Source organism: Paroedura picta, chromosome 5 (genome assembly GCF_049243985.1).
Source record: "Paroedura picta isolate Pp20150507F chromosome 5, Ppicta_v3.0, whole genome shotgun sequence".
NCBI lineage: Eukaryota > Metazoa > Chordata > Lepidosauria > Squamata > Gekkonidae > Paroedura > Paroedura picta.
Window position 1 is genome coordinate 21,874,934 of NC_135373.1, and position 70,757 is coordinate 21,945,690.

Sequence of the window (70,757 nt, forward strand, 5' to 3'; positions counted from 1 at the left end):
AATGCAGGAAGTTCATAACTCCCTGCCCACCCCAATTCCATGCCCAGATGATGCCACCCCCCAAAAAAAAAAATACCCTAGTCTGGTCTGGAGGAAATTCACCTTCTGACCCCGGAATGGCGATCGGCATTTCCCTGGGCATGCAAGAAAGGGCCACAAGAGCCAAGCATGGACACCATCCCTTCTGCCCACCCACTCACCATCTGCCTAAATTCCCAGAACGATCTTTCGCCAGCCTGCCCTGAATACCGTGCCTTTCGCCGAGCGTCCTTTGTCGGCGCCCCTCCTGCCTGCTTGAGCTCTTTCGAGCAGGAAACGAGTGGTAATTGCTGATATTAGCCACAGTTAAAATAGCACCTGAAATGATGGCCATCGCTTTAGAAAAATGAACACATTATCTCTACAATTAAAAATAAATATGCGGAAGTACTGGTGCTAATCAGATTCCTTTTTTGGGGGGGAGGACGAAGCAATTAGGAGCAAATAATAAACTTTTAAACCGTTCAGCAGTAAATTATTCTAATGGCAATCATTTATCTCTAAAATTAAAGTTATTAACACAGCCACACTTAATAAAATCTCCGTGATGTTTTGCCTTCAGGCCACATGCTGAAAGCTCTTTGGAGAATTGGCGAAGGCTCATAAAGCCCTCGTTTTCAACCCATGAAGGCACAGAAATTTTTTCCTTTCAGCCAAGGATCAACGACAGCAGGTGCTGTCATTGCCAGGGCACAGAACCAAAGGCTGACACACACAGCCCTTTCCCTGTGACATGCTCCTAAGCCTAATGACACCCCCCCCCCGGCTCCTGAGGAGATCAGTTCCCCAATGTTACATGTGGCCGGGTTGGAGGACTCGTGCTTTGATTGTTACGCCCTCAGCCTTGAAAGTGCCACAGGACTCCTGATTTATAATTACAATTTAGAGCAGCCTTTCTCAACCTTTTTACTGTTGAGAAACCTCTGGAACATTCTTCAGGCTTCGAGAAACCCCAGAAGTGGAGCCATCGTGCAAAATGCAGTTGGGAAGCAGAGCTGTGGACATGCCCACCCGGGGCCCCTCCTCTTCCCACTCCCTTCTGGCCCATCACTGGCTATTTGGCGGCAACGGCGGTAGGGGAAGGGGGTTGACATAAGAGCCAGTTCGGTGTAGTGGTTAGGAGTGCGGCAGCCAGCTGGGTGACCTTGGGCTCACCACGGCACTGATAAAGCTGTTCTGACTGAACAGTGATATCAGGGCTCTCTCAGCCTCACCTCCCTCACAGGGTGTCTGTTGTGGGGAGAGGAATGGGAAGGCGACTGTAAGCTGCTTTGAGACTCCTTCGGGAATAAAAAAGCAGTATATAAGAACCAACTCTTCTTCTTCAGTAATCTCAGGGTTCTCTCAGCCTCACCTCCCTCATGGGGTGTCTGTTGTGGGTAGACGAAAGGGAAGACGATTGTAAGCCGCTTTGAGACTCCTTCGGGAAGAAAAAGGCGGTATATAAGAACCAACTCTTCTTCTTGTTCAGTAATCTCAGGGCTCTCTCAGCCTCACCCACCGCACAGGGTGTCTGTTGTGGGGAGAGGAAAGGGAAGGTGACTGTAAGCTGCTTTGAGCCTCCTTTGGCTAGAGAGAAGCGGCATATAAGAACCAACTCTTCTTCTTCTATTGTTATATCACCTGAAAAATGCTTAACAAATTTTTTAAAAAATAATAAAAATTAATTAACTTCCACCTGTTCAGGAAACCCTTCCAGAGGCGTCAAGAAACCCTGGTTGAGGAAGCCTAACTTCGAGTCTTCAGTTATGTATTAAAATATGATTTATCTTGCACCCTTAACTTATGTAAATATTCCATAGGAAGCTTATTACTTCTTGAATATAGCGATGACCCAATAGGGACCTAAATCTCTGACCAGGGTAGCCTGAGTTAGTCTGACCTCATCTGATTTCAGAAGCTCAGCAGAGAGCCAGCCTGGTGTAGTGGCTAAGAATGGTGACCTCTAATTTGGAGAGCCGGGTTTGATTCTCCACTCTTCCTCCATGTGCAGTCAACTGGATGACCTTGGCCCAGTCTCTGTTCTCTTAGAGCTCTCTCAGTCACATCTCCCACAGGGTGTCTGTTGTAGGGAGAGGAAGGAAAGGCGATTGGAAGCTGCTCTGAGACTACTTTGGGTAGAGAAAAGAAGGGTATAAAAAAAAATTCTTCCTCTTCTTCAGCCCTAGTTAAGCTTTGGCTCCTGACCTGGGTGTCATCTGCATGGGGCTTTTTACCCAGTCCCAGTTTGAATTAATCCCTCTCGTCTACACTAAATTCAGTTTGCATTTTGATTTCGGGTGTGTTAAATTTTCCCTCTGCAGCATGTATGATTGATTCGTGGTAACCCTACCCCACCCCATATCCTGGAGTGGATATAAGCCTTGATATTTCAAAAACCACCATAAGTATATGTGCAGCGCTCTGCATTTTGAGAATTAACTTCCTGCCTCCAATGCCGTAGCAAAGCAGTCTTCCCTGATTGGCCAAGGCATCAGTTCAAAGTCTTCCTGGTTCCCGGTCGCAAGGCTTGTCTTAAAGTAACTGCGCTCCAGAAGTCATAACCAGAAGCAGCCTCTTGGATTTATTTCCCCCCCCCCCGCTGTCTCCAACACTGTCCCCCCACCCCTTCAAGAAAAGAAAGAGACTCCTGCTGCGCTTGGCTCCCCTCCCTGTCCTGAGCTTCCCCAATTGACTGCAGAACACTTTCTGCTTCAATGGGGGGGGTGCGAATAGAGGAAGACCCGGGTTCCAATCATTTTGAATTCAGCAGGATCCACAACGAAATAAACAAAGTCAGTGCAGAATCAGCCCTGGATAGCTCAGGCAAGCCTGATACCGTCAGATCTCAGATGGTAAGCAGGGTCAATGCTGGCTAGTATTTGGATGGGAGACTTCCAGGGAGTTGGGTGGTAGTTCCTCCAAGGGGCACTAGAAGTCATGGCGCAGAGGCAGGACATGGCAAACTGCCCCCGAACATCACTTGCCTGGCTGCCAGACAATCCTCGGCTTTCCTGGCTGCATGACACACATGCTGATGATGATCATGATGCCAATAATAATAATAATAATAATAATAATAATAATAATAATAATAATAATAATAATAATAATAATAATAATCTAACTAGTTCCTGGCTGGGAGACCATCTAGAGTTGCTCTTCAGAGGCAGGCCATGGCAAAGCACCTTTGAATGTCTCTTACTTTCAAAACGTCGATCTATTTCCCTCCTTGTGTTTAATGCTCAATAAACTTGGTATCATGTAGGTAGCTGTGGGGAGAGCTCCAGTGGTAAGGTGCCGCTACAGAAAAGGCCCTGTCTTCAGTGGTCATTTAGTTCACCCTGTAAGATGCAGGTAGGGGGAATAGGATTGCTTGAAAAGTTCCAGGTGGAAGGGCAAACTTAGATGACTGATCCTGGTGCCAGACCATTTAATGTGCCAGCATGCAGTACCACACCCAGAAACAAACTGGCCGCCTGTGTCTCTCTTTATGCTACGTATCCTGACAGCTGCCTCAGCTGCCAGTCTTGCAACCACATGTTTAATTAGTTGAAACACAGAGATAGTCTTCACGGGCAGCCCCTCAAAAAGCACACGGCAGCAGTCTAACTTGGATGTAACGAGACCAAGCAGAACACTGGCCAGGTCATGCTTTTCAACGAAAGGCCACTGATGGGCACCCCTCTAATCAAAGCTCACAAAACATGAGGCCCGAGTAGCCCTTTCTTGAGAAAGATGGGAAAAGAGAAACGTCTCAAGTTATGAACTCTCTTCTTCAGGGAGATGCCAGATCTATCTAAGGCAGGCTGACTTGGCAGACTGCAAGCGATACGTGCTTCATATCCAGCCGCAGCGGCTGAGTCATTTCTCCGTTCACCAGCTGCTTTCCTTGTGAAAGGAGCTCATCTTTGTTCAGTGTCTCTCAATTAAGCTAAATTAAGCCCACCCAGAGTGGTAGGGAGCACAGGTGTTGCATGCGGGAGATCCAGGAATGGGTTCTCGGCATTGCCAGTTAAGGAAACCAGGGGACAAGGCTGGGAAGAAGACCCAGGACTGCTGTTGTCCATCAGCAACAACAACATGAAAGAGCTCGGCCAGTAGCTGAGGGAAGGGGAGGGTGACTGCCCCATCTCTCATTCACTGACTGCTTGGCATGGCTTCTGATGGGACTTATGGAGTGGGGCTATGTTAGTACTGGCAGAGCTTGAACATACAGAGAGAGAGAGAAGCACCTGGCTGCTTAATGAAGAAAACAGTTTTTATTCAGACAAGAAACAAGGTATTGAAACAGTAAGAGAGAGTGAGAGACCAAGCTGCCTAGCGAGCTGCAGTCATTCTTCTGCTCAACAACTGTTCTGGAGGCAAGCAGGGAGGAAGTGCACTCAAAAAGCAGGAAGTCTCCAGTGATATAATGTTATATTGTATTAATAGGGTATTTTAGGGGATTTCATTGATCTTGTAAACTGCCTCGAGACATAAATATAAATAAATAAATATAAATAAATACAATGGCTCAAGGCAGGTCACAAAGTCCCCATTAAAAACCCATCAACCTCCCCATTAAAAGGACAAACCAATACAATACAGAAAAACCATAGCAAACAAGGTGACATATAACTCTATCCCCAGCACCCAAAAGACTGATACACCCACTATCGGGGAGGGAGAGGGGGCCTAGCTGGCAACAATCCAGGTGCTAACACCAGCCCCGGGAGGACTTTCAAGGCAAGAAACATTCAGGAGTGGTTTGCTGTTGACCAACTCTGCATAGCTACCCTGGACTTCCTTTGAGGTATCCCAAATATTGACCAGGCCTGAGTGCTTAGCTTTCAAGACCTGACAATATCAGGCTAGCCTGAGCCACCCAGGTCAGAGCCCCGGGAGATGAAGGATCCCCCAGCATTGTACCTGGTTATCTATGATGTGTCAGAATCCCCTGTATTCTGCCATGATAATTGTGATTGATCCATTTATGGTCATGCCTCGTCAGCTTGTGATGCATCCCCGTTCCTGAGCTGCTCGGTACCCCAAGGAAAAGCATGCTTTCGGTTCCCATAGCTTAGCTCATCCTCCCTGTCTCCCACGCCTCTGTCATTTTAGTTTGCGCCAAATGTTTGGGCTCCTTTGAAATGCAGGCCATCACCTTCCCAACGGAGGGGGAATGAGGTGTGCTTAGGTGTGCTCAGGGGAGTCTTTCCCAAGGTGTGCCATTCCTGTCTATGCCTTTGTAACGATGTCTAAAAAGGTAAAGGTATCTGCTGTGCAAGCACCGAGTCATGTCTGACTCTTGGGGTGACGCCCTTCAGCGTTTTCTCGTCAGACTCAATACAGGGTTGGTTTTGCCATTTCCTTCTCCAGTCATTGCCGTTTTACCCCTCCAGCGAGCTGGGTACTCATTTTACTGACCTTGGAAGGATGAGTCGACCTTGGGCCTGATGCTGGGGTTGAACTCCCAGCCTCATGGTCAGAGCTTCAGACAGCATGCTGGCTGCCTTACCACCCTGCGCCACAAGAGGCTCTAACGAAGTCTACGTCTCTGAATAAAGAAACTTGCTTTTAAAGAAGTTTTCCTGTTCAAGTTAACGAACACTCTTAACATGATGACTCCCTCTTGACAAGGAACCAGATCAAAGTGTAGCGACTCTGGACTTCCTTGGTGTTCTCCCAATCCAATTTCTGAGCAGGGCCATTTGGTAAATAGAAGGCCAACAGAAGAACATACGGAATGTTGAGGATTCTTTTTAGAATTTGTGGATAAATAAATCTTGTGCTCCTGGGTGGCCTGATTTTAACAAACAAATATTATCTAGATTCAGATGAGTAGCCGTGTTGGTCTGAAGTAGCACAATAAAATCAGAGTCCAGTGGCACCTTTAAGACCAACAAAGATTTATTCGAGGCGTGAGCTTTCGAGTGCAGGCACTCTTCGAAGGGTGGTGGCAATCTTGCTTTTTCCCTTGTCTTTATTGGACTTCACATCACCAAAGGCCTTTTGCTGACTCCAAGTATTGACTTTTTCACCTTTTTAATTTTTTATTTCTCTGTGTATGCTTGTTTAGTATAAATCGTGTGAATGTGTGTTAAGGACTTTTGTTGTTCAATAAAAATCTGTCTCTGCCTGAGATTTCTGGCTACGTTTCTCTCTGCCCCCCCCCCATATACAGAGGTGGAGGTATCTTGCTGGTTACTCCTCTCATTCAGCAGGTCTCCTAGAATTGCTAATTCCATCACATATTGAGGAAACAAGCCCCCATGTCTACTCTCTCCAGTACTGTATGCAGTATGTCTCGCTAAAGCTATTGCTGGGATGGATGTATGATCTAGACCGTAAGCCCTCTGGGGCAGAGATTGCTGGTGGATTCTTTTGCAGTTTTCCTGCTCCTGTGCTCCCTGGAGACAGCTGGTGGGTCACTGTACTGGACTTGATGGGCCCTTGATCTGATCCAGTAGGACTCTTCATATGTTCTTCAATTAAGGGAGCAAATTCCATGTTTGGAAATTTCTGCTGCTCAGAGCCAGAATGGTGTACTGGTTAAAATAACCTGTCATGAGCCTTATTGGGAGTGGCAGGTAAGAAATAAAATGATGATGATGATAATGATAGGGTAAAGGTATCCCCTGTGCAAGAAGCAGGCCATGTCTGACCCTTGGGGTGACGCCCTCTAGCATTTTCATGGCTCAATACGGGGTGGTTTGCCAGTGCCTTCCCCAGTCATTACCGTTTACCTCCCAGCAAGCTGGGTACTCATTTTACCGACCTCGGAAGGATGGAAGGCTGAGTCAACCTTGAGCCAGCTGCTGGGATTGAACTCCCACCCTCATGGGCAGAGCTTTCAGACTGCATGTCAGCTGCCTTACCACTCTGCGCCACAAGAGGCTCTAAGAATAGAGTAGCGAACTCTAATCTGGCAAGCTGGGTTTGATTCCTCACTCCTCCACATGCAGACAGCTGAGTGACCTTTGACCCATCACAATTCTCTTAGAGCTGTTCTCACAGAGCAGTTCTCTTAGGGCATTTTTGGTGTCAGAAGTGCCTTTTCTGCCATGCGTTTCTGCAATTATTTTTGTATTGCGATTGTAGTCTTTCGTTTTCTGTTTATTTGCATGCTTTGATGGTTATCCTCTTTTGCTTATTGCTCTCATCCCCTTTCTGCAGACCCCAGCAGCATTAGGTTCCTCTTTGATCCCAGCCCCCCTCCACCTCAATAAGATTACTCAATGGACAGCCTTGCATCCTCGGTCCTGTGACTCTGGGGCTCCTATTTACTTTACAGTCATTTGTTGTGTCTTTCATGTTACAGAACCTTCTTCCCACCAGAATTTGGAATTCAGGGGGGTGGACACTGATCTGAGCCTGCTCTAGTTTTTGTATCTCAGTCTTAGCAACACATTGAACTGGTTTACTTGCATTGCCTAAAAAACTGATCTTTACACTAAGTCAGGACTCATTTTTGTGGCAATCTGCACAAATCTCACACTCAGCCCCATCTATGTCCCAGGGTTGCTGTTGTGGGGAGAGGAAGGGAAAGGTGTTTGTAAGCTGCTTTGAGACTCCTTTGGGTAGAGAAATGTGGTGGATAAAAAACCCAGCTCTTGTTTTTCTTCTTAAGGGGGAGTGGAGTTTGGGGAGGGGAGGGCCCAGAAGAGGATATAAAGCCACGGAATCCACCCTTCCCAGCAACCATTTTCTCCAAGGGAACTGCTTTCCACCCCCTGGAGTTATATTTCTGGGCGATCCCCTGGTAACCTTGTCTTGAATTGCAAAAAGAGCATAGAAGGAAATATTTAAATTCTCTACCAAACTGAATTCCTAATCTGAATCAGGAACCTCCACACTCTGACATCATCTGTCCACCAAAAGGTTTGTCTTGACTGATATAAAGCCCCAGCTGTCTTGGACCTTCTTGATATTCTATTTATACAATTGTTTGGATCAAGGGAGAGAAACTGTGCACCAAGTTCAAACACTCCAGAGCTAAACCTGAGGGGCAGTTGGTGACCATCGGGACTGGGAAGCTCCTTGGACATTTGTCAGAACTTGAGCTGTATGTTTTCCCAAGCACCTACAGAACTTTCCTCTTTGAGCTGACCGGGATCAAGCAAGAACTATAGAAGAAGGAAACTTTAATTGGATTCACTTTGCTTTTTTTTTTAACTGTACATTTTATCTCCACTTGATGGAGCTCTAGACCCACAAGCAAAGACCCAGAGCCAAAAGATGACAGAACAGTCTTATATTTGCAGCAGGACTCACAGGACTCTCCTACGAGGTGTACCAATGTTGCTGCTATCGGGGTATCAATGAACCCCCTCCCCTCAAAATGTATCAAGAGTTTTACTAACCCTGGAAGGGATGCAGGCCCTGCCACAGAGGGCCTACAGTCTACATCACAGCACTAAAACCAAACAAATTCAAATCCAGGGGTACCTTTAAGGTCAACAAAGGTCCATTCAAGGTATAAGCTTGTGTATGCACACCTTCAGAAACATTGAAATGGAAGTTACCAGTCCATCCGTACAGGTAGAGGGTGAGCAGCAAATTAGCATACAGCATAATGAAGATATAGGAGTAACAAGCATACTGCATATGGTTACCATTTGCTTGCATTGAATTCCGGGAGAAACACAATGAAACCATTTTTCCCTGCTTAGGGGGCAGTTCAGAACCATGGACAGCATCCTACAATGTGTCAGATCAGTCAGGCTTCCACCTTTGAATTATTGTCAAGGGGTATATCACGCAAAAACGTTTCAGGTTTAATGCAAAGATATTTACATATAGAACACATTGAATACACTAACGAGCCACAGACAACACCCATTTTGACCCTGTTCAGTTCTGAAGTTTAACAAGAGGGGTTGGGGGTTTTCTGCCATGTTGACCAGCCTTCTTTGGATTGGGGTCCGAAAAGAATATAAGGAATTAAACCAAGTTTAGAGTTGTCAGACTGCAGGTGGGACCAGGAGACTTCCCAGAACTATAGCTGATTCCCAGACAGCAGATATCAGTTCTCCTTAGGATTGCCAGCTCTGGGTTGGGAAATACCTGGAGACTTTGGGGGTGGAGCCAGGAATGGGCGGGGTTTGGGGCAGGGAGGGACCTCAGTGGAATAGAATGTCACGGAGTTCATCCTCCCAAGCAGCCATTTTCTCCATCTCTGTTGCCTGGAGATGACTTGTAATTCCAAAAGATCCCCAGGTCCCACATGGAGACTGACATCCCTAGTTTCCCAGGAGAAAAAGCCTCCCAAGTAGAAAATAACCACACAGTGTTAAGAGATTGCACTTGTTTTATTTTTTAAAAAATAGCTGTACAAACTATTTCTTTCAAAAACTGTGAAATTTTCAAGCCAAGGGCTAAGTTCTACAAGTTGTTGCACTGCTTGTAAGCCCTTTATTGCCACCATTAAAAAAAAAACATAGAATCATAGAGTTGGAAGGGGCCATACAGGCCAACTAGTCCAACCCCCAGCTCAATGTAGGATCAGCCTAATGCAGTCTTTTCCAACCAATGTGTCATAAAACCTGGGGTTTCTTCATGGCCCTGAAAGGGTTTGCTGAATGGGTGGAAGTTAATTAATTTTTAGGGTTTTTAAAAAATTGTTAGTCTTTAATGAAGTGAAATGACCATATATGGATACATCGACCCCTCCTCACAAAATGGTCACTGATGGGCCTGGAGGGGGTGGGGAGGGGCCCCAGGTGGGCATGTACACAACGATGCGTCCCAACCGTATTCTGGATGATTTCACCACTTTGGGAGTTTCTCGAAGCCTGAAAAATATTTCAGGGATTTCTCAATGGTACAAAAATTGAGAACAGCTGGCCTCAAGCATCCAGGATAATTATCTGTCCAGCTGCTGCTTGAAGTCCATCAGGGAGCCGGAGCTCCCCACCTCCTTAGGCAGCCCATCCCATGACTGAACTAGACTCATAGAATCCTAGAGTGGGAAAGGGCCATCCAGGCCATCTAGTCCACCCCCTACTGAGTCCAGGATCAGCCTAAACATCCAGGATAAGGATCTGTTCAGCTGCTCCTTGAAGGGGGAACTCAACACCTCCTTTTTCTTAGTGAACATTCCATGACATCATAGCAGTTTGGCCAGTCATTTTACTTCCCAGACAAACAGGCTGCCAGCTGACTGGCGGTTTTACATGTATTACCTAAAATAATCTCCAACTAGAAATATAGCCCATTGCAGATTGAAATGCAATGGGCGCTAGCAGTTATCCCCCCCCCCGCTCCGTGGAGCAGCCTACCTAAAGCGTAGGAGGGAGGGAGAGCCATTCTCCCTCCCTCTCTTAGTTTCGTCCTTGCAGCTGCCCTGGCCGGTCGTAGTGAGGTCCTCAGGCTCTTCTCTGAGCTTGGCTGGCTGGCTGATGGGCAGGAGAAGGAGTCTTCGAGCCAGCGGCAGCAGCAAAATCCTTCAAGCAGGAAGAGGCGATGGGGCGTCAGGGGCGGGGCGGACGTCTCCGGCGGCGCCGCTGATGGGGCGGCGAACGTAGCTTCCTGCGGCGGCGCAGCAGAAGCGGCTGTACTGTTGGGCTGACGGCCCCACCGGCTTCGGGGCGGTCAGCGACTCGGCGGCGGGCTGCGGGGCTCGTTGTTGTTGAGCAGGCTGCGGTCCAGCTTCTTCTGCCTGGGAGCCAGCTGATCCTGCAGGCGCCGCGTCCGCCAGTCCAGGTACCGGCTCCACATGCAGCTCGCCTGCCAGCCCACCAGCAACGCCGAGCCGAAGGCCAGCAGGACAGCCAACAGCAGCGGCCGTTCCGACAGCGGTAGGAAGCGTCAGGCCGCGTCAGGCAGGGAGCCCCCGGCAGTCGCGCTGTGCGCGGCTGCCGGGGACTCCCTGCCCGGAGGCCTGACGCGGCGAGAGGCGCTTCGCGCCTCTCGCCGCGTCAGGCCTCCGGGCAGGGAGCCCCCGGCAGCCGCGCACAGCGCGACTGCCGGGGGCTCCCTCAGGCGGCGGCCTGACGCGGCAAGAGGCGCTTCGCGCCTCTCGCCGCGTCAGGTCGGGAGCAACTGAGAGCCGCGCTGCGCGCGGCTCTCAGTTCCTGGGGCTGGGAATCGGAGGGACCAATCGGCAGGCGCTTCGCGCCTGCCGATTGGTCCCTCCGATTGTCTGTCATGAGGAAGGGTCCAATCTGGACCCTTCCTCATCCCGGACTCATCCCGCCCCAGGACCCCTTACTGCTTTATTTAGACCGTGGCGCCCGCGGCGCCACGGGCGGTTTACAGATGAGGACCCAAAATGGCTGAACAGCTTTAGTCTCTCTTCTGTTTATCCTCAACAACAACCCTGCGAGGTAGGTTAGGCTAAGAGCGCATGACGGGCCCACAGCCACCCAGCAATCTTCCAAGGCAGAGCAGGGATATGGACCTGGGTGTCTCCAATCTTAATCTGACACTCTAACCCAGGGATAGTCAAACTGTGGCCCTCCAGATGTCCATGGACTGCAATTCCCATGAGCCCTTGCCAGCGAATGCTGGCAGGGGCTCATGGGAATTGTAGTCCATGGACATCTGGAGGGCCGCAATTTGACTACCCCTGCTCTAACCACTGTTGCCCACTCGGAAATGAACAGAAGACAGACTGAAGAGATGGATCATCTAATCATACCAGCGGGAAATAATTTTTTTTTTTTTACGCCCACTTAAAATCCAAACGGCTACACACGGTTGGCTGTTCCCAGTTAGGTGCCCTCCTCTCAGTCAACAGAAATGCACATGACAAAGGCAGAATTGTTGCAATGGGATTCTCTTTTTGTATCGAACGTCTTTTCTTGTCCATTGGTGCAAAGGCAGTAAAGTCACTCTGGCAAAATTGTACTCGGAAACGGACAACTCTACAAAGCTCGCCTGCCCTTGGCTTCTGCCCCGTTATCCGGCAGTCCTGCTGGGAATGATCCTCGTCTACTTCTTTTTGAGGGGGTTATTTCTGTTTGACTTCTGTATATTCCACAGACTCCTCCATGGGTGTTGGCTTTCTGGCTTTCAGCTTGGAGAACTCCACATTTGCGTAGTTTAGCTCTTCTGGGTCAGGGATGCTTCCACTAGGAATCCGGAGGCTGGGTGCAGGAATCCTCTCTCTGACCACTTGGGGTTGGTTACTGCGAGGTAATTTGTTACCCTGGAAGAAAATAGGGGCAATAGTTATATTCCCCACCAATGCCATCCATTTCTCCGTGGAGAGTTCCCATCAAGGCCCTGTTAATTCACCGTAATGTGTATAGGGTGCCATTCTGTATTAATGCTTCATACAACCCCTCCATAGGGCAATTACGATACACTTTGGAGATCTTGCCCCTGGGACACACCTTGTCTGGTTTCCACCTTTCCTTTAAACAAAAATAATTGTCTGGCCCTTTTCGTTGTACAGATAAACTTTTCCCTTATATCTCCTCAACAAAAGGAGCTAGAAACTAAAAACGAAAGCTAGGGTTGCTCTAGGGTGATACTGGATTGACTAGGGGAGTGGATTAGACTGCCTGTGTGGCAATCAGATTTAAGGTTTTGGTGATCACCTTTAAAGCCATGAATGGTCTGGACCTTTGTATCTCCAGGACTGCCCCCTCTCCTAAGGCCCTCAAAGGAAACTAAGATCTAGTGAGCAAAATTTGTTCAGGGATCCCAACCTGAAAATTATTAAACTGGCCTCAACCTAGGTCATTTCGAAATGGCCCTGACACCAATTTGGTAAAATGATGTTCCTGGTGAGATCAGGGCCCTCTAGGACTTAGGACAGTTCCACAGGGACTGCAAGTCAGAACTCTACTGCCAGGCCTATGGTTGAGGCCAGAAACCACACTGGAATTCTGCCCCCCCTGCCCAAAACACAAGTCTACTCAGAAAACCAGCAAAACCTCACCAGAATATTATTATTAATATAATTAGATTTATTAGATTTATAACCCACTGCTTCCAGCAAGCTGGCTAGAAGCGGGTTACAGCATTAAAAACCCCACAATAAGATATAAACCATCCCCAATGGATGGATGAATAATGTTGATCGTGTTTATACTGAATTATAATTGTTTGTTGTATATGTTGTTACCCATCTTGAGCCTTCAGGGAAGGGTGGGTTATAAATAATAATGATGATGATGATGATAATAATTATTATTATTGTTATTGTTGTTGTTATTGTTGTTGTTATTGTTATTATTGAAATATTAAATTTATTTCTTGGCCTGCCAACATGCCCAAAGGCAGATTTTCAATTTTTGATCGGCCACCGTTTACCCATAAATGAAAATATTTAAGTAAGTAACCCAATGATTTTTGTAAAAAAAGAACACATCACAATCAGTGTCTTTCAAGAGCCAGTTTGGTGTAGTGGTTAGGAGTGCAGATTTCTAATCTGGCATGCCAGGTTCGATTCTGCGCTCCCCCACATGCAACCAGCTGGGTGACCTTGGGCTCACCACAACACTGATAAAGCTGTTCTGACCGGGCAGTGATATCAGGGCTCTCTCAGCCTCACCCACCCCACAGGGTGTCTGTTGTCGGGAGAGGAAAGGGAAGGCGACTGTTAGCCGCTTGCAGCCTCCTTCGGGTAGGGAAAAGCAGCATATAAGAACCAACTCTTCTTCTTTTTCAAGAACAAAGGTGCTAAAATTCAGCATGTATTTAGAAGAAGAGTTGGTTTCTTCTACCTCATGTTTTATTACCCCAAAGAGTCTCAAAACAGCTTACACTCGCCTTCCCTTCCTCTCCCTACAACAGACACCCTGTGAGGCAGGTGAGGCTGAGAGAGCTTTGAGAGAACTTTAACTGGCCCAAGGTGACACAGCTGGCTGCATGTGAAGGAGGAGCGGGGAATCAAATTTGGCTCACCAGATTAGCTGCCGCCGTACTTAACCTCTACCCCAAGCTGGCTGTACCTGGCCTGAGTAATAATGGTTGTATGAACCTAGCCCAATTGCAATGTATGGCTGCGAAAGTTGGACCATAAGGAAGGCCGAGCGTCAAAGAATTGAATTTTGAACTCTGGTGCTGGAGAAGACTCTTGCGAGTCCCTTGGACTGCAAGGCGAACAAACCGGTCAGTCTTAGACCCATTATGCATGGGGGAAATCACACACATTTGGGGTGGAATGGTGACGACTAAAATCACGGATAATGCACAGTGCCGGCTGCAACCGGCCGCAGCTTCGGTGCATGCCGCCGAAAAAGCTGCGTTAGCAAAACGCGGAAGAAAGCGCAGCTTCCGAGTGACCGGGGCACAACCAGAAGCGGCGCCGGGATCGCCACGTGCATAATCAGTTACTCTGGGTTTTGCCGCCGTCACACCCCGCCCCGTGAATAACAGGTGTGCGCCGCGTCTTCCCCCTCCGCGTTTTCCATGTGACCCGAAATCGCCGATTTGGCGGCCGTGCATAATGGGCCTTAGAGCAGGGGTCCCCAACCTTTCTAAGGTTGGGGACTGGCAGAGCATTGGGGCGTGGCCCGCGGCCCGCGCGCGGGCCACGCCCATGCATCGGCCGCGCCCGCAAGCCGCGCACGCACATCGGGCCGCGCCCGCAGGCCGCGCCCCCGCATCGGGCCGCGCCCACGAGCTGCGAGCCGCGCACGCACAGGCGCGGCCCCGTTTCCTTCTCCCTGCCCTCCCGCAGTAAGAAGCATCCCGGGCCGCAAGCTTGCGTCCTGGGAAGTTTTTTACTGCGGGGGGGGCGGGGAGAGGGAGCCACAGCCCGGCGCTATGGCCTTCGCGGCCCGGCACCGGGCCGTGGCCCGCAGGCTGGGGACCACTGCCTTAGAGGAGATCAGCCCTGACTGCTCCTTAGAAAGCCACATCCTGAAGAAGAAACTCAAATACTTTGGCCACCTCAAGAGAAGGAAGGACTCCCTGGAGAAGAGCCTAATGCTGGGAGCGATCGAGCGCAAAAGAAGAAGGGGACGACAGAGAATGAGGTGGCTGGATGGAGTCACTGAAGCAGTCGGTGCAAATTTAAATGGACTCTGGGGAATTGTAGAGGACAGGAAGGCCTGGAGGATCATTGTCCATGGGGTCACGATGGGTCGGACACGACTTCACACCTAGCAACAACGAACCTGGCACAAGGTAGATTGATTGCCTAAGATCTCAGAAACTAAGCATGGTTGGCCCTGGATAGCATTTGAATGGGACACTTCCAAGGAATACCAGGGCTGTGCTTCAGAAGTAGGAAATGGCTAACTACTTCCCCTTGGCCAGTGGTTCTCAACCTTCCTAATGACACGACCCTTTAATCCAGTTCCTCATGTTGGGGTAACCCCCAACCATAAAATGATGCAAGTCTTCTTTCACAGAAATTAAACCGAAACTGACCAATAGCATGAAGATCCATTGTTCATGATTGTATAGAAATTGGGTTTTTCCCTGGGGTTTCTCAGTTCAGTTCTGCTTCTTGTCCCACCATGCAGATTTCCCTCTTTTCTGCTGATCCAGACAGACAAACTCTCTATCTCGATCTACCCCGCAAGGCTGTTGTGCAGATGGTGCCGCCCCCCCCGGCCAAGCTGCTTGCCCTGCTGCGACCCCTGTGAAAGGGTCATTCGACCGCCAAAGGGGTCCCGACCCCCAGATTGAGAGCCACTGCTCTAGACATCTCTTGCCTTGAAAACACTCTGGGGTCAGCTGTGATTTGACAACCCTTTCCACTACCCCCAGTGGTTTCAAAATATGCTCGTGATTTGGAGTGCAAAATCAGAAGCTGATGCTTCATCCTATTTAAGTAATCTCGAAATCAACATGAAGAAGAAGCTGGCTTTCACTGCCCAAAGGAGTCTCAAAGCGGCTTACAGTCGCCTTCCCTTCTTCTCCCCACAACAGACACCCTGTGAGGGAGGTGAGGCTGAGAGACCTCTGACAAGACTGCTCGGTCAGAACAGCGCTATCAGGACTGTGATGAGCCCAAGGTCACCCATCTAGCTGCGTGTGGGAGCACAGTGAGGAATCAAACCCAGTTCGCCAGATTAGAAGCCGCCACCCTTAACCACTACACCACGCTGGTTAAAGATCACCACAGTGTGATCCTGCCTATGTTTTTGAGTGATCCGAAGATCTATTTGCTTTCACTCTATGGTCCAACTGTGACCCAGGAGAGCAATACCTACCAAAGGTGGAATGTTGCTATAGATCAGGCTGCCCTCACTGGCTCTCTGGTGCCCCCCATTGGCAGAATTCAAAACTTCCACGCCATCAGCTTTCGATGAGGCTTTTGCTTTCCTCTGCTTATAAAACCTAAGAGCAGTAGAGGGAGAATGAATGAACACTGGTCTTAACGGTACACTCTGTTCTGACATCAATAAAAGACTTGCTTACCCAGATGGAAATCAAAAGGCAGATGGGAATCATAAGGAGTGGAACTCACTTGATCAGCCCGAGGCAAAGGACGCACAGGAGGACAGCTGCCAGAGCCCCACAGAGCCCAGAGATGGCTAGACTTCCATGGCTCCCTGCAATGAGAAACCATGGTCTCAAGGTCACATCAAAGAAGAGTTTTGCGGTGCCTGAAAAGGTACTGAATTGATGGTAGCATAAGCTTTCCGTGGCCCTGGCACAGAGACTGGAAATATGGCAATGCTGCCCATGCCCCCACCAGTCGGCTAAGGCACCTTTCCTCTCAAAGCCACCCTGAGGGCAATAGGCAATCTTCCCAAAGGCATTTGTCAACAATGACTTCATTGATTTGGAACATTTACGCTATACAGGAAGCATAAAAAGTACTATAAGAATGGCCGGGGGTATCATTTACAAATTGATGATGTTTTTGTACCGTCCTTCTTCCCAGAAGTCCATAACTATGTTTGAGATTCTCCCTTTCCTCCATTTCATGCTCCCACCAGAAGAAGGGGAAGAAGAGGAAGAAGAAAAAGAGCTGGTTTTCTATACCCCGCTTTTCACTTAACTGTAAGAGTCCCAAAGCAGCTTACAAACCCCTTCCTCTCCCCACAACAGACACCCTGTGAGGTTGGGGGAGCTGAGAAGGCTCTGACAGAACTGCTCTACAAGCACAGCTCTAAAAGAACCATGCCTGGCTCAAGATCACCCAGCTGTCTGTGTGTGGAGGACAAGTGGGGAATCAAACCCAGTTCTCCAGATGACAGTCCACAGGTAGAGTGAACTCTATTCCAAATGAACAAGTATTAGATTGGGGTCAGAATGGCCAAACTCTTTTGGGGGAGAATATTGGTGTTTTTTGGCTTCTCTGCTGCAGGGTTAAAAAGGGAATTGGTTGTTAAGGTGAAAAGAGGATGGAAACCTGGGCCCAAGATATCTGAGGGACTGTCTACCTCCCTATGCCCCCGCAGAGCTCTCTGTTCTGCAGGTACTAATAGACTGGTGATCCCCTGCCCTTCTAAAATATGCCTGGCCTCGATCCTGGCCCCTACCTGGAGGAATGAACTTCCGGAAGATCTAAGGGCCTTGTTGGACCTATCACAGTTCCGCAGGGCCTGCAAAACGGAGGTGTCATCGGCCTCAGTTATTTACCTCACAAGTGGCTCACGACCATGAAACTACCAAACGCCCCATTCACCATCCTCTCTTTTCCTTTCTGCATTATTTAAGTTCGCCTAGTGATGTCTGGCTGTGTTTGTGTACGTGTGTGTGTGTGTTAGGCCTCTAATATTCACTCTCGATCTCAGTGGCATGGCGTTACGCATCGGTTCTTCCCGGCGAAATTAAAAAGGCCTCTGGGATGTGCTCACATCCCCTCCCTGTCATTACAGAAGAGAAACCACAGGCCTGCAGAAAGAGAAATTACAGAAGAGAAACCAAGGCCTGCAGAAAGCTGCGGCTAATGCAGAGGGTCACACTCGCCTTTTGGATGGGGGCTGAACAGGAAGTGGATTGTGTAGGTCCCCAAATGATTTGTCCCCCGGCAAATGATGTCATGGCTCTTGTCTAGGTCCCCTGCTGCCCAGCTCAGAGAGCTGGTCACTGTATTCTTTCGGGCCCGGGAAGTGACCCAGGGGTCCCCTCTGCGGCTGTCCTCCCTGAAGGTCTGCCCGTCTGCTTCCCACTGGATCTGGGGCAGCGGCCAGGAGTCCAGAGAGCAGTTGCACCGGAGACTGCCGTCTTCTTGCCAGCAGGTGCTCCTGGACTGGTTGCTGCTGAGCCTCGGGCCATCTGGGAGGGAGCAAGAAAATGGAGAGGGAATTAAAGAGACTGCAGAATCACAGCCAGGGTCCCACTAGACACAGGGTGTGTGTGTGTGTGTGTTGGGGGGGAACTGTGGCTCTCCCAATGTCCTGCTGGCTCATGGGAAATGTAGTTCATGGACACTGGGAGAGCCAAAGGTTGGCCACCCTGGCAGGCAGCTAGGAGAAAGGGGAGGATGGAAGAGGCTGCCTTGTTCTAGGTCAAGAAGCTTTCTGCATGGCTGAAGGAGACCTTTTCACATTCTGTTGTAAGAGGGATTGAAAGAGGATTTCCACACACCACTTGCTATAGTGCCATCGGAAGAAGAATAGTTGGTTCTTATACCCTGCTTTTCACTACCCGGAGGAGTTTCCAAAGCGACCTACGATCGCCTTTTCTTCCTCTTCCCACAACAGATACCCTGTGAGGGAAGTGGGGCTAAGAGAGCTCTGACAGGACTGCTCTGTGAGAACAGCTCTATCAGGACTGTGACTAGCCCAAGGTCACCCAGCTGGCCATATGCAGAGGAGCGGGGAATCAAACCTGGCTTGCCAGATTGGAAGCCACTGCCCTTAGCCACAACACCAAACTGGCTCTACCCACCACGCTGGCTCTCCATGACAATCTGTCCAAACAGGGAAATTCCTGCTATATGTGAAGTACCTTTCAAAAAAAAAATCTTGCTTCGAACTATCCTCCCCCTCTCCCCGCTCTTCAGCTCCTTAATTTTCAGCCTAATTACTCCCTTCCACCATTCCAGTTTCGGAGGTGATCATGAATAACTGGCTAATTATCAAATGTTATCAGAAGAGAGCTCATGTCCCACTTTTCACTTTGGAGCAAAACAAACTTACTGCTCATGAATTCTTTGGCTTGTAATCATAACTCCCCAAAGAACATTAAGATCTAGTGATCAAAATTTACTTAGGATCTTCAGCCCTAAAGAAATAAAATTGGCCTCAGCCTGGTCTGGCGGAATGCTCTGTCCAGCAGTCAAGCAGTTCCGCTGGTCTTGTCAAACAACGCTCTTCCGCTGGCCCTGGGGCTGAGGCCTGGTAAACAGCATCTAATTCTGCTGGCCTTTCTAGAAGAAGAAGAGTTGGTTCTTATATGCCGTTTTTCTCTACCGAAAGATGTCTCAAAGCGGCTTACACTCGCCTTCTCTTTCCTCTCCCCACAACAGACACCCTGTGAGGGAGGTGGGGCTGAGAGAGCCCTGATATTCCTGCTCGGTCAGAACAGCTTTCTCAGTGCTGTGGCGAGCCCAAGGTCACCCAGCTGGCTGCATGTGGGGGAGCGGGGAATCAAACCCGGCTCACCAGATTAGAAGTCCACACTCCTAAATACTACACCAACTGGCTCTCAAACTGTCTCCTACCCAAAACCATCCAATTAAAATCCTTCAGAATACAATTTCTCCTTTGAATTAGGAGACATTTTAGGCAACATGAGTATTACTTTCATTCCAGATTTTAAATGGATGCTATTTTAAATTTATGATTGTATATTTATATTACATTGTATGTTTTTAGCTAATGTAACCCACCCTTCGCCTTCGAGTTAGGGAAGAATACAAATGTAAGAATAAATAAATAAAGGCACATTGATGAAATATCAAATAGGTCAGTGGGCTTGGGCTTGTTGGGAAGGGCAATGTCTGGTGTACAAAGAAGATTTGGTTTTTATACCACGCTTTTCCCTCTGTCTCTCCTCTTTCCTATCAAATATGTTAATTCCTAAATAAACCTTTATCTACTCTTTAATCAGGTTGTGCATTGTTGCTATGTCCACAGAATTGACTACCAAGTATAAATCAGTTTGAAATGCTTGGCTCTTGTTGGGAGGGGCTTAAGTGTAAAGCCCCACTCCCCAAAAGAGCTGATCATTTAAAATTGACTTGTGAGAACCCGATAGAAGCAGAAATAATTTGTTAGAAGGGGGAGGGGAGGAGAGAAGGAGAGACAAAAATTTTAAAGGGATATTGGTGTGGAAAGCCTCATTCACCCTGTCCACACAGAACAGCCTGATTTTAAAAAATCACAACAAATCAGGGCCTATTCTGCACACAATAGATAATGCACTTTCAATGCACTTTAGAAGTAGATGTTCCTGTTCCGCACAGGAAAATACAGCTGCCAAAGCACTTTGAAAGTGCATTATCCTATGTGTGCGGAATGGGCCTAGATCTGACTTCTTTCTTTGGTTTCTAAAAGACAAAAACACATTGTGGGGGAAATGGAATGCGTCAAGATGGATAGGAAATGGTCTGGAATGTGTGTCTAAAGTAAGTGAAACAGTCATGCCAATTCCAGACTAAATAGCATGGAGCTGGCGTCATATCATACTAATTCAACATCTCTGGTTCTGTTCCAGCCCTGCGACTACACTGAAAGGAGAAGCAGCACCAGTTGCATTTCTCCCTGCCCTGCAGCTGCTGAAGACCAGGGGCCCGTTTCAATGAGAACTTGACCTCCCATTTGTGTGTGTGAATGTCATCTTTTGTGAAAAAGATGAGGTATATCCCAAATTCCTGCCTGTTGGAGATCAGTGCCTGTAGAGTCTGTCCTAGAGCAGGATGTCCCAAAGGTTAACTCTGGACGGTCCTGATTCACTCACATTCTATGGAGAGCTGGACAATCCCTCGTACAGAGCCTAGGGAGTTCTCGACCCGGCATGCATATTGACCCGCGTCCTTGACTGTCAAATGGGTGAACTCCAGCCGGGCATCTGGAGAGGGGCCGTGACGCTCCAAAGTCCTGCTCCCCTTGACCCAACTCGTTTCAGAGGGAGGGTAGCTTTGGGCCGTGCAGAGCAGCTGTAACCGGTCGCCTTCCTGAGCCATCAGCTGGGAGCCGTTTGCCACATGCGTGGGGGGACCTGTAAGCACAGCAAAGGGGCCGGTAACCCCCTGAAAGAGTAGCAGCCCCTTGGAACCAGCGTCCTCCAGCAGAGAAAGGTCCCCGGAGGCTGATCTCTGCACCCTATTCGCTCCCGGGTACCTTGGATTAGTGCTCGGCCTCTCCTATAAGCTTGGGAGACGCTGAACGCCATTGTCCTGGGTGGATCTGAAACAGACACATCAACATGGAATGAGAGAAGAGCCTCTCCGCTGGGGAACATGATGGTGCATGCTTGCTTGTGAGGGAGGGGATCCTATTCCTGACACTCCGCTGGACATTTAGGGTCAGCAACAACCTGCCCAGATATCCTTTCCCCCTTTGCCTGATTTATCTTTGCAATGTATGCAAAGATAATATCATATAAGTGATTTATCTTTGCAGTGTATGATTCTGTGAAGGGGTTGGCAGGTTACAGTGGATGAACAATAGAGCTGTCCTGCACAGTGCAGGGGGTTGGACTAGATGACCCAGGAGATCCCTTGCAAAGGAGGAAAGAGCGTTGATGAGTTTTTATTTTATCGCTTATGGCGCGAGGAGCAGGAACTTGATTTTGAAGAGGGAGAAGAGGAAGAGGAGGAGGGAGATTCTTGAGGTACTAGATTAGCTGTCAAAGTGAGTGCTCCTTGGCCCTGCTGATACACTGGGGACCCTTGATCCCACACTATGCTGTGACAGTACCCCCTCTCAGAAAAGGAGGAGCAACTGCTGAGCAAACAGGGACAGACAGAATCCTTAGAACAGGGGTAGTCAAACTGTGGCCCTCCAAATGTCCATGGACTACAATTCCCATGAGCCCCTGCCAGCATTTGCTGGCAGGGGCTCATGGGAATTGTAGTCCATGGACTTCTAGAGGGCCGCAGTTTGACTACCCCTGCCTTAGAGGGTACCAGGAAATCCAGGTTTTGCCCGGGATGCAAAAATTAAGTTTTGGCTGTCCCTTAGTAGCTGCTTCTTTCCCCCTGTCTAAGGGCACCGAGGGAAAAACAGACAACTGGAAGGTAACTCATCTAGTCCAACCCCCTGCTCAATGCGGGAAATTCACAACTCTATTTACTCTGGGCACAAAGAAAGGGCTACAAGAGCCGAACGCTGGCTCACCCCTTCTTGCCCTCTCTCTAAATAAGGGACAAGTCAGTGCTCAGCTCCGGAGCCAGGCTGGGAGGAAAGGGCTTGACTCAAAGATGGACTGCTGGGAGGAGAGGTGGCTTGTTGGTTTATCAAATGTGCATCCCACCCATCTTCCAGTGAGCTCTGAGCACTGGGCATGGCCCCCTCCATCTGCATCTTATTTTCACAACAGCCCTGTGAAGAAGGTTATACTGAGAGAGAGAGAGAGAGAGAGAGAGAGAGAGAGAGAGAGAGACAGAGACAGAGACACAGAGACACAGAGACAGAGACAGAAAGAGAAAGAGAAAGAGAAAGAGAAAGAGAAAGAGAAAGAGAAGGGAGAGGGAGAGAAATATAGAGAAAGAGAGAGAAAAAGGGAGAGTAAGAAAGAAAGAAAGAAAGAAAGAAAGAAAGAGAGAGAGAGAGAGAGAGAGAGAGAGAAAGAGAGAAAGAAAGAAAGAAAGAAAGAAAGAAAGAAAGAAAGAAAGAAAGAAAGAAAGAAAGAAAGAAAGAAAGAAAGAAAGAAAGAAAGAAAGAAAGAAAGAAAGAAAGACTGGATCAAGGTCCTAACCTAACATCAGCCCTTGGTTCACTTCTCCGATATGGATGTGAACCTCTATTCCCAGGAATGCTGGGTATAGGAATGGGCCCCCCTTCCCTGCTCTTTCCTTCCTTTCAGGGGAGATCCCAAAGCTCTGGCAGCCCACTTTGAACCACGGTTGCATAAATGCGACCTCACGAGAGGAAAGAGGAATGATGGGCACTTTCACACATATGGCTTCAATGCACTCCAGTGACTACAAGTGGGTTTTGCTCTTTCACCCAGTAAAATCCAGTTGCACAGTGCCTGGAGTACAGGATTTGGTGCGTGTGAAATCGCAGCAGCAGGTTTCACACAGCATTTGCAAGGAATCTTACCTATGCTCCCGCAGCAGGGGAGGAGGCATATCTTTAACCGCTCCTGCGGAGCGGAATAAATAAAAGAATAAGCCCTAAGGGGGAGGAGAAAGGGTGGGTTCTATCCGGGATAAAAACTCGGAGGGACCAATCAGGAGCCGCTTTGCGGCTCCTGTTTGGGTCCTCGGAGTGTCACTTCAGGGCCAAGCAGCTGCTTTGCCCAGACTCGCCTTGCCCAGCCGGGGACTCACCGTACACAAGGAGAAGCAGCTTTCCCCAGACGGTGAGTACTCCCCCTGGCTTCCCCTCACCCTCGTGAAAGGAGCAGGAACGCCGCATCATGGACACACCGTTCCTGTTCCTTTCCCCCCTGAGGTCCCTTCCCAATGGCTATAAACCGCCACTGCTTCCCCGCACCCAGACACACACAAACACACACAAACAGCATCACCAGCCATACCCCCCTGGCCGCCCCGCCATCACCCCGCTGCCGCTTCCCACCAACCACAGACACACAGACACGCGCATACACAACCACCCACCGCACTCTGCGACCCCTTCCCTCACCCCACACACCCACACACACATTCCTGTCTACCCCCTCTTTCCTCCCCACCTCCCCCTCCCAATTTGCCCCCAATTCCCCCCACCCTTCACCCCCCATGTCCCCTCCAATTTCACCTACCTCTCTTCCTGCCTTCCTTTCTTCCTTCTTCCTTCCTGACTTCCTCTCCCCCACCCCACACCCATGCACGCACTCCTCTCTACCCCCTCTTTCCTCCTCACCTCTCCCTCCCGATTCACCCCCATTCCTCCCCAACCTTCACTCCCCCTGTCCCCTCCCCTTTCACCTACCTTTCTGCCTGCCTTCCTTTCCTCCTTCTTACTTCCTGACTTCCTCTATTTCTCCATCTCCTTCCTGCCTCTGCCTTTTCCTCTCACTTGCTTCCTGTCTCTCTCCTTTACTTCCTTTCTTTCTCCCTTCTACCCATCCCTTCAACCACTCCTTGCCCTTTTTTCTCCCTCCCCTTCCTCCTTTCCTCTTCTTCCTTCCTTTCCCACAGTCCGCCTCCCCCTCCGCTAGGGCCCGCTGTATTTCTTCTACAGCGGGCTTATTTTCTAGTTTATGCTATAATATACTAGTCTTGTGGGAGGTGGCTCCTGAAGTTGTGGTCAGGAAAAAGAGTTGGGTGTCATGCCCTGGGTTAGGTCCGGTCATTCATATCCATAACTGTCCATTGGCCTCATTTCCCCTTCCTGTGGCAAAACTCCCACTCCCGCCATGACGTTTCTTGGACTGTTACACGAAAAATGGACGATTCCAAATTAGTGACAAAGGAAAAAAAGAATCTATCCAGTGGATTAATAAAGCTTGAAAAGATAAAGAGTCTCTTATATTATTTATTCAGGCTTCGACTCTGCCAGAACGGTCTCTAGATTTGTTTTCCGTTTTCAATCTTTCATCAGTGGCAGTGAGTCCGTCCTTGTTAATGATTTTAGGCAAACGCTCCTGTATCATGGAGAGTCAAGGCTGTGAGCTCACAGCCTTGACTCTCCATGATACAGGAGCGTTTGCCTAAAAACATTAACAAGGACGGACTCACTGCCTCATGAGGCTGCTGTCCCCCTGGGAGCTGTAACGGGGGGGGGGTGTCTGCACTTAGAGGAAAGGGAAGGAGAACATTAAGTGAGGTTGATAGAAATCCTTCAGTCTGCTGAAGTTTTCAGTGGCATCCAAGCCAATCCATTGTCCTGCTTGGAGATACAATCACAGCTTTGCCGATTTCCAGAGGCTATAACAGTGGCCTTTGTGACCAGGAAATAAGTTCTCTGTTCCCTGCTTTAAACCACCAATAGGGATAATAGCTGCTGCTTCTGTAGGTCAAGGCCCTCAACCTAGCATGAGTGCCCTCCGGTAACACCCGCCCCTCCATTCCTCGGGACCTTACACAGCACACACAGCCGCAGGGTCCTGTTGGCTGAGCCGTGTGCAGTCTCTGCCCAGCACTGGTACTCCCCGGCATCCTCTTTTCCGACACTGGACAGCAAGAGGACGCATGGTTCGCCCTGCCCGGTGCTCTTGAGGGTCTCGTTCTCTTTCCTCCAGCTCAGAGTAGGGTTGGGTCTGCTTGTTGCATGGCAATGCAGGCTGATGCTTTCGCCTTCTTGGACCACCGCTGACTCCAGACCCCCTCCTGCCTCCCCTGAGCACCAAGCTGTAAAAGGAAAGGATCCAGGTTAGGAAGGCTTTGAGACACTTGTGTTGTGGTCAGCTGTCCAGTGAGTCCCTCAAGGGGTCTTGACAAGGCCTCAGGATTTTTAAGACTCTGGCAGGGAAGGGAGAGGGATAAGGAAGGGCACTTAAGGAGACATGGCACTTGGATAGCTCGAATACTTCGAGCTCCTGTTCCACTGAGGGTCAATCACTGCTGTGATTGACAGAATCGGGTTTTGGGTATGCCAACCCACCCACCATCTACTCAGGAATTCCTTGTGAATCTCTGGGGCCTCTCTGTTCCGCAGGGAAATTAATATCCCATTGGAACGCAAGCTCAGTGGTCCAGTAAGTGCCGTACGCCATTTTAAAACTTTTTTTCTTTTCTTTCAACTCTGCAATATACAAAGCTCTTATTTTAATCTACAAAGCTAATTGGATACTTCCCTGCAAGACTTTCGACTCATCACAACTCCGGAGTGAAAACATCTGGCAGACATCAGATCGAGCCTATCAACAGTGAGTGGGGTTTCCCCCGGCACCTTCTCCCCTGGAATAAACTCTCGGCGTGGAAAGCTGCTTTCTTTAATTTAAGCAAGCTAGAGTGACAGGAAGATAAGCGAATCTACTTTGATCCTCTACTACGATTTACTGCAAATGAATGCTGTGAACTGAGGGGAGGACATCTGCTAAATTCCAAGATATTAAGACATCAATCAACGCACAGAGATGCAAGTACTTTTCCGTTTCTCCGTTTCTCCTTTTCCCCCCGTCTCTGGCTCTGCTTGAAGCCACCTCGATATGAGGCAGGCTAATTCTCTTTTCTAAGTAGAAGAAGGACTTAAATTAACTCAAACTAATTAGTAACAGCTCTTACTGCATTTGTTTTGGTTTTCGGAGATAAGAGATAAGAGCCGTGGGTGGGAAGATCTCACGAGAATTCTGTTCCAGTACATTGCTTTAATATCAAAACAGACTGTTGCTTTCATTAGGACTCTGTAGGACCTCTACTGGTTATTTGCAAAATTGCCTAAGACTAACAAAATTCTAAGCCTAGAACATGTCTATGCTAAAAATATTTGCTCATCTATTAGAGAAACAAACTCAAGATCTGAAAGCATTTACAGATGGCTTGCTTAAAAATATGCTCATGGAGTTCAAAGGCGTCAAAGAAGAAGTCTCTAACAGGAATGATGAATCAATAACAGTGGCTGATGATAGCTCTAAACAAGGTGGAAAATTACCAGCAGAAGAGAAATTTGAAACTATGGAGATGGAAAAGGGGATGTCGGAGCTTTGCAGCCTAGATAAGGACACCCTACCGAAGAAGACATACAGCCACTCCAAAGCAACAGTACACAAGAACCAATCAAAAGATATATGGATCTGCTGTGAAAGTAATCGATTGAAAGGAGCTTCTTGGAAAAAAAACTGTACTGATATTGGAGCCCAGGAGGTACAACTGTTTCAAGATTCACCGATGTATACTCCGAGGGAAAGACTACAACTGCACTTTCTAAGCCAAAGGCCAACTGGACAGAACATAAGTCAACGGGAACAACAAGATGCAACAAGCCTCGATATGAGACCCCCTTAAGAAGCTTGGGGAACGGAAATGAGACACAGTGGTTGAAATTCTTTTCCTCCTTTTCCTTTTTTCCATACCCATATAGGCAATATAACTAGTTAAGAAGTTAATCTGGGGTCTAAGATCTTCTAAGTAAGGTGAATTTGTATTATTAAATCTAACTTCGTAGTGTCTACCAGCCCAAAATTAAAGCTTAAAAGGAGACACTTAATGGAATGGGTTTATACTACCATGTAAGTGTGGGGTCTTAGATTTCCTATGTTAGCTGAATTTGAATTATTTAACATATCTCTGTAGTGACTCTCAGCCTAAACTTAAAGCATAACTAAAAGGAGGCACCTAACTGAGGAGGTGTAATTGTAACTAACGAAGACTTTATTTTACTAACTAATGAAGACTCTATTTTATCATTTTTTGTATTAATAATGTACACTTATATAACTTAACAACCTTAACAACCTATATATATATATATTTTCTTTCCGTACAACTAAGTACCTAAGAAAATAAGTTAAAAGGGGATTGAAACGGGGTATCAAGTGTATTAAACGAAGAGCATAATCGTTTTCTTTCTGTATCAATAATGTAGATTACTTGCAATAATGTAGATTACTTGCATTGTATTATCTTTAAATATTACAAAAGGGGATTGAAACGGGGAACTAAATTTATTAAATGAAGAGCATAACCTTTCTTTTTCTGTACTAACAATGTAGATTGCCTGTATTTCATTATCTTTAATCCTGGAAAATAAAAATAAAAATCTTATAAAAAAAACATAAAAGGAAGGGCACTTAAGCCATTTTAGACTTTATATCTCACCAACATGCTTGCGATCTGTGGCATTTGTGGAGATTTTGACAGTCTTGGGTGGATCTGAAACGCAGAGAAGGATAAGGACGTCAGAAGGGGAACCTAAGGTAAACACAGGGGGTGATGGGGACAGTCCCAGGGGGAGGGGAGTCAAAATAAAGGGGAGGGAGATACTCACCGGCAACGTCAAGTCGGATGCTCTTCGTAACTTGTTCCCGGATATTAGGGTACCAGACCCAGCAGGTGAGCTCTCTACCCTGATCATTTAGGGAGGGTGTGAAGGTGAAGTTGGACCCGTAAGTCCAGCTGCCGTTGATGTGCTGCTGATTCCAGTCAGTCGTCGTATATCCTCTCAGAGAAGTTGCCCATGTAATTGTGGGTTCAATCTTAACGCAGGGCCCTGGTGCCGAACAGGCGTAAAGAGCCTCCTTCCCAGAAAGCACTGCGGATGAGGCCCAGATCTGGGGTTCCTCTAACTCTAAGCAAAGAAAAACAAACAGGACATTTATTTTATACCTCACTTTTGTCTTCAGTTAGGACACAAAGCAGTTTACAGTTTTGTTTTCTTCTCCTCCATCTTCTCCTCCCAACAACCCTATAAGGTAGATCAGACTGAGAGACGGTGACTGACACAAAGTCAGCCAGAGAGCACCAAGGTTACCTATGCAGGTCTACCCACAGAAGCTATTCAATGGGTCTTACTCCTAGGAAAAGAGATTCAGAAGGGTAGTTGTGTTGGTCTGAAACGACAGAACAAAGTTGGAGTCCAGTAGCACCTGGAAGGCCAACAACGTTTAGTTCTGGTTGTTGGAATGCAATCAACAAGTCATTTGAAAAAGGCCTACCTTGCAGGGCTGTTTGTTGTATACAACCAAGGTCCTGGTTGTGTGCTCAGCAGACACACCCAGTGCGTCTGCAGGAAAAGAACTGCAGCCAGTTCCAATGGGCATACCTGGGTGTAATCTGCATGGGGCTTTTGACACACTGCCAGTTCGAATGTATTCCTCCGTCTACACTGATTTGGGGCACTTTAAATTTTCCCTCTGTCCAGTAGGCTCCAGCACAGAAAGGAAGCAGGAAGCAGCAACTGAGGGAAAGGAAAGCTTCTTTGCCCAGGGCTTGGAGGACAGAAGGGATTTCAGTGGGGAAAAGAATCCCAGGCCAGCAGTGGAATGCTGAACAGAGTGACTCTCTTCTTCTCCGAGCAACACCTTCAGGGGATATAGAAGGGCCTCTCTTTGATCAGGATTGCAGGGGCGGGGGGACAGAAACAGCAATTTTCCACGGGCAAATGGCTGGGCAAACAGGGCTGATCCCCCCCCTCCCATAATGATGCATCAGGAAAAGGAAGTGCATGTGAAGCACAGATCCCGTTTCTCGATGTTTCCATACAAGCTGCGGCTTCTCCAATAGGGAGGTGTTCAGCTTTGTTCCGTGAAAAAGTACAATGAAACAAAATCAGAGTCCGGTGGCACCGTTAAGACCGACAAAGATTTATTCAAGGCGGGAGCTTTCGAGTGCAAGCACTCTTCCTGATAGTAGTTCTTAGTCTGAGGAAGAGTGCTTGCACTCGAAAGCTCACACCTTGAATAAATCTTTGTCGGTCTTAAAGGTGCCACCGGACTCTGATTTGGTTTTAGTGTGTTGCTTCAGACCAACACGGCTATTCATTTGAATCTACCCTTGAAAAAGTGTATTTCAAACATGACCAGGATGTGACGTGTGAGGCTCTTGGGCTTCCTGTTCCTCTGTGTTCTGCACAAGGCACGCAGCCAGCCTCCAGGTGGGACCTGGGGATCCCCCAGAATTATAGCTTACCTCCAGGCAACAGAGCTCAGTTCCCCTGGAGAACATGGATGCCTTGGAAGGTGGGCTCCGTGGCATTATACCCCACTGAAGTCTCTCCCCTCCCCACATCGCACCCTCTGCAGTTTCTACTCCCAAAGGCTCAAGGCTTTCCTCAACCCAGAGCTGGCAACCCCAACATAGCCGCCAGCCTGTTTCTCCCACCTCAGCACAGAAGAGACAATCAAGCCGCCAGGATATAAATCAGGAGGAAAGTCTTGCCTGTCACGAGAACTTGGAGCTTTTGAGTGATGTAGTTCCATCTCAGGGAGTTGACCTCAATGCGAAAGTAGTAGTCCCCTGCATCTTCTGACCTGGCATCAAGGATGCTGAAGGAGCAGTCGCCTTCTTCTGGTTCTCCTCTTAACTGGAAACGGGTCGACACAGAGGCCTGGAGCTCCTGCCTCTTGTCATTTGTGGCCACAAGAATACCTGGAGTATGGCGGTAGGATTCGTGGGTAAAAGAGTGTAAATGTCTGTCTTTATTCTGAAACCAATAACCATAGAGTTTCCCAGGGCTGGGCCTCTGTCTCTGTTTATAAGTGAAGCTGCAGGGAATGTGAACGCAGAGGCCATGCTGCACAGAGACGGAGGCAGGAACCGTCAAGTTGTAGTTCGGATTCTGGCCCTGCAAACCTTCCGGAGAAAGAAGACAGGAGTTAACAGGCAAATCAGCAGAGGGACCGTTAATTCCTGTTTCACCTCTTCTATAGGTCTAGCCAGGCCTTCCATGCCCATTCCGGACATCGGAAATCACCCAGACAAGTCCAAAACTAACAGCTTCATGGGGATGGTGCCTGAGAGAAAGACCCAAATCCTCAAACTAGAAGCCGCATTTCTGGTGCCCAGAAGCCAGAAAGGAGAGGTGGGACGGGCAGTCCAGCCACTAACCACACAAGTGCTCGGTCATTTCCCCTGGACTGCAGGAGGGGAGATGTTTTTTGCAGCCATTCTGGGCTCCTCAGGGGTAAATCCTAATGTTTCATGGTCCCCCAACATCTTATTTTTTGTTTGTTTGTTTGTTTTGTTTGTTTTCTAGCCCCAAAAGCAGGCTTGGGGCAGTTCATAACATATATAATAAACACAGCTCGCTATAAAATCGCAATTAAAAACATATTAAAACTTCAAAAGGTCCGTTCTATTTTGTGCTGCTCAGTCTGCTTCTTCTCTCGGCGTTAACAGCAAGGTCTGACTAGGAGAAAATGCCACTTTTCTAGAGGGCCTCATTCTATCTCAGTGTTTCGGAGTCCAAATGCAATTTTTAAAAATATCAGCCTTTCTGCACCAGCTAAACCCATATTTCACTCCTGTGTGATCTGGCAGGAAGACACAACACCCAGAAGTTGAACCCCCACATTTACAGTTCGGAACATCCTCTGGGGTGCCCATGCAGATGTCAATTGAGGATTGCCAACCTCCAGGTGGGAACTGGAGATCATCCAGAATTCCAATTGCTCTCCAGATGTCAGAATTCAATTCTCCTGGAGGGAAATGGCTGCTTCGGAGGGCGGGCTCTACAGCGTTATACCCTGCTGCATTTTCTCCCCTCCCCAGGCTCCACCCCCCAAATCTGCCCACCCAGGAACTGACAACCTTATCACAACAAGGCCCACTTAGCTTTAATGATGCCACAAGTGGTGATTCAGATAAAGCAGCAAGGAGTTGGCACCCGGGCTGTTGGGCAGACATGGAATGAACAGGAAACGTTTGGGTAGTAAAAGGAAAATATAAATCTGAAATCCAAGGGGTTTGTTTATTTATTTTACGGTTTGTACGCTCCCCTACCCCAGGGGGCTCAGGGTGGCTCACAATACATAAAACAATAACCCCCTAAAATTAGTAACATTAGAATTAAATCTCACAATTTCTGACAGGGGCACATAAGGCTCATTGATTAATTGTCGGTGCAAAGTGTAAGTCAGTGTGTCGGAGGCCTTAGGAAGGGAGGCCAGACTTTGTTACTCAGTGTTACGTGTGGCAGAACAGCTCTGTCTTACAGACACCTTGGATAGTGTTCCACCTGGTCGGGGCCAGGGCTGAAAAAGCCTTACCTCTGGTTGAGGCCAATTTGACCTCTTTAAACATCCCTTCAAAATAAGATACAGACACGCCACAACAATGAACATAAGGAACATTTAATTTAATGGAAATTTTAACTCATGACAATGACAAATCAATGGGAACCCTGAGCTTGTTTCTCTGCAACGTGATAGTCCCATCTGGGAGTGATGGGAGACAATGACACCCGAAGTGTGTTTTAAGGGGCTGGGGAGGATGAAGTAAAGGGCCGGGGGGGGGGGGAGAAGGCGTCCTTCGCGGCCCACCTCCAATTAGTCTACGGACCACATGTGGTCTGCAGCCCACAGGTTGGGGATCGCTAAACTAAAGCATCTGTGCTACATCAGGGCAAGACAGGTCTTAGCAGGCAATTCTTCACAAGGAACCTCATGAAGCTGGCAATCAAGAATGATGTGTTGCATTACAGAGCATAAACATAACCTCTCCTGAAGTGGAATCTTCAGATATTGCCCAGCTAGCACCCTAGAAAGCTCTATGCCAAGTAATTTATGGTTAGAGAATTACTTTGACAATACTTATGAAAAAGGTTTAAATATCTTAGAAGGTCAACTCTAGTGTAAGAAAGAATTGTAGTATCATCGGTGTAAAGTAATAAGGGGACTGAGTGGGATCCTACTTTAGGTGGATGTCCATTGACAGATTCAAAATTTGGAGCCAAATCATTTAGAAATAAATTAAAAAGGTGAGGGGCAAGAACACATCCTTGTTTAAGACCCTTAGTAGATGGGAACTTGGATGTTAAATGGCCATTTCCAAAATATTTAACTTGGCATGAAGTTGCTTGAGGAGAAATAATAAGCAAGGCTCTCAAGAGCTCCAGTTTGTTACACAGTAGCTCTCTTGGAACAGAGTCAAACACCCTTTTTAAATCAATAAAAGCTGCGTACAATTTTTGTGGGTGCCAGAATGTATATGTTTATCAGCCAAAGAAGCAAGAAGGAAACAGTGATCTGTGGTGAATTTTCCTTTGATAAAAATGATTCGTTCTCGTTTGATGACGTTATCAGAGTAGAGATAATCATTCAGGTGGCGTTCTAAATGTTTGGCATACAGTTTGCTGATTATTGAGAGAAGGCTAATTGGGTGAAAATTTTTGAGAAGATTTTTGAAAACTGGAATGATTATTGAGCTTAACCAAGGATTGGGAACAATCTCGTATTGATCAATTAGTTAGATAATTATTTGCGAAGTTGTGTCCAACCCACCGTGACCCCATGGACAATTATCCTCCAGGTTTTCCTGACCTCTACCATTCCCTGGAGTCCATTTAAGTTCGCACCGACTGCTTCAGTGACTCCATCCAGCCACCTCATTCTCTGTCATCCCCTTCTTCTTTTGCCCTGAATCACTCCCAGCATTAGGCTCTTCTCCAGGGAGTCCTTCTTTCTCATGAGGTGGCCAAAGTATTTGAGTTTCATCTTCAGGATCTGGCCTTCTAAGGAGCAAGCAGGGCTGATCTCCTCTAGGACTGACCGGTTTGTTCGCCTTGCAGTTCAAGTGACTTGCAAGAGTCTTCTTCAGCACCAGAATTCAAAAGCCTCAGTTCTTTGATGCTCGGCCTTCCTTATGGTCCAACTTTCACAGCCATACATTGCAACTGGGAAGACCATAGCCTTGATTAGATGCATTTTTGTTGGCAGAGTGATGTCTCTGCTTTTTAGGTTGCTGTCTAGATTTGCCATAACTTTCCTCCCCAGGAGCAAGCAACTTTTAATTTCTTTTTTGCAGTCCCCATCTGCAGTGATCTTGGATCACTCACTAGAACACCTTTGAGGGCCCACATTCAGCCGGTGTTTCGTCATCTGCACTGGTTACCAGTCTGTTTCTAAATCAGATTCAAGGTATTGGTATTGACCTTTAAGGCTATATGCGGCCTGTGTCCCGTCTACCTGCGGGACTGCTTGGTTGCTTATGCCCCCCGCAGGGCACTCCGCTCTGCGGGTATGAATTTACTGGTTGTCCCGGGCCCATGGGATGTTCACCTGGCCTCAACCCGGGCCAGGGCCTTTTCAGTCCTGGTCCCAACCTGGTGGAATGAGCTCCCAGAAGAGCTAAGGGCCCTGCGGGATTTACCAGCTTTCCGCAGGGCCTGTAAGACGGAGCTCTTCCGCCAGGCATATGGTTGAGGCCAGGGCAGCTCTCTCACAAATCCATCAGAGGATCCCCTCCAATATTGAGATCTCTAACATCGAGATCATTGTTATATCTATTGTATTGGTGCCACCCTCTTCTGAATATTATTCTCCCCACCAGGCTGAACTTGGGGGAAGTCAGGTAACTAAGATCAGAATTGTGACCACCGCTGCTTATATGTTATATGTAACTTTTGTTGATGTTAATTGGGATTTTTATGGGGATTTTATTGTGTTTTAGCTATTTATGTTGTAAACCGCCCTGAAACCTATTTGGAGAAGGGCGGTCTAAAAATTAAATAATAATAATATTAATAATAGTCTGAACATTCTTTAGCATTGCCCATATTTGGGATTGGAATGTAAACTGACCTTTTCCCATCCTGTGGCCACTGTTGAGTTTTCCAGATTTGCTGGCCTATTGAGTCTAGCACTTTTACTGCATCATCTTTTAAGATTTTTAATAGTTCAACTGGAATGCTGTCACCTCCACTAGCTTTAATTGTTGCTCAGACTTCCTAAGGCCCATTTGACTTCACATCCCAGGATGTCTGGATCCTGGTCAGTGACTACCCCATCATGGTTATCAGGGATGTTAAGCTTGCTCTTGTACAGTTCTTCTGTATAATTTTGCCACCTTTTCTTAATCTCTTCTGCTTCTGTTAGGTCCCTACCATTTTGGTCCTTTATCCATCTTTGCATGAAACGTTCTCTTCATATCTCCAATTTTCTTGAAGAGATCTCTGGCACTCCCTATTCTATTGTTTTCTTCTATTTGTTTGCACTGTTCATTTAAGAAGGCATTCTTATCTCTTCTAGCTATTCTCTGGAATTCTGGAGGTATCATATTGATCAATAGGGGTAAACAAATTGGCCAATGGAGGAGACTACCACAGAATACTTTTTTTCAGGATTTCTGCTGGGAGTCCATCGGGCCCAGGAACTTTACCAAATTTTAGTTCCATGATTAGTTCAACAATTCTGTTGGTGCTCATAGGAGCCGAACTGGGGATATATGGAACAGTATGACATGCTTTCATTGAATCATTTATAGGAACATTAAATACTGCACCATAATGGTCAATCCATAGTCGAGGAGGAATGTTAGAATTAGTACAATCAGTTCTAGGATCGTAATGTCCAGAGACAGCCTGCCAGAAGATTTTACCATTGTTTGGTTTTAATGCATGAAACAATTGATCTCATTTATCTTGGAGATATGACTTCTTTTTCGTCAATAAAATACATATCTATAGGATTTTTTTTACAAATGGGATATTTTAAAAACTTTTCATTGTCATTTGACAGATGTAATTCCATAAATAAGAACCATAATTTGTTTTTCCAAACAGCACTCCTTGTCAAACCACATTATAGTTATGTAAACTGGCAAGGAAACAGGACTGGCTAGAGAACCAAAATGATTAATTAGTTGGTAGTAAGAAACGTACTCTTCATGCAAACCTGTGGCAGACAAAGCTGCTCTAAGCCTTGGTACAGTTTTAGATTCAAGGAAAGAGTTTAAAGTCTCTTCAAATGAGTAAGACCATTTAATTCTTCAGGATCATTATCTAGGTAGAGGGGATCCCCATGCTGAATTTGTTCATCACATTGTAATGCCAGCTCTACGGGGAGATGGGCACTTTCTGTTCTGGATCCAATAAGGAAGTGTCGAACATTCGCAAGTATGGCAGGCGAACAAACACAGTAATCCATTGCACAGCAGACATGAGGAGAGATATTAGTGAACTCATTAGCAGTGGGAAAGAAGGATGAACCATTTACAACAACGTTATAAGAAAGACACAGTTCCATCAATCTAAGACTCACCTGGGGCATGTGGAGAGCCTTAGAACAAGTTGCACCAGCCAGGTCAAGCTGACAATACCACCAGGAGAATGATGCCTTGCCTCCCAAGCCATGGGAGCTGCCAAAAGGTTCCAGCATCAAAAGAGCTGGGGCTAGCGTGGCAGGCCAGAAGACCCTTGCACCCGGCCCCTGCCACCTGGAGAGGGACGGATGGGCCGAGGATGGAAAGGACCATCCCACAATGGCAATGGCCAGCTGTAATGGGCAGATGAACACCAGCACTTCCCATGCCCTGATGGCCGAACAAAAGGAGGGTGGGACTCTGGCTACCCGGGGGCTTGAACAGCTGGACATTAGAGGGCGGACAGGCAGCGCTGCACCCACGCCTTTGAAAGCTCAGAGGCAGAGTAAAGGAAGGCAGCTGGAACTAGAAGGGCAGAGAAAGGGATTGGGGTTGGATGGAGAAGAAGGGACGAAAATGAATCACGGAAGGAAGGAAGGAAGGAAGGAAGGAAGGAAGGAAGGAAGGAAGGAAGGAAGGAAGGAAGGAAGGAAGGAAGGAAGGAAGGAAGGAAGGAGAGAGAGAGAGCCCACGCTAGAGGCCAGAAGCGGACCTGTGTACAGATGCAACCTAGAGATCTTCTCCAAATGTTGAAGGGGGTTCCAAGCTCCTGGTCTTTGAGGAGATGAATAAACCTTGGCAAATGATCCAGCCAAACAGCCTCATGATGTGATGGCACCATGTTTGACCCCTCGTACAGGTTTCCTGCTCACAGGGGTAAGAAATCAATGAATGTGATGCAACTCAGTCATGTAATACTTTGACTAGGGGAAAGGTGTAGAAAACCCAGGTGAGAGGTGTAGAAAACCCATGCTGAAAACCCAGGTGAGAACTTTCCTTTGCCACGATGGATTGTTGCAGTGAGCTGAACTTTTCTGGATCTAGAGGCGTATTCCAAGCATTGTGTTACTTCCACGCAGGACACCTACCTTTGCAAAGCACAGCAAAGATCAGAACTCTTAAAGTAGCCAAGAAGGAGGCTGGATTCATCACCTTCCAGGGGGAATACATGCTCTGCTGGTGCTGCCTCTTCCCCAGCATCCGTTTATAAGTTTCTTTCTGGGGGAGGCACTCTGTAGCTAAGGAAGAAGGAAAGTGGGACAATAAAGAGATGAGGATACACAAGCCATAGGGCTCCTTAGAGCCGCCTTTCTCAACTTTTCTTTACTGTCGAGAAACCCCTGAAAACTCTTCAGGCTTCAAGAAATCCCAGAAATGGCGCGAGCATGCAGAATATGGTTGGGGAGCATAGCTGTGTACATGCCCACCCCCTCCAGGCCTATCATTAGCCATTGATGGAGGGCGGGTTGACATGACCATATATGGTCACATCATCCCATAAAATACATTCAAATTAATTAACTCCCACCCATTTGGGAGGATCTTCCCGGGCTGCCAAGAAATGCCGGGGTTTCATAAAATCCTGGTTAAGAAAGCCTGCCTTAGAGCTTCGAGTACTAGTACAACTAGTAGTACCACTGATTCTAGTTCCTGTACCACTAGAATCCCCAGGCTTGGTGAGCCTGTGAGAACCTTTGGAATTCTGAGACTGGGGGACAGACATGACAATTACATGGCTGCCAAAGAAGGCGGAGCCTGTTGGAATATGCCAGATCTGTAGTGTGCATGAATGAACAGCATATAAGGAATATCCTACAGGGGGCATCGGAGGAGATGTGTAGTTAGCATATTCAGATTAGGAATTTACTGGGATTTTTTCAAATCACTTCCTCAAATTGAATAAAAGCTTCTTTGAAGAGTGAACTCTGTGGCACCATGTCCCTGCTGAGCTTCTTCCCACCCCCACTCCCAGTCCTCTCAAGTTCCACCCCTCAAGAATCCCGGAATTTCCCAGCTCATAGTTGTCAACCTGAGCACCAAGGATGGTGTCAGAGAGTGCCCTGGTTCCTCAGGGGCACAACATTGGGGACTCTTGTTGTAGAAGAATATGGGCCATTTCGCACAAAGGAATTTCAGCGAAATCCTTACCAGATGCAGACACTTTAAAATCATGGTTTCAGACGACACCGTCAGCCTCCCCCCCCCCCCCGCCGCCGAATGTCAGTTTTGCTCCATCTGCCGATTTGTAGCAGAATCAGGGAAATCGGGAAAACTGCATTCCACTGGTCAAAATCCCGAGTGATGTTGTAATCACCCACCAAGTTACAGTGAGGAGGTGTCATTAGTACTCATATCACCACGGCGATGTCCCTCCCCTGCTCCCGCCTCTATGGATTCCGGGATGGGAGGCGGGTGTTTTTTTAAAACTGGAGAATGCTGAGTAGCAATGCATAATCACAAGTCTCTTCAGAACCTTTTCAATTATCTGGCTGCCCCCTTGTTCTATACGTGAGCACGTATGTCACATTTTATTTTTTGTTCTTTTTCGTTGGGGGGCACAAATTACCACCCCTCGTTTTTTGTTTGTGAATTACTGGAAACTACAGATTACCCCCCCCCCGGCTGCTGGAAGGGGATGGGGGGGGTGAGGTTGCCAGATCCAGACAAGTTAACTGTCAGGGAAGGGCAGAGACCACAGTTGGAATCAACTCTCCAAGATTTAAATGTTCCCTATCATTGACAAATCTTTTGGCCCCAAAGCATCACCTCTTTGCTTCTGAGAAGGGGCTGCCATTTGGGAAGATTTGCACAGCAGTCTTTAAATATAGGTTTGCGCTATGAAACTATCAAAAATTGAAGACGGAGCTTTGACAGATAACCAATGCCTCTGTGAACAAATGAAATTGCGTTGCAACGATTACTTTGGTGTTTTTTTAAAAAAGGAGGGGGAGGCGGGCTTTGCGTGGCTAGCCGAGGCTGATTGGTTGTCCGGTTGATTGGCAGGCTCGAGGTGGGAGGGGGCGAGGGAAGTTTGTTGCGTTTTCATTGCTCCCAGGCAAAAACCGGAAGTAGGTGAGGAATGCTTGGGAGAAACAGTCCTGCTAGAAAAACTGAGGTTTTGGCCAGGTGTGAAATGACAGTGGAACACTACAATACCAGCAATTGAATATTCAGTGTTGATTATGGATTTCTACCAACTGTGTGGAATGGCCCTATGACAAAGGTCCGGATGAACCTTGCTTGCTGGGGGGTAAAACGGTAATGACTGGGGAAGGGAATGGCAAACCACCCCGTATTGAGTCTTCCAAGAAAACGCTAGAGGGTGTCACCCCAAGGGTCAGACATGATTCAGTGCTTGCACAGGGGATACCTTTACCTTTACCTTTAGTTCTGAATAAGAGCAACTGAATTTGTGCAGTTGGGCCACTTAGGGGAAAATGAGAAGTTTTTCTGTACATTACCTTCCCCTACCCTCCTAAGGAATGGGGAACACCGGACTCCCTAGTTAATAGACTAGCCTGACCTGGTAGTCTGTTGACCTCAGCAGATCTCAGAAGCTAAGCAGGATTGGCCTTGGTTAGTATCTGGATGAAAGGCTACCAAGGTATTCATGGGTAGCTCCACCGAGGTAGGCAGTGGCTAAGTTAGCTAACGCAAAGTAAGCTGGAGATGCCCTCTCTATTTAAGGTGTAGCCACCTAATCATGGTACAGGGTATGGACTAGTTACCAGGGCCACCAAGGAAATCTAGACTCATTGTATAGAGGCAGGCAATGGCATACGACCTCTGACGATCTCTTGACTTGAAACCCCTATGGGGTTGCCAGAATTTGGCTGCAACTTGGTGACACCTTCCACCACCTACTCTGACTCAGTTGCTCTTGCTGCTATCTGGATCCGTGAAAAGTATTTTATTTACTTATTTGTTTATTTATTTATTAAACTTAAACCCCTCCCCTCTTGACAAATCGGCTTGGGGCGGCTTACAAATAAGGCAAACAGCCTTTATAGTAATGAATACAATAAAAACACTAAAGCACCCTTCCCCCCAATCTTAACACAAGCCCGCGGCGCCGCGGGCACCGCGGACTAAATAAAAGAGTAAGCCCTTGGGAGGCGGGATGTGTCCGGGATGAGGAAGGGTGCCAATTGGCCCCTTCCGCCGGAAAGACTATCGAAGGGACTAATCCGCAGGTGCTTTGCGCCTGCCGATTGGTCCCTCCACTTCGCAGTTGCTCCTTTGCTGGCGGCCTGACGCGTCGGGAGGCGCAAAGTGCCTCCTGCCGCGTCAGGCCGCCGGGCAGGGCCGCCGTGTTCCCTTGCGATCCGCCCCCGTCAGGCCACCGTGCTCCCTTGCGATCCGCCCCCCTCCAACCTCGGCCAGCTTCGCGTCGCTGCCACCATTTGGCCGCCCACATGAGAAGACAGGTGCTGTGGCTGCTGAGAAGACGTGCCAGCCCCGGCCAGCCCCAAGAGGCAGCGCGGCTCGCAGTTGCTCCTTTGCTCCTTTGCCAGCAGCCTGATGCGTTGGGAGGCGCGAAGCGCCTCCTGCCGCGTCAGGCTGCCAGGCAGTGAGCACCTGGCAGCTGCGCATAGTGCGCTGCCGGGTGCTCCCTTGCGATCCACCCCCCTCCAAACTCAACCGGCTTCACGTCGCTGCCGCCATTTGGCCCCCCACACGAGAAGACAGGCGCTGTGGCTGCTGAGAAGACGTGCCGGCCCCGGCCAGCCCCAAGAGGCAGCAAGAGGACGGTGCCACGGCCACGGCTTGCACGCCCTGCCAGACTGGAGAGAAAGCCCGCCGCGAGAGCCGCCGCCCACCACCCGCCGATGGCCATAGAACCAGTGCCCGGATGACACAGACACCGTCAGAGACACCCAGCCCCGCCCACCCATGCACGCACCCCGCGCCACCGCCGCAATCGAGTCTTCCGACCCCACTGTCTCCCGACCCTACCCTCTCCAGCCTCGTCCAGCTTCGCCCAGCTGCCCCCATTTCCTCTGCAGCCACTGAGAAGATGCCCCACTCATGGCCAGGCCCAAGAGGCGGCGGCCGGCGGCCATGCCCGCCTACCGCCACTAGCAGCAAGACGACGATGCCCCGCCCATGGCTTGCATGCCCTGCCAAGAGCCACTGACCGCCCGGAAAGCCCGTCGCGAGAGCTGCTGCACGCCCGGCGCCGATTGTGAGAGAGCTGCCGGAGGTCACGGACGCCGCAACAGGCACCTGCCCCTGCCCGCCACCGCCGTCAATTACCTGCCCGACCCCGCTCTCTCCCGAGCCCACCTCCGACTCTCAGATCAACGCGGACACCACCAACGGTAGGAAGCCTCCCAGGCCGCCACCTGGCCAGCCTCACCTGCGGGAGCCCCGGTGGGAACGCTGCCAACCAGCCCGGGAAGGGTCTCATGGTCCCTAGCGCCCGCTGTATTTAGGAGACAGCGGGCTTATTTACTAGTTAAGACATAATGCTCAAAGCCCATGAATAACCAAACAAAGCAGACTGCGGATAAATCACAAAGCACTCCTCCGTTCCCACGCTGCCACCCGTATCATGCCATTAATGGCATATGATTGAAAATAGGCAGTCAGATGTCATAGGGCGGGACTCATAGATAAATTAATTAGCCCCAGGATTCCTCCCCCCCCCTGGCCTCAACCTAAAGCCTGGTGGAAGAGCTCCATCTTACAGGTCCTGCAGAACTTTGATAGCTCTGTCAGGGCCCTCAGCTCTTCCGGGAGCTCATTCCACCAGGCAGGGGCCAGGGCCAAAAAGGCCCTGGCCCTGGTCGAGACCAGGTGGATATCCAGGGCGCCCGGGACAACCAGGAGATTCATACCCACAGAGCGAAGCGCCCTGCGGGAGGCATAAGCAGACAAGCGGTCCTGCAGATAGGCAGGACCCAGGCCGTGTATAGAAGTCGAAGAACGGCAACGCCCCATAGGGCAAGGCCAGTGGCTGTCTCCATAGCTTAGGCTTCCAAATGTTAACTGAGGGATCCTATAGCATCTGCCTTCTGAAGCTGACATTTCTCCAAAGTTAAGTGATCTCTGTAGCATGGCTATTGGTGGCTGTCCTCCCCACCTGGAAGTTGGCAACTTCTAAGAGAATGTAAGCCTCATGACACCCTGCTTTTGACAATCCACAGGCACTTAGCAGCTGACAGGGGGAAAAAGCGAATTTGACAGACCATACTCTTGTTTCAGCATTCACTTTCACTTTCACTTTCACCTGTGAAGCAATTCATTTTTTATCTGCGGAGGTTTCCCCCTCCTCTGGGCAGTGAACAGCCAGGGAGGAGGAAGTCGGTTAATGACTTTTCAGGCTCACTTCAGCTACCTCTTAAAAATGCTAATAGATCCAGCTACAGAAATGAGGATGGTCAAGCCCCCCCCCCCACCTTTTGAGCAGCTAACAGAGATTTGGAGGACTTTAGGCTGGATAGTCTCCAGGTCTGATTCTGTACTTACTTTTTTTTCCATTGTGGATCCTGCTGAATTCAGACCGACTTGAACTTGGAGCTTCCTTTATCCCCCCCCCCCCCCAATGGAAACAGAAATTGTTCTGCACTTGATCGGGGAAACCCAGAAGGGGGGGGGAGCCAAGCACAGCAGGAACCTCTTTTTTCTTTGTTAAGGGGGGGGAGAGGGCTGGAGACAGCAGGGGGGAACCAAGAGGCAAATCTCTGTTGAGAGAAGGTTGGGCTTCTGAAGCACAGTTGCTTTAAGGAAAGCCTTGCAACCGGGATCCAGGAAGACTTTGAACTAAAGCCCTGGCCAATCAGGGAAGACTGCTCTGTTACAGCATTGGAGGCATGAGGCAAGAGGCAGAGTTAATTCACAAAAAGCAGATAGCTGCACATTTACTGATGCCGGTTTTTCAAATATCAAAGCTTATATACACTTCTGGATATCGCAGAGGAAAGGTAGGGTCACTGCAGATCAATCATGGATGTTGCAAAATGCAAAATCAAAATGCAAAACCAATTCAGTGTAGACACAAGGGATTCATTCAAACTGGTACTGGGTAAAAAGCCCCGTGCAGACTACACCCAGGAACAATCTCCAGGAAGTGCCTCTGTCCCAGCCTGACTGGGTCAGGCCTGGGAAAAAAACTTTCAGCAAAGTGGAGGTTTTTTTGTGCAGAGTCTATCAGGGCAGGCAGAACTCTTAACTGAGGCCTGAGGAGGACAGGCATTGGCCATGTGGTGGCCTGGACAGCTGAAGGAAGCTTCAAGGTAATGAAACCCTCTGTAGAAATCTGCACATTTTTAAGCTAAGGAAGCACGTACAGAGAGAGGGTCAGGGAACTTCCTTTTTACCCATTTCTTTTGGAATCCCTTGTTCAATCTGGTGCTGTGCTAAAAGTGTGCTTGTAAACATTTTCTTTTTAATAAATATAACTTTGGAGGATGGTAGTGGTTCTCTGTACTGCATAGACCGTTTATGCACTGGGAACTTCACTGCCCCAGCTCCTGTGCAGGATCACAAATCAGGGGTGGACAGGCCAAATGCTCTCCCGTGTGGGTGCAGGAAGAGATGGGACAACCTGCTACAACTAAAACTCCAGCCTACAGCCTGGCATGAAACCTCCAGTGCATAACCGGTCATAGACCCCCCATTGTCTCAGATATGTGGAGCTCCAGGAAGGGGAAGGCTGGCAGCTGCCAAGCGACTAGTCCTCCTGGGGTTCACCAGGCAGTAAATTGTCCCCATGAAAGCCAGGCACTAGATGGCAGGGGTCACAGAAGCAAGGCCTCAGAATTTGAAAGGGAAGCTGGGAATCCTGACCCTCTCACAGGCAATTCCTTACAAAGATTAGGTGGTGGATGAGTTTATTTATCAGAGAGAGAGAGAGAGCTCTCGAGGTATTGGGAACGCCTTGGGGTGGCCGGGGTGGAAGAAGGCCTGCAGACCAGAGCAGACCCCTTTCCCTCGCATCACCATTCGTTTTCACTTCCTGTTGGGGTTGCCAGCCTCCAGGTGGGACCTGGGGAACCCCGGGAATTATAGCTCATCTCCAGACTAGAGATTTTGTATTGACTTTCAGGAGGCGACTGACCCAGCGAAGACACGACTCCGTGTTTGGCGAATAAATTGGCCGCAGCCGTTTATTAACACCCAACCCCCAACGGAGGGTTGGCCCTATGCTGGTGAGGGAGCCTGACCCCGTCAGCTGTCCAGCTGCCATAACAGAACCGGGGCTAAGGTTCCACGCCCCACTCCCAGCCGGGAGGATGGGACGCCTTTCACCCCGGATTCTCCTGGGAAGCGGCAGCAAGGGACCCAAAGGGCGTCCGCCTCCATTGGTGCCCCCTTGCCGCTTGGACCCCGGGCCCCTGGCCTCCCAGCTGGGTAGGCCGCACCCAGGTACTGGCTGGTCTCTTTACTGAGACCCCCACCTCAGGGAGCCCCGCACGCAAATGGGCCTCCCTGCCAATGGCCGCGCTGCGACAAAATTAACAAGAACCCAAACCGGGAGGGTGGGAGGGTGACTGTTCCTGCGGCGTCCGGCGCGAAGAGGGCCTTGGAGCATGTGGCCGGCCTATATATAGCCGGGCGCCCCCGCCCCTCTCCAGCCACGCGACGGCGCGCCCTGATGACACCCTTGGAGGCACGTTATCGCTGGGCGCCCCCGCGGCGTCAATGGCGACCGCGCCGAGCCGCTGCCGCTTTTTTATTTTACTTTCTGATTTTTATGATGCCTTTCTCCAAGGCCTCAGGGCAGCTCATGACAGTCAATACAATGAGAAGATTAAACCATCTGAGTACTAAAATCTGGATGCACACTAGAATGCACACTCTGCTGAACTGTTTTAAGTCCCACACGGTCCTGATATCTGGAAAGTGCCATTTGGGGCACTTATTTTCTGGACTGAAGCCAAACAACATTATAGGGCCAAGGCTGGGTTTTAATCCTTGTCATAAAGGATATTCTTTAATAGTTGTTGCTATTATTATTATCATTATCATTATCATTATCATTATCATTATCATTATCATTATCATTATCATTATCATTATCATTATTATTATTATTATTATTATTATTATTATGCCATAGGTCTTTACACAATACCAACAACATAAACAATGCATTTACAAGATATATGTGATAAAATAAAATGTACCTTATAATCGTTTACTATATAAACTAGTTTAAACTCCCTGGATAGCCCCGGCTAGAGCTGACCAGCCTAGGCAGCCTGATTTCTGGGCTGATACATGCACATTTTTCTGAAGACAATTTTTTAAACTCAACACCAAGAAAAAAATATATATTCAAGTTCACCGTATGAACCACCTCTCTGGAAAGGATTCAGTGAAGAGTTGCCAGCTCTGGACTGGGAAAACCTGGAGGTTTTGGGGGTGGAGCCTGAAAAGGGCAGGGTTTGGAGAGGGGAGGGACTTCATTGGGATATAATACCTTGGAGCCCAACTTCCCAAGTCACCATTTTTTCCAGGTGAGCCGATCTCTGTCACCTGAGGATCAGTTGTAATAGCGGGAGATCTCCAGCTACCATGTGGAGGCTGGTGGCCTTAAAGGCTGGTGGAGATAGAGCCCTTTCTTCCTGTCCTCCAGAGTATCTCCAGATCTTCTGTATGGTGGACTTGGGAAGTCAGATCTGACTTATGCCCCCCTGGAGGTTTTTCAATGCAAGAGAGAAGACAATGTTTTGCCATTGCCTGCTTCTGCTCTCTGATGTAAGAATTTCATTCAAGCCCTAACCACGGCCATCCCCGCTTTGCTTCCAAAATTTAACAAATTTTGCCTAGCCTGGGCCATCTCAGCCGGGGTCTTCTGAATACTAAACCACCTTTTGAATGAGCTGCAATGTCTGTGTTTAGAAGGTTTGCTTCAGCTTCAAGGCAGCTAAATTGGTTCAGGTTCACTTTCAAATCTCGGGGTGGGGGAATCTCTTGTAAGAAATGCTTTAGATTCTGGCTTGGTTTGACCTCCTGGTTACAGAGACTCCGAGACCTGGTCAGCAGAGAGATCAGATTCAGAAGGTTGATGAATGGCTCCTTAATTGGCCAAAGCATCAGGAAGGATATGCATCTCTCTCTGTGTCTCTCTCTGTCTCTCTCTGTGTCTCTCTCTTACTCTGTCTCTCTCTCTCTCTCTCTCTCTCTCTCTCTCTCCTCCTCTCTCATGTTTATGTTCTTCAGTTTGGCTCCTTTCCCTTTCTGCCCCTAGAATCTCCCTCCCCTTCTCCACAGACCCTCCAAGTAGACTTACTTCTCTTGCAGCCAGAGAGGGCCCCCAGTTGTGTCACTGGCCGTTTGCTTTCTGCAACATGAAGTTGGGGGAGAATTTTGTTGAAGGCTGTAACAAGAGAAATAGGCAGGAACCAGAAAAAGCAGAAGTGCTAGCAAACAACTTCTGCAAAGACGTTCTTGGGTATGCAGGGGGTGGGGGGTGCGGGAAGGAAAGATGGTTTTCTTAGACATTTCTCCCCTGCCATCTTAGACACTTCCCCCATGTCTTTCCACCCAGATCACCATGTCTGCAATAAGGTGTTATTTGGCTTCGCTTGGAGCCCCCAGTGGGTAAAAAATGAAAATTAGGTATGTAAGCCAGATGCCCTTAATGAAGTTCTTTCCTCTCACCATGAGGGCTTCTTAGGCTTCGAGGGGGGAAACATCTCACCCACCCTTTCAATGCCTATGGATGCCTCTTCCGTGGCCCTTGACTGGTGCAAAATTGCTATGGCCAAGCAGCATCCATGTTGGAGAAAGGGGGTTTCTTGCCTACCCTGTAAGAGGGGAGTGGGGAGTTTGGACAGTATCCAGAGCTTTTCAGCCTAGAGGTACCTTTGGAATTCTGAAGAAAAAAGGAGATCCCGAGGCACAATGATAAAGTAGTCTTCTCTGTGTTTATAAGTGAAAAAGGTTATAACAAAGTCTAAATGGTCAAACATATGATCAAACATAAAGAGTCAACCAAAACAGGATCCTAGGGTAAGTGACACGCTTTCTGTTTCATCTTCGTCAGTGGTTGCTCTTCCAATATACTGTCATAGTAGTAGTTGTAGTATCACATTGGCAAAATGCTTGCTGAAAATGCGTTGGGGAGCTCATTAAAATGGGTCACAGGCATTTGCATTCCCACTGATTGTTATCTCCCCCATTTTTGTTAAGTGGGTCACCATACCCATTAAATTTGGACTCGTGGGTCACTGTACCCAAACAGCTCAGGAACCATTGATTTAGAACACATCCCCACATGGCGATTCTGCCGGGGGCCATGGGCTATGGTCTGCTCATGACAACTGTGTTGTGTAGGGTTGCCAACTTCCAGCTAGGGGCTGGAAATCTCCCAGGAATTACAGCTGATCTTCAAGCAAGAGAGATCCACTCATCTGGAGAAGACGGTTGCTTGGGAAGATAGACTCCATGGCATTAGACCGCAGTTAAGTCCCCCCTCTCCCCAAACCGCACCCTCCTTGGGCTCCATCCCTCAAATCTCCAGGCAATTCCCAACCTGGGGACAGCAGCCCTAACAGCCCAGCAGGGACTTATGGGAACTGTAGTCCATGGACATCTGAAGAGCCACGGTTTGGCCACTCCTGCTGTAGGCCATCATCTAGATGTACAATACCTTGGAGAAGAAGGATGGTGTGGGGGCATGACATGTTCTGGATCACGCTTGAAGGCACCTGATCTCCAATTTGGAGATGCCATAGATTGGATTCTGATGGGAGGCCAAATAAGTAAAGGCAAGACAGAGATAAGCCCCCCCCCCCCCACACACACACACAGGACAGTATCCTAGAAATGAATAACATTCTGTTTCTGGCAAACAAAACCTTCAGCAACCCCAGAAGACCGTGGGCAACAGAGCAGGAGGACAGCTGTATTTTCGGTTCCTCTAATACGGGTCCCCGAGGGAAGTGACCTGCTTGTGATATGAGAGATCACCCTAGGTGGGACTCACAGCCGCGGCCGGGTATTCAAATGAGAATGTTGAATTCCACTTCGGAAAGGAAATGGTACTTTGATCGTTAGACAGAAAAGGAGCCTTGCTTAACCGTAGAAAGCATAGAGGCAAGAGCCCCATGATGTTTAATGTAGATTTGGAAGGCAGGTGGGAAATCCAGGAGCGGAGTTCCCCTTCTTGGACTCTGCACCTTGATAGAGGAATGCATGTAGTCCAGGAAGGCACTACATGCAAGGAAGGGCAGTTATATACATCTTAAGGTAAAAGGTAAAGGTATCCCCTGTGCAAGCACCGAGTCATGTCTGACCCTTGGGGTGACACCCTCTAGCGTTTTCATGGCAGACTCAATACGGGGTGGTTTGCCAGTGCCTTCCCCAGTCATTACCATTTACCCCCCAGCAAGCTGGGTACTCGTTTTACCGACCTCGGAAGGATGGAAGGCTGAGTCAACCCTGAGCCGGCTGCTGGGATTGAACTCCCAGCCTCATGGGCAGAGCTTTCAGACAGCTGCCTTAACACTCTGCACCACATAAGGCTCATATATACATCTTAAATAACATAAAATAAATGTTTTGGAGGGAAACGTTTTGCCGCCTTCCTTCTTTGTTCACAGGCTTTAAAAGGAGATTAGACAGATCCCTAAAGTAATGGTCCATCAGTGGCTAATTGCCATTGTGACTCAAGGAAAGCTCCACAGCCAGGGAGAACCAACTTCTGAATACCACAGCTGGGCGCATCATGCGGAAGATTTCCTGATTGGGAAATCCCTGGAGATTTTAGGGGTGGAGCCCAAGGAGGGCAGACTTTGGGGAAAGGAGGGCAATGGGCTATAAGGCCATAGAGGAGCCTGTCTTTCAAAGAGGCCATTTTCTCCAGGGGAACTGATCTCTGTTCCCTGAAGATCAATTGTCATCTGAAGAGGTCTTCGGACACCACCCACAGGCTTCAAGAAAAAAGGCTGGTTGATCAGTGAAGCAAAGACCCAAGAAATGATCAACCCAACAGTGTCACAATAAAGTTAAAAAAAACAAATTTAAAAACTTTATTGATGATTTCTTCAGTCTTTACCACCCGGATATTGGCAACCCTAGTTTCTCCAGGACAGCTGGTTGGCGGTCGAATGATGGGATAAATAAATAAATGAACCACAAAGAAACCTCAACCGCAGGAAATATGATGCAAGTTGAAAAAGTATGCAAACAATTTTAATAACAAATAGCGGCCGCGGCTCGGCGCGGCGCGGCCGCCGTTGACGCCGCGGGGGCGCCCAGCGTTGACGCGGCTCCTGGCGGCGTCATAGGGGCCGCGCCGGAGCGCGGCTGCAGAGGGGCGGGGCCGCCGGCCTTAAAAAGGCCGGAGCAGGCGTCCCCGTCCTCTTTCGCGCCAGCTGCTCGCCGAGGACAGTTACCCGCCCACCCTCCCTGTTTTTCGTTTCGTTCCGTTCTTAAATTCGTCGCAGTCGCGGATATGCAAGGTAGGGAGCCTGTTGGCAGGGAGCCCGTCTGCGTGCGGGACTCCCTGAGGTGGGGGGTCTCCTTAAAGAGACCGGCATTGACCCGGGCGCGGCTTACCCAGCTGGGAGGCCAGGGGCCCGGGGAGCCAAGTGGCGGGGGAACAACAATGGAGGCGGACGCCCGTTGGGTTCCTCGCGGCCACTTCGCGGCCACTTCCCCAGAAGGTGTCCCATCCTCCTGGCTGGGAGTGAGGCGTGGAGCCAAAGGGCCGCGGGTTGGTACAAGCAGCCGGACGGCTGATGGGGTCAGGCTCCCTTACCTACATATGGCCAACCCTCGGCTGGGGGTGGTCTGTCAATAAACGGCTGCGGCCAAGTTATATGCCAAAAAGCTGGAGTCGTGTCTTCGCTGGTTGAGTCGCCACCTGCCAGTCAACATACAAACTCTACTATTCTCAAATACAATATACACTGTGAATTGCCAATGGTCACATGATATGTGGAGAAGTCAGAGAAAATTATACAAAATTTCATAATACAACATTTCAAAAAGCCACAAAAGTGCAAAGATTACATAATGTCTCCTCACAACCAAGCACAATATATGACTGTAACTCCCAACAGAGCCTTACCACTCTGCGCCACAAGAGGCTCTTGCAGGGGGATATACAGAGGCGCAAACAACTGAATAAGCGTTTTGTTTAAATTTTATTTATTTAAATATAGAGTTGGTTATAAATATAGAGAAGAGCAAACAAAGGCTTCGCTGGCTGGTTGTGATGCAAACAGGGTTCTCAATAGGTTCTTCTAAATTTCTAAATAAGTTACTTCTAAATAAGTTTGTCTAAACTTCTAAATAAGTTACTATCCAACCTAGAACAAAGGGAATCCTTCACAGGTTAACAATTAAGATGACAAAACATTGTGTGTCTCTAGCCACAAAGTTCCTTGAATGCCTGGGCGAGATGGACAGCTGCGGACCCAGGAGGACACCCCTGGTTTTTTATGTTGCTGGTGGTCCTAGGATGTCCCCATAAGAGGACTTTCTGCTACATTTTGTCTCCAAACCAAACCAAACAAGGAGCCCTTTCTCATCCGATTTCAGAAGCTAAACAGGGTTGGCCCCAGTGTGTGCTAGCATGACACCATGGATGTTCAGGGTTACTAAGCAGAGGCAAACTACCAAAGAAGAAGAAGAAGAGGAGAAGGACAAGTGGTTTTTACACCCTACTTTTCACTATCCAACAGAGCTTCACAGTGGCATACAAACACCTTTCCCTTCCTCTCCCCCAACTGACAGCCTGTGAGGCAGGTGGGGCTGAGAGAGCTCTGTGAGAACTGTGACTGGCCCACCTCACTCAGCTTGGCTGCATGTGAAAGAGGAGTGGAGAATCAAACCCGGTTCTCCCGATTAGATGCCATCACTTTTAACCACTACCCCAAACTGGCTGTTAAGCTGCTGGTCTGTTGGCCTTGAAAACTCAGCAATCGACTGTGACCATTTCCACACTGGAGAATTCAAGCCAGGTTGCAAGCGGAAGTTTGAGTTGGGACAGGTTCCCCCACCTCTTCCTGTTCCCGCACGGGGGAGTACTTGGCCTGGTGCAGGTCATCCACACGGGAGCTGGGCCAGCAAAGTTCCTTGTGAGGAAAAGCTACGTGATTTGACTGCACATTCTCTGCCCCTAATCCTTCGGATGAGGAGGTGTAACAGCCATACCTACTGGATTGGCTCCCTCCAATGAGAGACGGCCTAGAGGTGTGGTGCAAAGTTCAGATGCAGGGTGTGGGAGGGAGCTTTGAGACAGCGATAGTAGACAAACCTGAACCCCTTGGTTTCCAAAATCAAACTGGCTTCTTAGAGATGAGCCAAATTTATTCCAGCATTTGGGCATTGGAGAGTTAGCCTTCCTGAAAGGCTAAATTTGGTTTCCAAGAAGGTTTGGGACATGCCTGAACATGCACACACATGCACACACATGCACACACTGCAAAACACAACAATATTGTCACATATAATATGTATAATGCAGCAGATGAAGCTGACCGTGGTTGAGAGAGCACACCATACATTTACTAATGCAGGAGCCTTTGACATGCACAAAGGAGTGAGAGAGAGGAGAAAGCTTCCTTCCTTTCTCCAAATCTGATACTTAAAGGCATCAAGGGAAGGTAATAGAAAGGAGATTCAGGCTGGACCAATGGAAATACTTCTTCCCTCAATGAATGATTGAAATGTGGACTCTGTTGCCAGAGGAAGTAGTGATGGCCACAGACACAGCTGGCCTTCAAAGGTGATTAGGCAGATTCATGGAGGATAGGGGAACCTCCATATTCAGAGGCAGTAAACCTCTGAAAAACAGTACTAGGAGGCAACCTCAGGACAAGGCCTCAATCTCTGTGCCCTGTCGAGAAACGGGTGCTACTGTGTGGGTCGGGATGCTGATCTAGATGGACCACTGGTCTGATCCAGCAAAGCTCTTCTGGTGTTCTTATGATAGATAGCGGGGAGCTGGTGATGCCACAGTGGAGCTTATCTCTTTGCCTGTGAGTGCTGCAGCTAGACATCTGCCCACTTCCTCAGAGCCCTTCCCCACCAAGGATGGGCCACTGGGTACTGGCATCCACTTCCTTCCTTCAATCAGCCGAGTTTGGCAACACTCCCTCTGTGCTCTGGATCTGAGGTCTGCTTTGTTGAGCAACACTGGAGATCCATTTTCTCCAGAATGGGGGTGGGGGGGGGAGGAATCACTTGCATGCCACTCATCATGCTTGTCTCATGGGCTGTCTCAACAAAATCAGGAAAAAAAGGGACAAATGAGGAGATACGTTTTTTCTCCCCATTTGGCCCAGAAACCCTCCCCAGGTGTGCTTTCTTCCAAGCCCCGTGTTTTTATTTTTGCTGAATTTGGAACTTTTGTCTATGAAAATTGAGGTTGTGCATAAATGCCTTAGCATAGTTTTGTTGCAGATATTGTTAACACTTTGATTTCGGACTAGGTCCATGATACTGAGCTGTTGAAGCTTCTTTGGGACAGTCTATAGCCTAATAGTCTAAGTCTGGGGACCGGTACCAGTCCGGTACTATGCTGCCTTTCACCCCCAAATGTGAGGAACTACAATCAAGGAAGTTGTCTCACATTGATGTTGACCCCCCCCCCTTCCAAAGTGAGAAACAGCTGAAACCATTATTTCATTTTGTTAAAGGAACGGAAACAAATATAGAGTACAGTACAAGGGAAAGAACCGTGAAGTCCCAAGAGGATTGTGGAGGATAATCATAGTGCAGAATCACAAAATGCTTGCATGTAACTCTTGCATCTGGTTTATCTCTTTCTGCTTGGCTACTATCTAAGTTTGGTCTTCTATCAGTTTTGCACGGTCACAGATCTTATGAAAGAATTAATCCAATGAGAGGTTTTCTTATTTCAACATTTTGTGATTTGGTACCTCCCTCCCTCCCTCCCTCCGTCCCTCATTCATTCATTCATTCATTCATTCATTCATTCATTCATCCATTCATATACATAATTATCAGTGCAATCCAAAACAAACATAGACCTTTCAAAGTCTATTCACGTAAAGGGGTTTAGGCTTGCATGGTGATCTAATGATGATCTTTTCATAGAAAGCTACCATTTTGTTTCCCTCTTCTAGCTGACCCAGAGCACTCATCTCTACCTAAAAGATTATCCTGTTCTCCATATTTCTCATAAATGCATGTAAAGGGAGTTCTTAGTCTGAGGAAGAGTGCTTGCACTCGAAAGCTCATGCCTTGAATAAATCTTTGTTGGTCTTAAAGGTGCTCCTGGACTCTGATTTTATTGTGTTACTACAGACCAACAGAACCTCTTGTGGCACAGAGTGGTAAGCGGCAGAAATGCTGTCTGAAGCTGCCTGCCCATGAGGTTGGGAGTTCAATCCCAGAAGCCGGCTCAAGGTTGACTCAGCCTTCCATCCTTCCAAGGTCAATATAATGAGTACCCAGCTTGCTGGGGGGTAAAACGGCAATGACTGGGGAAGGTACTGGCAAGGCCACCCTGTATTGAGTCTGCCATGAAAATGCTGGAGGGCGTCAACCCAAGGGTCAGACATGACCCAGTGCTTGCACAGGGGATACCTTTACCTTTTTACAGATCAACAGAGCTACCCATTGAATCTATGGTACTCTAATGTTTATCATGTATCTTAATAATTACTTTCACTTGTTGTCTTGTTCTAAACAGCAGGAAAAACCCTGTGTAGACTAAGCAATGAGAAACATTAAGGTGGCAGTCTTAAAAAGGCCAATAGAGGTTTTTGACAATCTTCTGATGGGTAAACTGCAGGACTGCAGCCTGGATTTTTAGGTGGTTAGGAGGATAAGGAACTGGCTAGAAAACTGCACCCAAAGAGTCGTTGTCAATGGCGTTTCATCGGATGGGAGGGAGGTGAGCAGTGGGGTACCTCAGGGCTCAGTACTGGGCCTGTTACTTTTCAATATTTTTATCCATGATCTGGAGGAGGGGGTGGAGAGACACCTCATGACACTTGTGGATGGTACCAAATTGGGAGTTGAAGTGAACACCCCAGAAGACAGAGATAGAGTTCAAAAAGCGGGCAAATCAGAACAGATGCAATTCAAAAAGGTCAAGGCCAGAGTTCTACCTACATCTCGGTCACAAAACTGAGAAGCAGGCATACTGAATGGGTGATACACTCCTGGGTAGCATCTCCTCTGCACTCTCTCAGTTTTGTCCATGTCCTTTTTGAAGTGAGGCCTCCAGAACTGCACACAGGACTCTGGGTGGGGTCTGACCAATGCAGGATGTGGAAGGGACTATGACATCTTGCGATTTCCAATTGATGTTGATTCAACCCAAGACTGCATTTGCCTTTTTTACCGCCTCATCACACTGTTCATATGTAGTTTACAGTCCACAAGTACTCCAAGAGCTCATTCACACACACACACACAGCCACCCAAAAGTGTATCTCCCATCCAGTATGCAAATGCTTCTCAGTTTTGTGACCCAGATGTAGAACTCTGCACTTCTCCTTACTGAATTGCATCTTGTTCACATTTGCCCACTTTTCCAGCATGTTCCGATCTCGTTGAACTCTTTCTCTACCTTCTGGGGTCTTCGCCACTCCTTCCAATTTGGTGTCATCTGCAAATTTAATGAGTAGTCCCTCCACCCGCTCATCCAGATCACTGGTCAAAATGTTGAAAAGTACCAGACACAGGACTCCGCCCTGTGGCACCCTACTGCTTATCCTCCTCCAAACTGATGAAACCTTCGGATTTTTGCGAATCGACTCCTTTAATATCCCCTCCATTATCTTCTCTGTGACAGAGGTCAGACTCACTAGTTTCCTGGGTCATCTCTCCTCCCTCTTTTGAAGATTGGGATAGCATTTGCTCTCCTCCAATCTTCTGACCTGTCTCCGGTCTTTCATGAGGTCCTAAAGATGATGGACAAGGGTTCCACAAGCTCTCCAGAAAGTTCTTTGATGGGGAACACCCTCTGGCCCAGGGGATTTGAATTCATCCAGTGCAGCCAGGTGTCTCTTGACAACCTCTCTGTATATTTCAAACTGCAATAATGTATCTTGCCATTTACCATCCCTAGATGGTCTTCTGGTGGGAGAAACAGAAGCAAAATAGGTACAAAATAAGTACTTTCTGCTTTCTCTCTGTTTCTTTCCTCACTAGCGATATTGTTCGGAATTGCATTTGTAAAGGGTCGACTTTTTCTTCTGTTTCTGCACTAAAATTTGTTTCTGCAGGCGCAGTTCTAAATTTTCCCCTTACTTGTCCCACAGCAAAGGAATCCCCAGAAAACCCGATTTCATCTTTTCAAGGGGGTTCTAAGAGGGTCTTATTGGGGGCTACCCAATGCAGAAATGCATGCAATTTGGTTTTTCCCTATGCCTGGCGTTTTGAGTTATTTCAACGCAGCCTTTCCCAATTGCCGTCCTCCCTCCCCTTCCTTCCCTCTGTTCCGAAAAAATCTGCCTTTTTTTTCTTTTAAAAAAGGAGTGACTGTGTTACAACACTGCTTCTAAATTTAAAAAAACAGCAGTCTTACACAGCAGCATTATAATGTTATGTCCCAGGGTTTTAAAAAATATATACATTCAGGACAATTTGGGAAGAAGGGGGGGAGGCAATCAAGGGATGCAACGAAAACAAAGGTGCAAGTAGGCACTATGTTGCAAAAAACACATTTCTTGAAAAGGGGTAGGGGAGCAAAGCATGATGGGAGGCTGCCTCCATCAGATTCATTGCAGAAAGCATATTGCCAATTTCAGTCTGTTATAGTCGGCTTCTCTGACCCGTCTCAGGATTCTCCCATCTTTGGCCTCTCTGATGACTGACCTGCAGTGCCTAGTAACCTGAAGACTCTTTTTTTCCCCTGTACTTCCCTCCATTTCTTGAACAATCCCTATTTCTTCCTTGGCTTATCCTGAGGTTCTCTGCTCATCCATAGAGGCCGCTTGAATTCCCTATCACGGTTCCATCAAATGCTGCACCAGATCTGCAGAGGACGAGAAACGCCGTGTCTTTGTCTGGGAACACCACAAACTGTCCACTGCAGGGAACTAAGCTGTTGTTTCCTGTTGCTTTTCATTTTCAAAGACAGAAGCTCACACTGATGGGGAACTTGCCCTCGGTGGCTATGAACCTGGCTGTTTTGAAGAAGAAAGAGAGGAAGTCTCTCCAAAAGAAAAAGAGCCGCAAGAAGACATTACAACAAAATTGCTTCCTGCAGCCAGTCATTGCTCTGTCTTTCCAGCAGGGTAGCCAAGCTCCAGGCGATGAGAAACGAAAAGAAAGGAGGAGACAGGTGAAAAATAAAAGTATTTTCTGAGACCTCTCAGTGTGGTTCTTATAGAGTTCAAAGGTATAAGTTCAAAATGATGGACGTATTTCTTCCAGTATCCTTAAATGTATGTCTTCAAAGGCAAAAATAATGCAATGTCTTCCCCAAAATTATATATGCATATATATATATATATATAGGGGAGCCAAAACGGGGTCCAGATTAAAGATTACCCATTTTCAAGGCAAACACCTTTTCTTCGGGGGCTAGTCCCTCTCATTCAGAATGTCAACAGTATTTTTCCATAAGTAATTAATCACCTTATAATATAAATGGGCCAAACGGTTCTAAAATTCCTGAAAGATCTGTATAGTTCAATTAACAATGTCTCCGTTATATAGGGGACCCCATTTTGGCTCCCATATATATATGCTAGATAGATAGATAGATAGATAGATAGATAGATAGATAGATAGATAGAAAGATAGATAGATAGATAGATAGATAGATAGATAGATAGATAGAGAGAGAGAGAGAGAGAGAGAGAGAGAGAGAGAGAGAGAGAGAGAGAGAGAGAGAGAGAGAGAGATCATTCTATCCTGGAATGTTTCCCCAAATGAATGGGAGTTAATTATCTTTCTATTTATATTTTAAAAACGTGTTAAACATTTATTGAGAGATGTGACCATATGTGGTCATGTCAGCCCACCCACCCTTCCCAAAATGGGACTGGGGAGAGTGGGAAAGGGGAGGTCCCCAGGGGAGGGTGTACCATATTCTGCACAATCATGCCACTTCTGGGTTTCTCGAAGCCTGAAGAACATTTCAGGGGTTTCCCAATGGTAAAAAGGTTGAGAAAGCTGGCTGGATGCAATCAGTTAAGCCTCAGACAGCTCCTTAGCTGAAACACCTATCTGAGAAGAAACACTTGTGAAAGTACTGAGTTTTTGATAGAGAGAGAAGCCACACAGTATCTGTCAGCTGGACCAGTGATTTGGTAGACAATTTAGGAGCAAACACCAATTAGGTGAGAGAGGAGGGGACCTCTGCCTAGTTGGAGGGGGAAATCAGGGGTGAATTGCCTAAGATACATGTGTGTGTGAGGCAGAGCTTCCATCAGAAAGGGAGGTAGAAAGTTGTGGCCCAGCTGAGATTGTCCCCTTTCTAAGAACCAGGGGAGTTCCGGGGAACTACAAAGACTACAGGTCAGAGTAGAACCAAGGTGTTTGGGCAAGAAAGAAACCTCTTTGTTAAAATAAGAAACGTAAGCACTGAAAGAAAAGCCTGTCAACATCCATCCAAAAAGCCTGTGACCTAATTAATTTGGGAATATAACCATGATTTGTCATTCCAACCACCCTTCCCCTCTTTGTAAAATAAAACCTTTAATCAGTTTTATTTATTTATTAGTTAGACTTATAGCCCACCCCTACCAGGCTATATTAGTAAAAGTGCTTCAGTGCCATGTTGGGCTGAACAAAAGCAAAGACATTGAACAGTGATGGGCTGGGACAAGGAGCTTCATTTTGGAGGGAAAATTTACCCCAGTAAGGGGAAAAGAGTGCAGAGAGGTATTCCTAGTAGCAAATACTAGAGCTTGTTGATCATCATTGTGATCCACTTGCTTTCCTTCCTGCTAACCGCAGGGTGATTCACTTAACTTGTGGTCCTCTTCTTCTGCCCAGATGTATTGGATAAGTTTCTTTTCCGTTATTTATTTTGATGACTGAAAATTGAATGTACACCTTGGCATTGTTTCCTGGCTGGCTCACCACAAACTGAAACCAACTATTTTGTGATTCCAGTCTTGAAGCAAATTACCAATCGGTCAAAATGAGGGAGTGAGAAGTGAGGTCTTTATTTCGTAAAATAACAGCTCAGCGTAAAAGAAAGCAGGGCAGAGAGACACATCTTTGACCGCTCCTGCGGAGCAGATTAAATAAAAGGGTAAGGGCAATGTGGGAGGAGATAGGGTGGGCTCTGTCCGGGATAAAAACTCGGAGGGCCTAGTAACCTGCAGATACTCTTCTTTAGAGGTCTGTCCTTCACCCCTTGATCATTTCTTTTTTTCTCCCATAGCTTGTCCTTCTGAAGTTCTCTGTTTATCCAGATAGGCTTCTTTAATTTCCTACCACGTTTTTGTTAATTTCTGCAGCAGATCTGCAGAGGATGGAAAGTTCCATATCTTTGTCTGACAACACCACAAACAGCAGGAAACAAAACTCTTGTTTCCTGTGTTGCTTTTCATTCTTCAAGGCAGACACTCACAAAGACGGGGAAGTTGCCCTCCATGGCCTAAATCAGGCCCTCATGAAGAGTAAAAGAGAGGAAGGTATAACCAAAATAAGTCATTTCAACAAAATTGCCCTCCTTTTACAATAGGTTTGTCAGACTCTGGGAGGTTGCTGGAGATCTAAGAACTTATAACTAGAATCACAGAGTCAGAATCATAGAGTTGGAAGGGTCCTCCTGGGTTATCTAGTCCAACCCCCTGCACTATGCAGGACACTCACAACCCTATTGCTCATCCACTGTAACCTGCCACCCTCTTAAGCCTTCACAGAATCAGCCTCTCCATCAGATGGCTCTCCAGCCTCTGCTTAAAAATCTCCAAAGATGGAGAACCCACCAGCTCCCGAGGAAGCCTGTTCCACTGAGAAACCGCTCTCGCTGTGAGGAACTTCTTCCGGAGGTTTAGTGGCTACCCACTTGAATACGAACATCACAAGCACCGACAGAGACTACGTGGATTAATGTTCTCACCATGGGATGACTTTCCTTCATATTGCTGGGGGGGGGGGGGGGTGACCTCTGAGAGTGCTGTGCAAGTCAGCATTTCACAAGAATTCAAAAGCGCTTTGAGAAATCTGGGAACTGTATAATGCAAGGGGTTAAAACTGAGCTTCAAACCAAGCTTTGTAGAGGCAATGCGAGTCTAAGCAGAAATTTCGCCCAGATAGCACACTGTCTTAGACTGGCCTGAATATATCTGAGGAAGAATGCCTTGAATAAATCTTTGTTGGTCTTAAAGCTGCTATTGGACTCTGATTTTGTTGTGCTTCTTCAGACAAACAAGGCTACCCACTTGAATCTGGCCTGAATATGACTTTCCTTTCTTTTCTAATTTTAAAATTTCAAGAAGTACTTGGCTAACTGCGGAGTCCATCATTTTATGGCTGGGGGTCACCACAACATGAGGAACTGTATCAAAGGGTTGCGGCATTAGGAAGGTTGAGAACCACTGCCTTAGAGGAAGAAATGGGTTGTTTCCAAGGACTTTTAGATTGTGTTACTTCCCAGCTTTCACTATTGAAAGGAGTAATGTGCAGCCACAGCTTTTCAATTATACCTCTACAACAAAAAGGGCTAGAATGTTAAATATGAAATGTGGGGGAAAGTACATTGTTGCGATATACCAATATATTGTCACAGTGACCTGTCAGGATTTTTGTTTTATTATATCCAGGTATATCAAAAACAGCACGTGGCCCATCCCTCTCCGAACATCTCAGCTGGTGTTCACTCCTTTATCAATAAAATCCTGAAGAGCGACTTTTACGGGATAGGAACGGAGGCAGCCCAGGTTTCCTGCTCCAGCCCTGCTGCGGCCGCCACTTTCTGGCTTAGCTTCTGGAGGCTGAAGTAGTACCTCTAGAAAGCTCATGCCTGTGATGTATTAACAGACAAACCACTGATAAAATGCTGAAATATCACTGCTTTCCAAAACTGAAGACACAAAGGAAATAGTCCATATGGTCTATAACATGGTGCCCCCACCTTTCCTGCCACCCAACATGCATTTCCAGAAAGGAGGCAGGAACATATAGGCATTTTGCCCCACAAGGCTTCTGATTGGCCACTGGTGATGTGATTGGCTGTGTCTGTCTGGCTTTTTCTCCATTTTATGGCTGCACCCACCAGATTGGGTCAGGGATCCCAAGCATCCTGCAGGCTCCCAAGGGCTGGAGACCCCTGCTCTAAGAGGCACAAATTCCTCGGATGGGCACGAGGGAAGGCAGCTCAGCCCCTGCTTTCTTGCCCCACTTTCCAGCCCCCTCCCTGCCACAAGATCAGCCTCCCTGAGCAGCCAGTGCCCACGGAACCCCCTCTGCTGATGTCACTATCCCGGGGTTCCGGCATCCGTGGCAACGGAGGAGGCAAAAGATGCTTCCAACAGCCCTCGGGCTCACTTGGCTCTCTGTAGCTGAAGAGTTCAGGAGCAAAACTGAAGATGGATGGAGAAAAAGTGGGAAAGGAAATATTGTGTACCAAATGTATCTTGAAAGTAAGAAAGGACACTCTTCTGGAAGGAGATGGAGGATTGGTGGGAAGTGGAGAGTTTGGGCAGGAGGAGGTGGCCTTGGGTTGAGTGTGGGACCCTCTTCAGGGAGGAATCTGGGGCAGGGGGAAGGTAGAAGTCTGCTGTCATGAAGGCTGCTGCCCTGAGCTGGGCCTGAAGAACATGAGATAGGTGGCAAGATGTGATTCAGATCTATCTAACCAAGCTCCAGCAACCCCCAAACTGTCTCTTGGCCACCAGTCATCTGCTACCCACCCACCAGTAGCCAACATCTCTTCTTGTCCTCAAAACTGTTGGATCTCTGACTCAAGAGCCAATCGGAGCAGATTCAGGATGGCATTTTCTGCAATACCATCCAAGTGTTTCAGCCAGGGATGGCCAGAATGTGGCTCTCCAGAGAATCAGAGACTTGGAAGGGGCCTCCAGGGTCATCTAGTCCAAAACCCTGCATAAGGCAGGCATGTCCATGGACTACAATTCCAGTACTGGCAAGGGCTTCTGCGATTTACAGTCCATGGACATCTGGAGAGGGTCAATTGAGCCCAGGCTTTCTCAAACAGGATCTCATGACAGATCTGGAAGGGGTTTCTGAGTAGCTGGAAGTTAATTAACTTTTTATATATTTTGGAAACAATTCAAACATGCATTTTTGTGATATGACAACCTATGGTCATGTTGACTTGTCCCTCCTCCCAAAATGGCCAATGATGGGCCTGGAGGGGGTGGGAAAGGCAGAAGCCTCAGGTGGGGATGGACAAAGTTTTGCTTCCCAGCCATATTCTGCATGATTGCACCACCTCTGGGCTTTCTAGAAACCTAAAGAATGTTCCAGGGGTTTCTCAAAGGTAAAAAGGTTGAGATAGCCTGCTATAGCCACTGAGATTTGGGGCTTCCCATCTAATGTCTCCATGCAGATAAGAGTAGCAGAAGGGAGTGTGATGGAGTTCAGTGAGGAACTGAAGAGTTTAGGGGTCTGTTTCCTGACCTGAGGAAGGGAATGGCAGTCAGTAGCTGCCAGGAATGTCTGGGGGGCTGATGGGGTCGAGGCAATGGAGAGGGACTTCCTGCAGGTGACTTTGATTTGGTTTGAGTCACAGTTCCGTCTTCTTCTATCCAAACAGGAATTACTGTGGATTGGCCTTATTGGCTTCATCAGTGTAATCTTTTTCGCCATCCGAGTGGTGAAGACCATAATATCGTGCCAAACTGAAGAGGTGACGGGTAAGTAGGTCTGAAGTTATAGGAGGAAGGACCATCCGCTGAGTGGAGGAGCCAAGGGGGACTTGTGTGAGCAGGTCCAAGAAGCAAGGGCTCATCTCTCTCTTGGGACCCACTGATGACTACCCTGTTCATCCCCCCGCCACACCATCCCAGTTTCCTCGGCTATCCTACGAATGATCTTAGGATTGCAGTGGTGATCTAGAGGGTCTTCCTCTTGCCCAGTCAAATCATTGAGATCTTGACAGGGGGCGGGGGAGTGGGGGGGTCATACAGGGTTCTCCACAGATATTGTGAATGGCGAAGATCTTTGGTTCAATCTTGTTCATCACTGTTTTGGACAGAGTTTGACTAGGCAGGAGAAGCACAGCCCCTGGTTGCTTAAAGGAATAAAGTGGTCTTATTATGAACAGAAACAACCGTGCATAGAAAAAGGAGATAAGAGACATTAACAGTGAGGTCTGCAGTCGTTCAACTGCTGTCCTGGAGGCAAGCAGGGAGGAAGTGTGTTCAAAAGAGCGGGAAGCCTCCTCTTGAGCCAATCAGGACAGAGGAGGAGATAATGAGAGGAAAAAAATCAAGAATGTCCTGATCTAAGTTTGCTAAATAGTCGTCTCCTCCGATGCCCCTTCAAGGACTCCCTTGATGTTCTGCTCCATCTGGCCCACTGCAGAGCTTGTGGATTCTGACAACCACAAGGCTCACTTTGGCTTCTTGCGGGGCTTCTTAAGTGGTGTCGGACTTGATGTTCAGTATGGTCTAACTTTTCTACAGGTCCGGAAAAAAAGCCTGAAGGGCAGGTTTCCGCTGAAGAGCCGGTGAGTTCATGAGACATAAAAAAGGAGTTGATATGAGTAGGAATTGGGGTCATCATGGTTCTTCAGCTAACAGGGGAATCCAGGAATCAGAGTGAGGATAATCCCCTGCAAGGGGGCCATTAAAGCACAGGGGGCTTTACAGAGGTGCATTAATTAATTACTTAATGTATTGATTGGTCCTCCCTGTTACCAGGCTAGGGGAGCTGTGCATCACATTTGGCGAGGGGTGCCCGGGATGGGTTGGGGCGGGGAAAGTTCATCTATACATCCTGGCCTCACCCATATGCCTGATGGAATAGGATTGTTTTGCAGGCTCAGCTCTGTCAGGGCCCTCCTCTCTGCTGGGAGTGGAGTTCACTAGGCCCTGGCCCTGGTCGAGGCCAGTCGCTCCTGTGGGGGGGACAAGGACCCCGGGGCCTTGGTGAGACTGTAGCTACCAAAGTGCGGAAGAGATGAGAGCACCTTGGGTGGATTCACAGCCAGATAAAGACCTGCAGACTCCCAAGGGCACCTTTGTTAATCTGGAGGGAGGTCTTCTTGAGGGGGGTGTCAGAGAGCTCCCCCCCCCAGTATTTTGACATAACCATCAATGCTTTGCGTGAAAGGATGGAAAACATCCTCATCAAATCTGAAGATGGCCCCAAAGGAGAAGAGCAAAAACCTCCCAAATCCTTTCCACCTCTGTGCATTATGTGACTCTGGACAAGGGATGTTCTCTCACTTGCCTTCCTACAGTCCACACCAGCCCAGAAGGCTCAAAACACCGATGAGTGCCCGGAAACGCCATCAGAGGACTCCGCCCAGTGGAAGGAGGCTTTGTGTGAGGTATTTATTCATCACATTTGTATATTGCCCTATCCTTAGGCTCAGGGCAGTTCACGTAGAACGTACCTCAAACTCACTGATTATAAGGAACGAAAGGTAACAGTAATAACAACCATAAACAGAGAAAATAACATTCAACCTAGTGAACCATCTACTAGGCCCATGGTTGTTCTGATCCGTCACATGGGTTCAAGGTGGGGAGGTTCGGAGCCCAGCAGGTATTATTTCGTTTCGGTCGACCTCAACCAAATGGCTGGTGGAGGAGCTCCATTTTGCAGGCCCTGCAGAACTCTTTTAGAATTAGGGAGTTGGGTTGTAACCTGGGGTTAATCAGAAGGCATTTTTGGTATGCTGCTGGATTCGGCTTACCTGATCATGTTGGGATGCCCGTCCCCAGGTGGGACCTGGGAATCCCTTGGAATTGTAGCTCATCTCCAGCTGACAGAGATCAGTTCCCCTGGAGAAAAGGCCCTTCACGTTCTGGGACCCAAATACCTGGGGGACTGCCTATTTCCTACAACAACAACAACAACAATATGGCTACTTTGAAGGGCATGGAGTTCTACTCCCCTGAGGTCCCTCCCCACTCCAAATCCCACCCTTGCCCAGCTCCACCCCCAAAGTCTCCAGGCATTTCCCAACCCAAAGCTGGCAACTCTACGATCACCTGGACTCCTCTGTCCCTCTTGCTCCTTCTCTTCTCCTTTCCCACAGAATCTGTTCCCTGAGGAGACCGAGAAGGAGGAAACGATTCAGCCCTCGGAGGTAAGGGGAAAGGCAGGAAGGGGAGGTGGAGCTGTAGAAGAGTAAATTAGAGAAGTACTTTGAGGCAACCCCATTGGGTGCACTTTTAAGTCCTGCTGGATGTCAGAAGAGCTCAAGGTGGAGTGTGTAGTTTTCACTTCCTGAGTTTATGATCCTGGTGAGACTGAATGGACAAAAGATGCACACCAGCTTCATAGAGTGGGGATTGTTCCGTCAAGGTCCACTAGATCCCACTCCAACCTTCTAAACCAGGAATGCCCAATCGTTTTGAGTTTGGGGGGCCCTCTGGTCCCTCTGATGCAGTATGGTTGGTGGAGCTAAAACATGGCTGCCAAAAATGGCTGCCATAGGAGCCAGCACAAAAAGGCAGTCTGGGTGGCTCAGCCAGAGTTGCCTGAAACTCAACCCCTCCAAGATGGAGGCCCTGTGACTGGGCAGAAGGGGGCAGGTTCAGGAAGCATGCCTTCCCTCCCTAGATGGGGTAAAGCTTATCGCTGCACCTACTGCCAGGAATTCGAGAGTGATCGTTGATGCTTCCCCATCTATGGAGTCTCAGATCACAAGGGCAGGACAATTGGTGTTTTACCACCTGCATCAGGCGAGGATACTAGTGCCAACCTGTCTCCAGAATACTTGGGCACAGTGATCCACGCAGTGGTCACTTCCAAATTAGACTTCTGCAATTTGCTCTATATGGGCCTACCCTTGTCTCTGACCCGGAAATTGCAATGGGTTCAAAATGCGGCCGCTAGGGTCCTCACGAGGTCATTCTGGAGGACCCACATCCAGCCTGTCCTGAGGCAGCTGCATTGGTTGCTAGTTAGCTTCTGGATCAGTTTTAAGGTTTCGGTTCTCACATTTAAGGTCATCTATGACCAGGACCCCACATTTCTGTCTCCTTACACCCCATGCAGGGCTTTTTGCTGTCCAAGTTTGAATCGGTTGGTTGTCCCCGGTCGGTATCTCTGGCCTCAACCAGGGCCAGGGCCCTTTCAATCCTGGCCCCGACCTGGTGGAATGAGCACCTGGAACAGCTGAGGGCCCTATCACAGCTCCACAGGGCCTGGAAGGCAGAGCCCCATGGGCCTGACATCACCAGAAGATGCTCCCCCTAGGGGGTGCTATTACAGGCTAGGGATGGGTGGGAGCGGGGAGGTTTATAGATTGAGGCTTTTTGCCACCACTATTGTTTCATATTGTACTGAATATTTTATGTGGGGTTTCAAAACTTTGTTGTAAACCACCACGAGCCAGCAGAGGCGGGGATGGTAGTCAAAACATATGAACATAAATAAATGGAGGAATAAATAAATAGCTTACCATCAGTCACCCAGCGAGGGTCCTTATGCTGTGCTGGCAGCTGTTGCCAATGTGACATTCTTAAATATACGCCGTTGATCAGTTCTTGAATGGCCAGTCAGAGGTGTTGCTTGCTGGACAAAAGCCCCCCCCCCTTCTAAAACACTTGAGGGGGGCATCAAGAAAGGTATTAGCAGGGATGTTTTCCCCCTATTGGGCCAGTTCTCTGGTTCCATAAATGATCTGGCCAAATTCAGAATATGATCTCTTCCTGCTCTCCGCCACTCACTCAGCCAGAGAGGGAAAGGTTTGGAGAGCTGCATTTGAACTCAGCTGAAGCGAAATCCTTCAAGGGTGGTGCAAGCACGTGCTCTGCACCCAAAAAGGCAGTCCCTGGAGCTTCTCTTGAGGGCTCTCAGAAAGCTGACTTGGGAAAGCATTTCCTGGGGCTCTGGAGTCCTGCTGCCAACAGCAGAGTCAACGAGGCCCAATAGCAGATCCCTTCATGGTCTGACTAGGCAGAAACTCAATGTGGTGTTGGAAGATCTATGCTTGGAGTTGCCAAAACCTTTTGTTGTTGATGTTGTCCTTGCAAACAGGACCCAGACATGGACTGCAGAGTTGCTGATGGACCACCTCCAACCTTCAGTGACACCGGGTGTCAACAGGTACTTCTTCCAGACTTCTTATTGCCTCTGGAAATATTTCTGACACAGTTGGTCCTTCCTAACATGACTTTAGGAAATCAGAAGTTGTTTGGTATGTAGAACGAAGGATAGAATGACTGGAGACTTAGGTTGACAAAGACAATTAAACATCAACATACGTGAATAGATATTGGGGGCACACCTGGCCCATACAAAGTATCATGCGACCATGGCCTACATCCCAGTCAATAGGCAGCCCTAGAGCATTTCTCAATGTTCAGGGGAACATTCTGACATCCTGCTACAAATTCTCAAGAACTGACTTCCGCAGATTTAGTTCTCTCCCCATACCTAGTGGCTCAGAGCCACTCATGTGGGTCAACCCCACCCTAGACACTCTGGAGTCTGTGAAGGCCCTTTCCTTCCTGATGCCCAGGAAACAACGTCTCAGAATTTCCCTTGATATTTCCCCTTCTCAGGATTTTCTTGGATAGAACCAAACAGTTCTACTCCTGTTATAAATAGGTCTAAAAGACAAGGTCCGAGCACTCCAGTAACTGATCCCATGTTTAATCTTTCAGAATCTCCCAAAGGAGGTTACACCAGCTGAAGATAAAAGAAGGCGGGGCCAGCGAATTCAGGAAAAACTTAAAGAATTCAAATCAGTGGTAATATTTCTGAATTTCCTCTTGATACAGAGACACAACTTGCATGAATAGCCATGTACAAATGTCTCAAGGCCAGGAATTGTTTTCCTCCAGCCCCAAATAGTTGTTGGTGATTGGTTAGAGATACTGTAGAAATAACCTTGAGAAATTGTCAAAGGTTTTCACGGTCAGAGTCATCTGGGTATTGTGGGTTGTCCAGGCTCTGTGGCCGTGGCCTGGCAGGTTTGGTCTTTGATGTTTTCTCACTGTTCCCACAGAGAAGTCCCCATCTGGAGGTGCCCTACCTCTGACGATGCCATCCACAGTTACTGCCAAAATGTCAGGGATCAAAATTACTGGGCCAAAAAGACTCTGGCTCTTGTTGAGGACAGCCAAATATCTCTGGGGAAAGGGACCACTAGCCTGTTAGTATTAGCTGAGCACAAGGCTCTTCTGGGATGTACTCAGAGAGATGGTCCTATAGGACAGGGTCAGCCATAGCTTCCCACAAAAAGGGATTGGGGCCAGTGCTGGGAATTTCTAGACCTCTGGCTTAAGCAAGGTCTCCGTCAGCCTTCTGTGCTGAAGAATGGCTGCTGAAGTGGAGCTGACAATACGGAATTGGATGAGAAATCCACGTTCCCACCCAGTTAAGGGGATCTTGATGTGTTGTTGACTGGGTATGGCTGTCTGGAGTGGCCAACCATTTTTTCCCTTGTCCCAGAACCCTTGGTTTGTTCCGAAAATTGGAAGGACAATACAGGCAGACCTTTTAGAAAGGAGGGAGGCCCTCTTTGCTAAGGTAGGTTTTTCTAATATTATGATGTTTCCTAAAAAGGAGGACGAATCAGCAGTTGTAGGGTCGAATTTGTGTGCAAGTAGAACCTCGTTTCCACTGACATTTAGGTGGGACCAGGACCCATGTGCATAGTGCCTTACCGGCTGTGTCGGTCCTGCCTGCTTCCTTTATGCTGTGCGCAGTGCAGAACCCACATGGGCTTCTGGGGCAGTCACATCTGCCTCCCGCCCACCCTCCACCACATCAACATTATACATTCTGGGATTCAGGCCCTTTTCCCTCTACAATGCTGGTTCTCTGACCTCTCTGGTTTGGAACTTCCAATCATCTCCCCTAGTTGGGTCGCAGTCTTCTTTCACAGATCAGGCACAGTCCAAGAGGTGCTGATCCTGGTGCTGGCTGGGGGTGTTAAAAGGTCAATGGCTGCTTGGAAGAGACCCTTTGTTCCTCCCTGGCTGTCGCCTCCCACTGCTGACCACTGCTAGGATCCAAAATACAGGCAGACCACACAGTTCCGGCTGGCTGCCAGTAGGCTGGTCAGCCCTTCCCTAGTTAAAGGTTCCCAGAAATCTGGTGCAAGAAAGATGTTTGTCTGTCTTCAGGGCTGGAGGCTGGCTTCCTGGCAGAAAAGACAATACAGAGTTAGAAGGCAGATCCATGTTCTGACCCAGCTGAGGCCACCTTGAAATGTCCATGATGGGAATTGGTGTTTGTGAGTTCCATACCTGGAGAGACCAATATTTTTTTCTCTTTGTACCAGAAACCGTGGATTGCGCCACAATATGAAAGAAACAAAACAGGGGATGACAGAAGATATACTATCTATAGAGAGGTAGATCTAAAATTATTCTTATGTTTCTTGGAAAACAGGAGGAAGAGTCAGCAACATTGGGGTTAAATATTTGTGCTCAGGAGAACCTCATTTTCGGTTCTACTTCAGCATCAGGCCATTCCTAAAATGGCAGGATCCCACCCAGCCAGTCGTTATTCTGGGGCCTGATTTGGATCAGGACTCAGAAATGTGCCTGATTTCAGGGGCCTGCTGACAGCCCTGGCAAACCCATAGATGCCTAGTCTGGACAAGACAGGAAATATGGCTGCTGGGCAGAAAAGGCAATACTGAGCTCGGAGACAGAGCCATATCCTGACATGGCTGAGGGCATCTTGAAATGTTCATGATGGGAATTTGTGTTTGCGAGTTCCATACCTGGAGTGATCAAGAATTTTTTTCTCTCTGCACCAGAAAGTGTGTATTCCACCACAATCTGAAAGAAAAAATGCAGGGGATGAAAGAAAGAGCAACATCTATGGACAGGTACATCTTCTACAATTATTATCAGTTTTCTTAGCAAAGAGGTAGAAGAGTCAGAATATTGGGGTTCAGTTTTTGTGCCCAGGAGAAACTGATTTTTGGTTCTACTTTGGCAGCAGGTCATTCCTAAAATGCCAGGATCCCGCCCACCCAGTCTTAATTCTGGGGCCTGATTTGGATCAGGACTCAGAAATGTGCCTGATTTCAGGGGCCCGCTGACAGCCCTGGCAAACACACTGGATGCCTAGTCTGGACAAAACAGGAAACATGGATAAGCACCAGTTAGAAGAGTGAATGAACATTGTGGCAAGGGTAGCTCTTCCACAAGTCTTGAGAGAGCCAGCGGGTGTCACCCCAAACTCAGAAGGACAGAACCAGGGGAGAGAAAATCTGCTGCCACTCAAACAACTCACCTCTCTGACACACATAGAATGAATGAATGAATCTCAAAACAGCACAATCTGCACAGCATGGAGCCTCAGATTCCCTGTGAATGAAGAAGAGGGTTGGTTTTTATACTCTTCTTTTCACTCCCTGAAGGAGACCCAAAGCCGCTTACAATCTCCTTCCCTTCCTCTCTCCTCGACAAAGATAGATTCACGCGGGTAGCCCTGTTAGTCTCAAGCTGCAGCAGAACTGAGGCCTGTAGCACCTTTAAAACCCACAAAGATTTATTCCAGGCGTGAGCTTTCATGTGCAGGAATCGTTCCTCTGACAAAATGGAACAGGAATCATGAGAATGCAGATATATAGAAAAGGTAAATAAGTGGCAAATCAGTAAACTGTGTCAGAGTATCCACATTATGCCACAGGAGACTTCTTTGCTCAAACAGCTCATCGGTCCTCTTGAGTTCAGTTGTAGTTCACAAAAACACGGGAGAAATTAAACTGCTCATGTTAGAAGACAGAGCCCTGTTCCAACCTGGCTGAGGGCACCCTGGCCTGTTCCTGCTGGGGTGGGATGCTTGGGAAATCCACATCTGGAATGGCCCATGCTTTTTCTCATTAGCAGAAGACTAGGAGCATCCCACAACTAGAACGGAAGACGACCAAGGAAAACTACTTCCAAAGAAGAAGCGCCATGTTGGCCCAGGTGTGTCTTCAAAAATCATTACGTTCCATTCAAAGCAGGAGGAAAAATCAGCAGGGGTGGGGTGGAATTCGTTCCCGTAGTCAAACCTCGTTTTCAGGGATGTTTAGAAGGGTGACGATTCCAGAATGGTCTAGATATTGGTCTTTTAATGGGGGTCTGGTTTGGATCCATACTGAGAGATGTCCCTCAGGGATGTCCCTCCTTTTAGGGCTCAGTGATGCCCTTGGCAAATACATTGGACACCCTGGCTTGACAGAATAGTGAACATGGGAAAGCACCAGTTAGTAGAAACATGTGTGCAAAAAATATAGGTAGCCTTAAACTCCCATTCAGCGATCCTCCAAATAATGCTTTGCGTGCAGAAATGGCCTCAGTCTGCCTTTGATGGTGGAAAGTGGCAGCCAGTTGGAGTGTTTGTTTCCCTCTCCCAGAAGCCTTTCTTAGGACCGGAGATCAAAAGAGGGAGTGCATTGAACGAGCATCTCCGCAAAAAGAATGGGGCTTCCACACAAGTAGACCTTCTGAAATTATTACGTTCCTTCGAAAACGAAGGGGAAGAATTGGGAGCAGACGGGTTACATTTGTGTTTGGAGAAGAACCTTGTTTTCTGTGATATTTAGGAGGGTGGTCATTCCCAAATAGGCAAGTCTCCCCCCCACCCCAGTTTTGGTCTCTGATTTCGATCAGCACGGAGGCATGTGCCTGATTTTGACACCCTCATAACCCTGGGAAGCAGGTTGGATGGCCAGTCTTGGCACAGCAGGGAACATGGATAAACACATGTATGAAAACAGGGGCACAGGTAGGTCTTGAGAAACTCTTGGGAAAGCCAGTGTAGGTCATCTCAAACAAGGAATAACACAACCAAGAGTGTGACCATCTGCTCCCCCTGTAACAACATCATTTTCTTACACTGTGTTTTAATAGTAGAGCAGATTGACTTTCAGAACAGCACTGTCTGCACCTCCTGGTGCCTCAGTCTCCATGTCAACATGTTTAGACTCATTTAGGGGAGAGGAAAGACGTGCCCATTCAGAGACCAGGACAGTCTGAGGAATGGCAAGAACCAGGGAGGATGACCAAGCTAGGCCTTAAGAGAGACACACTTTCAATGGGGAGAAAACAGGGCAAGGGATGGAGAAGGGGTCAGGGGGGAACCAGGGTCCAGAACGTGGAGACTTCTCAATGGCAACAACTGAAGCGCATGGGTCACCAGTAGCGACAGAAGACCTGCAAGATCCGCCTTGCATCCCTGTGAGAAATGCAGACTATGCATGAAGACAATAAAAGAACTAAGAGCACTCTGTGGTTTGGTGTGGGGTGACGGAAGAAGCGTTACACATTCTAGGAAGCAGAGATCGAAGGACCAAGGTTTCAGAACCTTCCCTGAGGGCTACTTC

At 48.0% G+C, this 70,757-nt stretch overlaps 2 protein-coding genes across 3 annotated transcripts in view; one reads left to right on the forward strand and one right to left on the reverse strand.

Moving 5' to 3' along the window:
- Positions 1–11,558: 11,558 nt before the first annotated feature.
- LOC143837280 (sialic acid-binding Ig-like lectin 13) lies at positions 11,559–45,754 on the reverse strand. 2 transcript variants are annotated; one of them, XM_077336910.1, is made up of 12 exons: positions 45,675–45,754; positions 36,523–36,672; positions 29,735–30,148; positions 27,846–28,145; positions 27,677–27,730; positions 25,001–25,267; positions 21,147–21,212; positions 20,764–21,024; positions 17,827–18,135; positions 16,376–16,460; positions 16,119–16,245; positions 11,559–12,151 (listed from the first exon to the last, which is right to left on the reverse strand). In XM_077336910.1, exons 2-12 carry the CDS (start codon positions 36,632–36,634, stop codon positions 11,954–11,956), a joined length of 2,193 nt encoding a protein of 730 aa, XP_077193025.1. In that variant the 5' UTR covers positions 36,635–36,672; positions 45,675–45,754; the 3' UTR covers positions 11,559–11,953. The 2 variants fall into 2 exon arrangements, with proteins under 2 accessions (XP_077193025.1, XP_077193026.1); XM_077336911.1 differs by lacking the exons at positions 20,764–21,024; positions 21,147–21,212.
- Positions 45,755–62,736: 16,982 nt separating this feature from the next.
- Positions 62,737–70,757, forward strand: part of LOC143838854 (uncharacterized) — a 9,439-nt gene continuing 1,418 nt past the window's right edge. Inside the window, exons 1-8 of the mRNA XM_077340765.1 lie at positions 62,737–62,790; positions 63,510–63,560; positions 65,459–65,527; positions 66,088–66,174; positions 66,878–66,955; positions 67,713–67,784; positions 68,196–68,267; positions 69,274–69,357. Of these exons, the coding sequence (XP_077196880.1) occupies positions 62,737–62,790; positions 63,510–63,560; positions 65,459–65,527; positions 66,088–66,174; positions 66,878–66,955; positions 67,713–67,784; positions 68,196–68,267; positions 69,274–69,357 (567 nt within the window). The remainder of the gene's footprint in view (positions 62,791–63,509; positions 63,561–65,458; positions 65,528–66,087; positions 66,175–66,877; positions 66,956–67,712; positions 67,785–68,195; positions 68,268–69,273; positions 69,358–70,757) is intronic.

What these genes read in the sequence shown, in the direction of transcription:
- LOC143837280 (XM_077336910.1), bottom strand. Translation starts at nt 36,634, where the DNA reads ATGCTGGGGAAGAGGCAGCACCAGCAGAGCATGTATTCCCCCTGGAAG. An exon ending in CATCCGACTTGACGTTGCCG is followed by an intron (nt 27,731 to 27,845) that starts GTGAGTATCTCC and finishes TCTGCGTTTCAG; the next exon opens with ATCCACCCAAGACTGTCAAA. An exon ending in CACAGATCGCAAGCATGTTG is followed by an intron (nt 25,268 to 27,676) that starts GTGAGATATAAA and finishes TTCCTTTTACAG; the next exon opens with CTTGGTGCTCAGGGGAGGCA.